General features: G+C 30.9%; 6 protein-coding genes, 2 long non-coding RNA genes and 1 other non-coding gene across 9 annotated transcripts; 2 read left to right on the forward strand and 7 right to left on the reverse strand.

Annotated features, from left to right (window-relative positions):
* Window positions 1-3,643: 3,643 nt before the first annotated feature.
* LOC108480295 (AP-2 complex subunit mu-like) lies at window positions 3,644-8,618 on the reverse strand. The gene is made up of 13 exons (XM_017783238.2): window positions 8,220-8,618; window positions 7,872-8,049; window positions 7,663-7,753; window positions 6,868-6,962; window positions 6,621-6,710; window positions 6,490-6,538; window positions 6,276-6,414; window positions 5,971-6,087; window positions 5,500-5,590; window positions 5,276-5,418; window positions 4,873-4,987; window positions 4,187-4,231; window positions 3,644-4,105 (listed from the first exon to the last, which is right to left on the reverse strand). Exons 1-13 carry the CDS (start codon window positions 8,300-8,302, stop codon window positions 4,025-4,027), a joined length of 1,317 nt encoding a protein of 438 aa, XP_017638727.1. The 5' UTR covers window positions 8,303-8,618; the 3' UTR covers window positions 3,644-4,024.
* Window positions 8,619-19,588: 10,970 nt separating this feature from the next.
* Window positions 19,589-22,676, reverse strand: LOC108481778 (plant intracellular Ras-group-related LRR protein 5-like). Its single transcript, XM_053028613.1, has 3 exons — window positions 22,100-22,676; window positions 20,041-20,957; window positions 19,589-19,961 (listed from the first exon to the last, which is right to left on the reverse strand). The coding sequence occupies exons 1-3, from the start codon at window positions 22,566-22,568 to the stop codon at window positions 19,824-19,826; spliced, it is 1,524 nt and encodes a 507-aa protein (XP_052884573.1). The 5' UTR covers window positions 22,569-22,676; the 3' UTR covers window positions 19,589-19,823.
* Window positions 22,677-25,100: 2,424 nt separating this feature from the next.
* On the reverse strand, window positions 25,101-26,874 carry LOC128293179 (uncharacterized). The gene is made up of 2 exons (XR_008283324.1): window positions 26,701-26,874; window positions 25,101-25,312 (listed from the first exon to the last, which is right to left on the reverse strand). It is a non-coding gene; the product is annotated as an uncharacterized LOC128293179 (long non-coding RNA).
* A 1,131-nt stretch (window positions 26,875-28,005) lies between these two features.
* On the forward strand, window positions 28,006-31,389 carry LOC108483681 (MND1-interacting protein 1-like). The gene is made up of 3 exons (XM_017787211.2): window positions 28,006-28,275; window positions 28,425-30,078; window positions 30,678-31,389. The coding sequence occupies exons 2-3, from the start codon at window positions 28,450-28,452 to the stop codon at window positions 31,185-31,187; spliced, it is 2,139 nt and encodes a 712-aa protein (XP_017642700.1). The 5' UTR covers window positions 28,006-28,275; window positions 28,425-28,449; the 3' UTR covers window positions 31,188-31,389.
* Window positions 31,390-31,576: 187 nt separating this feature from the next.
* TRNAC-GCA (transfer RNA cysteine (anticodon GCA)) lies at window positions 31,577-31,648 on the reverse strand. Its single transcript has one exon. It is a non-coding gene; the product is annotated as a tRNA-Cys (tRNA).
* Window positions 31,649-32,679: 1,031 nt separating this feature from the next.
* LOC108482638 (NAC domain-containing protein 71-like) lies at window positions 32,680-35,900 on the reverse strand. The gene is made up of 5 exons (XM_017785760.2): window positions 35,761-35,900; window positions 35,152-35,283; window positions 34,253-34,524; window positions 33,303-33,623; window positions 32,680-33,214 (listed from the first exon to the last, which is right to left on the reverse strand). The coding sequence occupies exons 1-5, from the start codon at window positions 35,795-35,797 to the stop codon at window positions 32,987-32,989; spliced, it is 990 nt and encodes a 329-aa protein (XP_017641249.2). The 5' UTR covers window positions 35,798-35,900; the 3' UTR covers window positions 32,680-32,986.
* An 8,387-nt stretch (window positions 35,901-44,287) lies between these two features.
* On the reverse strand, window positions 44,288-47,225 carry LOC108481038 (uncharacterized). The gene is made up of 7 exons (XM_017784208.2): window positions 46,923-47,225; window positions 45,912-46,044; window positions 45,703-45,773; window positions 45,536-45,614; window positions 45,340-45,449; window positions 44,602-44,666; window positions 44,288-44,507 (listed from the first exon to the last, which is right to left on the reverse strand). The coding sequence occupies exons 1-7, from the start codon at window positions 47,043-47,045 to the stop codon at window positions 44,414-44,416; spliced, it is 675 nt and encodes a 224-aa protein (XP_017639697.1). The 5' UTR covers window positions 47,046-47,225; the 3' UTR covers window positions 44,288-44,413.
* A 1,822-nt stretch (window positions 47,226-49,047) lies between these two features.
* On the forward strand, window positions 49,048-50,754 carry LOC108481779 (glycine cleavage system H protein, mitochondrial). The gene is made up of 4 exons (XM_017784861.2): window positions 49,048-49,335; window positions 49,417-49,505; window positions 50,180-50,350; window positions 50,542-50,754. The coding sequence occupies exons 1-4, from the start codon at window positions 49,227-49,229 to the stop codon at window positions 50,668-50,670; spliced, it is 498 nt and encodes a 165-aa protein (XP_017640350.2). The 5' UTR covers window positions 49,048-49,226; the 3' UTR covers window positions 50,671-50,754.
* A 1,376-nt stretch (window positions 50,755-52,130) lies between these two features.
* LOC128293876 (uncharacterized) lies at window positions 52,131-53,262 on the reverse strand. Its single transcript, XR_008284095.1, has 2 exons — window positions 53,077-53,262; window positions 52,131-52,580 (listed from the first exon to the last, which is right to left on the reverse strand). It is a non-coding gene; the product is annotated as an uncharacterized LOC128293876 (long non-coding RNA).
* Window positions 53,263-60,948: the final 7,686 nt, after the last annotated feature.

Below are 60,948 nucleotides of genomic sequence, written 5' to 3' on the forward strand. Positions count from 1 at the left end.
CTAGTTTAATCATTAAGACCATTAGTATTTTCAATCAAAATTTACCTATTTGGTATGTTGATCAGGTTACTTTCATATAGCGTGACATATAATTGATGAAAAATAAATACCTAAATTAATAAATTTTGAAAAAAAAATACTAATAATATTAATGATTAGGCTAAGATTTTTAAATAAGAAATAATAGTATTTAATTTTTAACTTTTGAGGATTAAATCTTATAATTTGTTAAAATACAAGGACTAATGACAAATTTTAACCATTAAAGAATTGTACTTATGTACCTTGTATTTTATTGGTTTTTAGGTATTAGATTTGAATGATTGAATTCGGATAAAGGAATTGGAATGTGACCCGTCGTTTAGACCAAATGTCACACTCAATTACCGATTAGTGTGGAATGGCCCTGAAGTTAGAATGTAGTACGTGGAAATAATTATGCTTAGACATGTGCATTCATGGGTCTGTTTTGATTTTGAATTGAATTAATTTGTGTGGATTGCGTTAAATTTTTTAAATTATTTTAAGTTTATTTTGGATTTAAGTAATTTTAGATTTGATAAATTTGTGAATTTGTTTTTTTATCAAATTATCTCGAGTTAGATTATTTTAGGTTACTTATTTTAAGTAATTTTGGTTTTGGATATTTTTGTGTTTAAGTTTTTTTTTTTTAATAATCAAATTGAGTTGAAATATACCATGATTAATTATATCGAATTTTTAAATTCGAATCAAAATTAACAAATTTACTTGTGGGAAATGAGCAGTAGGATTAGAACTTAAAACACCCAAAATATGGAAAGAATTTTATTTTTCAATTGAAAACCATATGAAGCCGATGATGAAACATAGGTCAAAGACCTCAAATGTTGTTGATGGAGAACAGTTTGTGTTGTATAGCCTACCTTCAAGTTTGAGGTTTTAACCTAAACATCATCATTCACTTAAGCATGAGGATTATAACCCAAAAATCTTTAAACTTTCATATATGTATTGTATTAATTCTATGAACTTTGTTAGGTTTAAATTTGTTGGCCTTGCCTAAAGGATGGAAATTGAAAAAGTCGTATACAGATTGCATTGCGCATTTGGACTTGGTGGCACGAGACCGAATTTGATTTCAGCATTGAAGTGTGGGATTAATCCATTTCTTATAGTGAATCTTAATGTCATTGGAGAGGGGTCATGAATTTCAAAATTGATAGTGTGTTGCAATTGGTTTTGAGACATAAATGTTTACTGTAAGGTGGAACAAGTTCAAATCTTGTTGTTCAGATTAGCTAAAATGTCAACATGACATGGATAAAGGTATGAAATGTGTGAAGGATTCATTGGACAATGCCTTTTGTAACTAATAGGAGAAGGAAAGTAGAGACGAAAACAAAAACGTGATTTAATATGTAAAATGTAAAATGGATTCCTGCATTTCTAGGATTCTTTTTGAGCTGAATTTTCGCTCAAAGAACAATGTGTCGTACATTTAAATATAAAATCCGAGCAATTTATGATTTAAGTGGATAATACCTTTCAAGTGAATCACAACATTTGATATTAGACTAATTCTAATGTACTAGCAATGTACCATTAAAGATAGTAACCCTCAATCATTGGATTGGAGAGAATACTATGATCCTAGAGAAGAATTATGAATCTCATTTTAATCGCATATTAAAATTGTTCTTTGTTGTACCCTTACCCCTTGGAAACACTCCTTGGTACAACATAAATGAAAGTCCCCACTTGTCCCTTTGGGACATTCCCTTAAAAACACTCTTCGACTTAATATTCATGTGGGCCCCACTCATTAATTTGTATCTCTAACTCTAAGTACCATGTCCCATTTGAAGTGATTAGCACATTCATTCATCACTTTACCTAAACTTATAATGTCAAACCACTTAATCACTTGCTTCTCACTCACTAATAAGAACTTAACACGTGACATCTCAATATTGCAACTAAGAGTATTAATTCACATTCTTGAAAAAGAGAGACTAGTCTCTCTTTTCTCTCTCCTTAGACGTCATCCTTCTTCAACCTCCTCCAATAACCGCCTTCGCCTTGTCCTAAATTAAGTGAATCACCCATCCTCACCTTCTTTTCTGCCTCGTTAGATTCACACATTAACAATCTTATCATAATTCTATCCAATGAACTAAAATGATGAGATTTAGTAAATTAAAACAGAGAATACTTAAAGAATCAACGGACTGTTCAACAACCCACATCTGTCATGGAACAGTAATTAGTAAGCAATATGTATGTTATCGAATGGTGGCTTCCGAAATGGTGGTGCTGTTGACACCTTTCTCCCGAACACTAATCACATTCAAAGTGCTTATTGGAGTCACATAGATATGAATGAAAATTAAAGAGTTACGCGGCCTGCAATACAAGACTTGTTTTAACTCAAAACAGCTAAAATTGTGTGGACCATTCTGTTTTAATAAATATTATCGAAGTCTTTAAAACCAAGTAGAAGGAAACAAGCCAAAACACAGCAATGGGAACAACCCAGCGGGCCACCGCCCGTACTCGACCAAGACCCACTTCACCACATACTTTTGCACAGCACGAAGCCAGACGAACAGCCGTACCCAATTAGCAGTGCCTAACCAAGCCACAGCTATTTACACGCACACTAACAACAGATCGGAGGCCCTGTAATTAGATTTAAAGTATTTTTGTTGAATAATGTGATGTACTTAGAGTGATATTTAATTATTGTCACTAGACTGACTTCTTTTGGATTATAATTTTTCCTTATTGAACTTCCAGTCCGGTGATCAAGGGATTTTCACCTCATAAAATTCATCCGGATAAAGGTCTAGACTGTTAAGCTCAAGTTTGAGCTCAATACTTAGCTCAAGCTCGATTAAATTTGTTTACCAATTTTTATACTTAAAGCTTGAACTTGATCTCAACTCGATAATCTTAGAGTTTATAATATATATTAACAGAAATAGCAAAATTTAATAGTATAAATATATGAAAAACTTGATAAGGCTCGTAAGTCGTTCGAGTCAAGTATTACTAAGCTCGAATTCAGCTGAATCAATAACTCAAGCTCAACTCAATAATTACTAAATCAAGTTCAAAATTTTCCGAGTCAAATTCGAGTAGCTTACGAGGACTAATATCTCATTAACATCCCTTCACCAGGTTCGAGTCTCCAAGAAAGTAGTTGGAAGCAAAGTTGTTGGCTGATCGAGCCGAGAACCAACCAAAGTACCAATCTGAAAAAAATCAAACCAGTTGACTTGCAAACCGATTAAACTGATGATTAAACTAATTTTTTATTTTTATGAATATTTTAGTGATTCATTTTAAAAAAAAAAATATTTCTCCATTATGCTGGATCGTAACGGTATGTAAAGATTATTCCTTTTAACTGTGCCTTTTTATATTATTTACTATAATAATTCAAACCACATGAACTAAACACAAAATCACCTAAAATTCTAAAAACTAGAATTTAACTCCACCCAAATTAACCCAATCTGACCTACCAAAAATTCAGTGTGATAGATGTGATGGTTGTGTCATCTTTGACACTTAGAAACAATACTTGAGGGCTACTTGCCTGACTTCCTGAAATACAGATGCAAATATCATAACAATAAACCTTAAAAGTCAAAACCAATTTCAACAAGGTTTCCAATCGCAAATATGCCATTTAAAAACAATGACGTATCATTTAGAACAAAATGTGTGTTCCAATATGCAAACAATAAAGCATTGTACTATAATGGCACATTTTGTTCTAAATAAGGTTAGCCTTTACAAGAAAACAACATAAACCAAATAGTCACTTGAAATAAACATATTAACAAAAACACTACAAGGCGAAAAAATTGCCAAATAATTCAAGAAACCAGAGCAAAAGGATGGCTGCATGCTTTAAGTTGGAAATTGAGGCTTATTCACCTTACCATCACGGAAAAATACATGCAATTGGTAGCAAGTGAACACACTCTTCACTATTCAAGTTCGCTGATACGAGCCAATGGTGAATCCCGTGTTTCTAGCTCCTGATCTCATATGAGCCAGCCTTGGTAATATAGCGAACCCACTCGACTGTGTTATACCCACTCTTCTCCCACACCTGCAAAACAAGGATAATTTCAACATCAAAAGACTACCTAAAAGAATCACATATGCATTCAGAATACATAAGAATGCTTACTTTAAGAAACCGGACCCGTAAACCAGAGGCTGTAAACATCGGAACCTGAGACAAGAATGCAAATACATTACAGATGTATTTTGCTTTTCTATATGCATGCTAACGTGTCAATAAACCATTGCTTAAGTTACCCGAAACTAATATTCTTTGTCATTTTCGTGAAATACAAACAACAAATAGAACCTTAAATTCATTCTTTACGCATATAGATCATCCAACTATATTCCAAGTGCGAATCTCACACCCCCCCCCCCTTTCAAAATTCTCAATTTTCTGCACATCTAGAATATCATGAAATTCAAAGCACCAACCAAGTAATATTTTTTTTTGGGTAAACTACATTAGTAGTCACCCAACTATGGCTTTTTTTTTCTTTTTTGGTCACCCAACTATAAAAAATTATAAAATGGTCACTTAACTATTCAATTTTGTCCTTGGATTTTTGGGTGTTTCCATTTTTACTTTAGCCAGCTGGTGACCAGAAAAGACAAATTTGAATAGTTGGATGACTATTTTGTAACTTTACATGGTTGGGTGACCAAAAAAGAAATTTACTAATAGTTGGGTGACCCCTACCATAGTTTACCCTATTTTTTCTACATTTTCAAAGAAAAGATATTGTGATGAAACAGAGCAAAAGTGACTTAAAAAATATTAATTAGTAAAATGGTATTTAATTGAGGCACCTGAAATTCCATCTGAATTGGTGGCTTTGTCCAAGACTTCTTTTCTGCCATGGTGGAAATTAACTCAACTTCTGCACTCAAGGTTGGCTCTGTTTGTCCGGGGAATTTTCTTATCCTAAAAAGTCGGATGAAAATGACATTAAACAATTACTGAACTTAATCTAAAGATAAACCAAAAGTAGAGTGAATCTACGACTACAAAGGATAAATTCATTGGGGTATATTGTCAACCAGATAGGTGCAGGGTCCAAGATCAGAGTTGTGGATAGTGGCATAGTGCTGCAACACAAACAAAGCTTTTGGCTCATCCATCTTAGGATGAGAAGAAAAGCCAGCAACCAGATTCTTGATATTAATGTAGCATTTGGAAAACATGCACCAGTTAACAAACTAGAATACTTACTTCCATACCAAGCAATCAATAGCCGCATTGTACTTTGCTCGACCTGATGTTACTTGGAAACTTGTCTTTGCTGTTTGTTTAGGGACAGGAATTTTGACAACAACTCCAAGAGCAAACATTTTTGCTCCAAAGACACTTTTAACCTGAAATATTCTAAGAAATAAGCCAATAACAGAATCATGAACTTCCAAGTATAGCCAATATCAAAATGTATGATTACAAACCTTAACATTTACTTCCATCCGTGTTCGACCAAGTTCCTTGATTGTTGGTAATACCCGAAAAGGAAGATTAACTCCCTCAGTGATACGGTACCTATGCATTCATCAATTCAAAAGAAAATTGAACAAGCATATACAAACAAATAATATATTGTAGAATCATTGGAAAACTGAGACAGTTCATCACCATAAAGCATTAAGTCATTCATTTTCACAATATATCTCCCGGTTTCTAGGTTCTAACGGCACCTATGGGTAACAGAAGCATTCTAACAACACAATCAGAATGCAGATTCGTAGTCTAAGAAGCAAGAAATAAAATAAAATTTTAGCTATAACAGAAGTTGCATACTATATAACATAAACCACAAAATAAAGTAACAAAACTTGGCTACAACTGAAGTTGCATACCATATAAGTGAACTTAAACCTCAAAGTAAATAAGTAAATAAAGGAAAAGACTCCTAAGCTTACTTCATTAATTCAAATTCACCATCTGGTGGCACAAAACTAACAGTCTTTTCAGAGTTGAATCTTGTAAGATTTACACATTGATGGAAAGTAACATCGTCCAGCTCAATAGTCTTGCCACTGCAATATGTAGCATTGTTAGATATGGAAATTATTAACAAACTTACATGCAAATGCAATATAAGCTCACATGAAAGATCAAAACTTCATCACAAAAATTGCAAAATGGGCCAGAAAGAAGACAATAAGATGGTATATTAACAAAGTAAGGAAGCATAAGATGCAATGTTAATGCAAGTAGAAGTCACCTTTTAGCAGGACGGGATTTCATTTGTGATTCTTTCTCAAGCCCAATTTTATCATTCAAGCCCAATTTCAGATCAGGCATTCCAGAGAGGAAGCACTTCATAAGAATCTTGCCAGTAACATCACAACGGAGAACGCTGCCTGGAATCACCAAATGGTTAATTTTCAGCAAAACAGACACCAACAAACAGAACCAGTTTCAAAACTATTACCAACCTTTTGAAGACATAAGTAGGTTTACACTTTCCACAATGTCTAGAAACACCTGAAACAAACAGATGTTAAACTATAGGAACCACCACATCCTATAGAAAAAGGAATTTGACAGAACTCAGAAGCAAGATTACCTCATTCTTTTTATAAACAAGTCCCTCTCTTCGCCAGCCAACAGCTCCTGTAACTTGTAATGTTGCATTCGGGATAGGCTTATCTGAAGCCTATTAATTTGTTACACATGGAAAATCAAATGGTAAGAGAATGCAACTTTTCATTAAAATTAAAGCACAAAAAAAACCCTACAGCTGGAAAACAAGTATTGCTTACATACATCAAACCTCAACAAAAATAATCTGTAATGCATTAAATACAACAAACCTTGGATGAAAAGGGGGACCGCACTCCTTCTTGAGTAATGTAAAGCTTTAAAATTTCAGGAGAAAGATTTTGAGGGTAGCCAAAGTCCATAATTTCTGCAAAAAAATTACAGAAATCAAACATTTTATCATTCAAATAACATTTGAACCCTAAGTTAACTATTTTCTTCATCCTCCCTCTTTGCAGATGAAATGCCTAAAAATGAATGCCCGGTATAGAAGTTAAGAAACAAACTATATCACTTATTAATTGCCAGTTAATTAATCAGTTGAGCCTGCAAGGAATCAGGCGCGGACAGTAATGGAGGCCTCAGGAGGCCCTTCCCCCAAAAAAAAAATTTGGAAAATTTCATTTTTCCCTTGAAAATTTTAATTTGGCCCCCCAATTTTATTCTTTAAATTTTCATTATGCCTTTTTTTTTGAAAATTTTAATTAAACTCTTATATTTTTTTCTGAAATTCTCATTGATCTCACAAAAATTTAATTAGACCCCCAAATTTTTTTGAAAAAAATATCTCATTGAACTCCTAAAATTTTTGAAAATTTTAGTTACCCCCACCCCTAAACTTAGTCCCAAGATCTGCCATTGCAAGGAATACTCATGTTTCAGTTGCTACCACTAGTATTATGTCAATTCAGCTTCCTATCACAGTCCCTAACACCAGGAATCAAGAATAAAAGGTAAGTAGCGAATGCCAATACAGCACTGCAATAGAACATTAACTGAACACAGAAGTAAACAAACAAGAAGATGAATGTGAAATGAATAAAATTCAGCTTTTAATGAATACATACCATCCAACAATTCATAAATCAGAACGAAATTATTACGAATAGCATCTTCATCGAAGGCACCACCAAAATATGATTTGAACATAGAAACAGCCTGCAAAAGGAGCAAAAATACCGGCATCAACTACGAATTGAACATTTTGAAAGCGGAATATAAGGTAAATCTGTTGTATATAAATAAAAAGGAACAATATGAATGACTCTTTGACTACCTCAACAACAAATTTGAAAGCACAAGCCACATTAGCATTACTGCTAACAACAATTACGACGTATACATTGCTGATTCTCATGTAAAAGAACGAGCAACCTCCAATCTGTCGCACAGGACATGTACCGAGTTCTTTCGTTTGCATAATATGCATCCGAAAAGCATCAACCATATTTCCTCTACATGAAGTAAATTACACGAATCAAACACACAAAAAGAAACCTACAAAGCTCACTCAAACATCGTAAATACGGAAATTTAAAAACACAGCTAAAATAATTCTATCTACAGAAAGCTTATAGTAGCTCGAACTGAAGGAAAAGAGACAGAGGCAGAGAGATAGTGTTACCCGACATCGTCACGATAGAGACGATTAATGAGGACATCACCGCGGAGATTCAAGAAGTAGATGGCGGAAGCAGCCACCGGCATCTTCGATCCAGCGGATCGCCGCCGCACGTTAAATGAGATGAAATGGATCGACGGTGGTGGAAACAGGTGGCGGAGACGGATCTGGAGAAATATAGGACGCTGGCGTTCAAATTTTTTTGGTTTGGTGATTCAAAGCATTGGTGAATCAGAGAATTACAGAGATGGAGTTTTTTCAGATTTTAAAGAGAAAAAAAAAAAGTTAAGTTCGCTGGTTGAGAGATTGATAATTTTGATATTTGATTTTGGCACTGTTTTGCTAACCCGATTAGATGGACCGGAAATGGATTTAGATATTAGTTTAGAATAAAGAGTTAGATAAGTTGATTTAAGAATTGGTTGAACCTTTATATTTTAATGTTTTTAATTTTTTAAATAATTTATTTAATTGAATTAGATGAACCAATCGAATTATCAATCGGACAATTAATGGTCTAACCGGTTTAGTCACCGATTCGATTTTGAAAACTTTGAATGTTTTCGTAAATTTTTCTACATAGTTTTTTTAGGAAACCTCCGCATCCAATGTATTGCTAAATTTCGATATTTATAATTGTCGAGTTCCATTTAAAATATATAAATTGTAAATTGTAACAATATAGTTTAATTTTCTAATGGTTGTGGATAATCTAATTAAACTTTTTAGTTTTTCATAAAAATTAGAACAAAACTCCATTTGATTTATAGATTCTGTAAAAGCCCAAATTTGACCGGGCTGAAAACTAAATAAATAAATAAACAATTGTTTATTTAACAGTCCAAGTCCATGTTACAAAGCCCAAATAGTGGGCCCAAAATCAAATATTTCAGACCCATTGTAACGCCCCTTACCCGAGACCGTTGCCGGAGTCGAGCACAAGGCACTACTAAACTTATTTGAGCACTTAACCAAATTTAGATAATTTATATAATACTTTTCAGACAAGCTGTCCAACTGTGTCATAGTTGCTAAATAATTCATATCTCGAGTTATAAAACTCGAAATCCAAATCCGTAAATTTTCTCTGAATTTATACTCATATATCTACCTACCAATTTTTTTCTAGAATTTTTGGTCAAGCCAATTAGTACAGTTTATTATTTAAAATCTCCCCTGTTTCAGGGTTTGACTACTCTGACCTTTGTGTATTACGAATCAGATATCTCTCTGTAAAGAGCTTCAATGACTATTCCGTTTATCTATAATAAAACTAGACTCAATAAGGAATCTGTACATATAAAGTATGACTTCTAATTATCTTTGTAAAATTTATGGTGAATTTCCAAATTCAGAACAGGGGATCCAGAAATCGTTCTGGCTCTGTTTCACAAAAATTTAAACATCTCATAAAATATAGCTCATATACCTGTTTTGCTTCTTCCATATGAAAATAGACTCATCAAGATTCGATTCCATAATTTATTCATTATTTAATTCCATTTCTACTATTTTTAGTGATTTTCAAAGTTAAACTACTGCTACTTACGAAAACTGTTTTAGTACAAATATTGTTAACTAGTTTATAATATCTTTACTTCAATTCATTCAAACTCTATACATGCCATATAAATCTTTAAACATAAAACAAAAACTACCGAATTGATCTGAATAGTGTGCCCTGTTGTGTTGATCCGATCTACCCACTTCACTTCAAGTCAATCTATATAAAAATATTAAACACACACAAGTAAGCTTATTGAAGCTTAGTAAGCTCATAGGCATATAAACACAAATCATATCAAATATCGTACACAATCATATATCTATTAGTTTAACTATTTCATCCTCCAAATCACAATTTCATTAATAACTCATTGGAATAATTTCCATATGGCAACTCACAATTTAACTCCCTTAGGCCCATTTCTCATTTACTTCATTATCAAATTAGGGAACAATAAGGAATTGAGTGCTTCATTATCACATTGCCATAGTAAACCATGGACTTTCACATTGATACGCATCACACACAAGCCATAGCCTTGCCATGGTCTTACACGGTTCACATATCATACCGAAGCCATATCCCAGACATGGTCTTATACGGAATCACATTATCACATTATACCGATGCCATAGCCCAGCTATGGTCTTATACGGAGTCACATTATCACATTGCACCGATGCCATAGCCCAGCTATGGTCTTAAACGGGCACACTTGTCACATATGTTTCATCAACTCATCGTGGTTACTGTAATAGAAGCACTCAAATCCATTGTTCCTACTAATTTGTACTTTTAGTTACACATTATTCATTAGTTAATGCAAATTGATAGTATTCATCAACAATAAAATACTTTAACAATCATAATATTTTCATATCAAAACATTGAACTTTGCCATATGAACTTACCTGGACTAATTTGTAAAAGTCGAGAAATTGTGGACTATTCTTAAATTTTCTCCTTTCCACGATTCATTCGTTTTCTTGATCTATAATTATAAAATCATTCCTTCATTAGCATCCATTTCAATTCTATTTCACTTCACAATTTATGCTGTTCAAATTTCGAAATTGCACTTTTACCCCAAAATTTACAATTTTCACAATTTAGTCCCTTCTCAATTCACCCATCAATTGAACTAATTTTCTCAATCAACACTTTATTTTATCATTATAAACTATTTCAAAACCTTTTATATTCTTAATTTCAACAGAAACCTTCAATTCACAACTTTTTCACAATTAGGTCCTAAATATCATTTCCTATCAAAATCACTTAATAAAACCACCTTAATATAAAATTAGAACTTAAATTTCATAATAATTCATCATAAAATTCCCTTATCCATCCAAGGTAACTTCCAATTTCACCCATAAAATCAAAAACTAATGAATTCTACAAGTGGACCTAATTGTAAAAGTCATAAAAACATAAAAATTATCAAGAAAAGTAAGAATTAAACTCACATGATGTAAAATATGAAAAAACAGCTTTCTACAGACCTTCTATGGCGTTTTAGATGAGAAAATATGAAGAAATGTCTAGATTTTTCAATTACATCATTATTTAACTATTAACTTTTATGCTATTTCCAATTTTGCCCCTTGTTCACATTGTTTTCTTGCTTATTTCATACCCAAACCGTCCAGCCATTGACCTTTGGGTCTAATTGCTCTTTAAATCCATATTTTTAAATACTTAAGCTATTTACTCACAATTTAACAAATTTTGCGCTATTTTCAATTTAGTCCTTTTAATTAATTAGCCATCCAAACGTTAAAATTTTCTAACTAAACTTTAATACTAACTCAATGACACTCCATAAATATTTATAAAAATATTTATAGCTCGATTTTCAACTTTGAGGTCTCGATACCTCATTTTTGACCCGCTTGACCTAATAAATTCTTTTAATTCACTAATTTCACCATTTCACAAATTCTTCTAAATTCTTACTTGACTCATAAATATTAAATTACTATCTTGTTCAATCTTATTTGTCGAATTTAGTGATCTCAAATCACCATTTCCGACACCACTGAAAATTAGGCCGTTACACCCATTAACCCGGTTATTACCCAGCAGACCCATTTACACCCTTAACCCAAACAGAATACCAATAAACCAAACCCAAATCAGAAATGGCCCAAAAGCCCAAGTAACTTTAAGGAAACAGGAAACCCTAGGGTTTCCTGAGGACTACAATGGCCAGAAGCCTTCTGAAGCCTTGGGGAGTGTCTGTTGAATTCCCCAAAATCGAGGCCATTAATGAGCCTTCTCAGCACAGCCTGGACGACTCCTCAGCTACCAACCAGCGCCTCACCGACACCACCGCCAGACTTTAGGCCTCCATCAAAGCCAGCGACCCTTCCATTACCGGATTTTTCACGAGCACCTGCAAAAAAAGGAAAGAAACACAGCAGATACGAAAAACAAAAAAAGGAAACTAAAATAAAAAGATTTCAGCAGATCACAGACAAGAAATGGAAAGAAAATTTCTTTCCTAGATTATGTAATAACAGTAGTGGCTATAAAAGTCCGAAATCAAACAGTGTAAAGAGGGGATCGAATTTTTTTTTACAGAATAAAAATATACTTACAGATATTTGATTCAGAGAAATACAAACAGTTTCTAAGAGGTGATTTAATTGTGTACCTTGTTCTTATTTTAGCATGCATATATAAATTGTTTTAAGTAGAAATCGTTGAGGTTTTAAAAAGGAAAGAAAGTTACCTGTATTACGCTTGAAGAGGGGAAAGTTTTTAACCCTCCGATCACCGGGCGTGGCGGCGCGTAGGCGCGTGAGAACTGATGGACGGAGATTCCACAGAGCCCCGATGACCGGCCTCTAGTCCCCTTCAGAGGATTCTTTGTTTTTTTTCTTAAAACAATATTCCAAATTATTTTTAGGCTTTAGTTTTGGCTTATATAGCCTTAACAAAACGACACCGTTTTAGCTTAGTCTGATAAGCTTAAAACGACGACGTTTTGAAGCCTCAGGATCCGCGTGTTGACCCGATTACCCGGGAAGGATCCGCGTGTTTTTAAGAATTGGGCTAATTGCTCATTTGGTCCACCTGTTTTTTATTATTCATAATTTCATTAATATTTATTTATAATTTATCCCTACTGTTTCAATTTCGTTTCAATTTAACCCTCACAGTGTTTTAAAACCACATTGAGGGAAACGATGTCGTTTTGGGAATAGGGAAATTTTCCCAATGAGTCCCTTTTGTTTTGCGCGCGTTTTAATTAAGGCCTTAATCTATTTTTATTTCTTTTAAATTTGCCCCATAATTTTACTGAACTTTCAATTTAGCCCTATATTATATATATATATATATATATATATGTTTTTTACCTTATTTTATATTGTACATTATAAAATTATTTTACTATATATATTATTATTATTTATTATATCTTATTGTTCACAAACTATTATTATTATTTTACATTATTATTTTATATTATTATTATTATTATTATATCTTACTTGTATTATATATTTATTAATTATCTATATACATTGTTCTTACATATATATTTTCGTTATTTTATATTATATCAATTATATTTCTTATTTCCTATATATATATTTATTATATTTTATTATACGACATTTGTTGTATTTTTATTCTATATTACTTTTTTTGGCATATATATCATATATTATCTATTATATTATTTATGTTATTCATTATATTATTTAAAATTTTAAAATTTGTAAATTAAATTATATTTTTAGCTCATATTATACACATTAAATTATTAGTTATTTATTTATTATGTATTATTTTAAAATGATATTTTCATGTCATGTGTTATTTTATAAATTCTTTTACATACTTTTATTATATATATATTTTTAAACCCAATATATTTATTATTTTTTATAAATAATTTGTTATTATGCTTTATATATTGTATAGCAAATACTATTTTAAGATTATTATTAAATATTATGTCTTTATTTGTATTATATGTACACTTTGTTAATAATAACTCATTTCATTTTATATATATATATATATATTGCATATATCATGTGTTATATATTATCTTATCTTTATTATTTGACCTTACCTTTCATGAACATGTACATTAATATTGTAGTACTCTTTTTTGTATGTCATGCATTATTTTATTACTTTTTATATATCATGCATTATTTAATTATTACTTTGTATGTTTGTACGTTTTGTTTATTTATTTCCCAACACATGTTATATATATATATATCTTTGTATGCATATTGTTAATATTTGCTATGAATATATGATTTTATATATATGTATCTAATGCACGATCTTTATATTATTGTCACCATTCTTTTAAATGCATGTATTATTTACCTACAACAATAATATGTTATTATGTATGATTTATAATATAATACAATTCATAACACATCATTTTTTAAAAATAAGGCCCCAAAGTTTTCAAAAAAAAAAACATAAAGGCAATGCTTTGTGTTCGGAAATTTCGAGAAAGTAGTACCCTAACTTATTGGGTTGCAACTTTTCTCGTTAAGTTCGAATAATCTAGTACCCTTCTTAGTTTTTAAATGTTTGCAAAATGTGAGCAACTGTCTTGGGATTGCAAAGCAATATGTCCTAACTTATTGGATATAGCGTTTTGTTATTTCAAGATAGGGATTTCTAAAAAGCTAACTTAGTATCAATACGTTGATACAAGTGAACTCTAATTTTCAAAAAAAAAATTAAAAACATTCTAAAAAGGATTGCATCTTAAAATTTTTGAATCTCCGACATTAAAGACACTTGATAATTAATTGGGTACCAATCTTTGGGCGTTACGAGGGTGCTAACCCTTCCTCGTACGTAACTGACTCCCGAACCCGTTTTCTGATTTCGTAGACCAAAACTAATGATTTTAAAACAAAATGTTTTAAAGGTGATCCAATCACACCTAAAAAGATTGGTGGCGACTCCTGTTTTTGTTTTTAAAGTCGATCCCTATTTTTCAAAACTCGATTTAAAGATGGTTTCGACAGATTCAATCATTGATGTAAAGATCATTTCAATATTTTTTATAAATTAGTTCTAGTTGCTGACTCAACGTCGGGCAACTAATCTCTCCTTACTTGTTCGGTAATCAAGAGGCAACTCATTTAAAATTACTTCCCTAATTGATAAATAATCTCGTAACACAACGCTCAAGATTTAATTTACCGACAACATTAAAAATTAGAAAGACCTAATTTTAACCAATAAACTCAGCTCAACAGGGTTCATTTAAGCTAGATCATAAACCCACACAACATAAACGTAAACTATAATATAAACTAGTTATGTAGTTTGTCACTAGTATTAAAATAAATTAAAAAATTATAGATTTAATTATCCTAATTGACTCGGCAACCATTCTAAGCAATTGAGCACTAGTCACATATTCAATAAACTTGAACAGTTATAATTAAAACAGAATATGCATGAATACCAAAGAACAAAATAAATTTCATGAATTTATTAAATCAAATTTCGATAAAACCTTTGATTAGATAATAGAATTTAGAAGCCCATAAAATAAAGAAAACAAAATAAAACTAAAAATGACTATGTCTAAGTCTCCCCTAATTTTAACCTAACAATGTCAAACTTCCATGCCATTTCCGATGTCTTCCTTACAATTTTCGGGCTCAAGCCATGAAATAAATTTGGTTAGATCGTTTAATTCCTTTCAAATCAATATATTATGGGCCTAAAAAAGGGGTTTGTGGCTCAAGTTAAGGTCAAAATACTGAAGTTAACGCACTTATCATCTTCTCTTGTGGCTCAAGCTCGCAATAATATGAGAATAAATGTGTATGATGATAGAACAATTCATCAGTTAACGCAAGTTGGTTTCTATTACACTAGCTAAATTATGAAAGTTATTTTCGTGTTGTCATCCAAATTCGCTCTAATTGAATGACAGAGATTCGAGATTTAAATGTTTATCTCCAATGCAGCAAAGTGACGATGGCATTTGAAGATGTAGCATAGTTGATGGGGCTTTCAATGGGTTGGTGTTTAGTATCAGAATGTTTTAAGCACAATCTAATCAAGTTCTTTATCAAGTGTTTGAGACATATACCAACATTATGTTTGATTTCTAAAGGCTTCAAACTAAGTTAAAATGGTTCAAGATCCCTTCGAGCATCTCTCACATAATCCAACATCCAAAGATATTGAACATCATGCTAGAGCGTATACTATTCAGTTGATTGAAAGTGTGTTGGTGTTAGAAAAGTTTGAAAACTTAGTTCATACTATATATATCTCATTGTTATCTAATTTCCAGACGACTAATACATACAATTGAGAATTTTGTCATTTTAGCCTTCTTATACACGATGCTATATAAGGCGTGTAGAGTAGGAAATGAAGAAGTAAATGACTACTTTGTAATTCCACAATTGTGAAGATGGTTTCGACGTTCGTGATTTAAATTTATTTCTTTAGAGAACTTAAGTTTTCCTTGTGTCAAAAAGGTTTAGAAACATATGTTATAAAATCTATTACATTCTAAACATTTTATATTTATACTAACATTTTATATTTTAATAGGTGGTCCAAGTATTGTGACCATACAATTTACTAGAAAGACAATTTCTTACCGATACAAATATCTATTATGAACAAAAAAAAAAAAATACAAACAATAATATTGCAGCCATAATATTGCTGAAGGCAAGTGCACATAGGCATGTTTTTAACGTATATGCAACTTGCTTATATGTTTTTCCTGCATCAAGTGGCATCAAGTTGATCAAGTATCCCAACAATTTGGGATGGTCTATTCCTGTAGATCAGAGAATAACTAAATATCATTTCATAGATTTGTGTTCAAGGTCGCAGCATAATTAGGCCATTAGATTTATTGTGCACATCACATGTTGGGTTAATCATCTCCAAAATAGGCCGTAGGCTACATAGATTAGGGATGGTAATTTTGAAACATCCATTATTTATATTGAATAGTCTAAGGCTGACAGTAAACCATATATATCTATCGAGACAGGCTCATGTACATCAAATTCAATGTCTAATTTCACACGTCAAAGGAGGAACATGGAAGCGCAAGCTCAAATGCCACGGGAGGAAAAATTGGAGGAGGGGAGAATCAACAACCCATTAAATTTTCTATTGAAGTTGGAGAACATAGGCATGGTCGAGGCATAGGCGTGTTTATGCTGAAGTTGCACCAACTATCGTACCGTACCAGATGAATGTCTCAACTTTGTGAGTCTACAAGTTAATCTTGAATTTGTTCAAATCATGGATGAAGATTCGATACACCAACTAGATAAACAATGATATTTTTATTATTATGTTGTATTACTTCAACTAGATAATTTTATATATGAATATTACTTTGATTAAATTATTATCTGATGCACTAATAGTGGAAAGAAAAATTTTCTACTAATTTTTTTTAAATATAACTCAAAGGATTTGGATGCAAATCAACTGTTCTTTTAGTAATAAATATTATTAAGCCAAAATACTTAAATTACATGTTTCTTAATCAAGTAAAACAAACCAAAATCATAGAAAAAGATGAACATTGGTGCTTTTTCAAATCCATGACCAATCAATAAGATCAGAGATTTTTGCGTACGTTGTCTTGAGTATTCCATGCTCCCAATAAACATGCTTTGCTTGATTTGATATTTCATAATTAAAAATAACAATAATTTGACTAGACATGGAAAATATGATTTAAAAAATGCATGCACTTTAAGATCGTTTTGTTGTATTATATATATAATAGTGCCGGATTACAAAAATAAATTAAAATTGATAAAAAAAATCTGCATTTTCATGATTTTGGAAAAATAATTACTTTCGTATTTGATCCATCAAGTTAAAAAAATTTAGTGGTCGGACGTAAAAAAAGATCGATAAGCCTAGTTTAAGTAGTTCGAGATGTGACCAAAAACTCTAACAAGCATAGTAGTTTTTTGTGCCTATCGAACGGAATGAGTGGCTATATAAAATGAAACATGAGGGAGATGGTAAGGATGTTGGAGGTTAGAGGAATCAAGTTGCTGAACTAAGCTTATGAATTTTCAGGTCTCGCTGGGGTGAATTATACGAGTGACTAAAAGATTTTTCATGTCGGTGTTCCTTTTCAAAGCTATGTTTCATTTGCCTCTCCATTCGTTCTTTTGTAAGCCCTTGAAGGAAAATGGGATAGCCCCTGAACAATTGGTGGGCTTCTTATGCTGGATCCCCGTTTGCTTCTTTATTGGTTGTTGCGAGTAAGGCGAGCCTCCAACACTTTACGTCTTTCGCAACATTTATGAGCGCTCCATATCAAACATAGTAGACTCGTGAGACTTTTGAAGTGTTGACTCTGTCGAGAGCTCAAGCTAGAAGTAAGCTTCCCTCAACAGAGTTCATTATAATTTAGTAATTTACTACTGATGATAGTATAACTGCATTGGCATATTTACAGTAATTTTTGACAAAAAAAATTAATGATGTCAACTATTATCTTACGACCTTTTTAATCGAAAAAATAGAAGCATTTAATTTTTAACTTTTTTTTAAACATAGAGACTAGATTTCAAACTTAATTGAGGTCCAAAGGCAGATGAAAAATTTGACATTTTTTTAATAAAGTTGAATAAATGGATATTTAAGTTAAATTTAGACCCGAGAAATGGTGGCTTATGCTTGAATGCTTCATGTTCTATAATTTCTAAAGTCAACTTTTTCATTAATATTAATTAATAAAGTTGGATTCCATATTTAATTAGGGCCTGAAAATTAAGTTTATACTTAATTCCAAAAATTAGGCACCAATTTAAAATTATTTAATTTAATTGTCATTATAAGGTTATTTTTTACTAAATTCAAGACAAAAATCATACATGATTTGGAGCATTTTTTTATTTTCTTTTTATGATAAATTTTAATATGAATAAATTAATTCAGCTTGTAAAAATTTCAAAAATTTTAGTTTGAGTCAAATTAAATTCAGATTATTTTAATTTCAAGTTCGACGTTCAAATTTAAAGTTCGATTTTTAAATTGAATCATTAATCTGTTTAAATTTTACACTTTTCCGAAATATTTTAAATTAAATCATTCAACTTTATATCAATTCCAAATCCTATGAATTTTTTTGAGTTTAACAATAATGAAAAAAAAAAAGGGAGAGGAAAAGGGGTTTATCCACAAAATTCTAGCTCAAATTCCACATTTGAGAAACCAGCTAAATTGTTGAAATCAACTTGATTAAATTAAAACCGACAGTTTTTTTTTCCCTTGAGAAAACAACAAAGCTATTTAATTAAAGCTATTTAATTAGTCAACTTTTGATTTTGATTAAATTAACATAATCTTCATAACATATTGTTGCCAAATAATATTGTTTATACACTATATTATGTATATGGCAATTGTTTTGAAGTTCTTTTCATGCTGTTCTGGGATTTTTTTAATCACAGTGTAGAAGTATATGAAAATGAAGTGTGTTTTAATTATTAATTTAATTGCATTATAGAATCTGTCAATTCTTATCCGAATTTGAAAAGTCCATTGTATCAATCTAAATTTAAAATATGACATAACTCGTTTGATCATTATCAACTCAAACTTGTTTAATTATTATTTGAATAAGAAATTACGTGAATCCAAAATTACTCGAATCTTCAAAGGACTTGAATCTAGAGGTGAATCTAAAAAATAATTATAAATTTTGGAGAGATCAAAATATGATTTTATCATTTATTAGTTTATAATTCATCATTTTAAGGGACTAAAAAGATGTTATCGTATTAGTCCACTTAAATTCATATCTATCCGAATAAAAAATGATCTGATTAACAATTTTGAATGACATGCATTTGATATAACTCGGAAAAAAGTAATGCTTTCTAAATTTGAGTTGAATTATAACAAAAATAAATTACAAAGTCTACACAAAGATTTGAAATCATCCCACAAATAATATACAAGTAATATATCTCATGTTGTGAGCAAATCTTAGAAAAGAAATCGAACACCTTGAGCTATGTAGAGCACATATACATATACATATATATAAATTGATAAAATGTTTTATAGTAAGAATTCACTTGCTACATGTCCTCGGTATTCACAGTCCGAGATCGTCGAAAAATTGACCGGAACCCGAAATAAAAACTCTTCTTTTTCTTTGAAGATGGAGATTTGATATCTCTTTTAGCAACAAGGTCACCCATGAATTCAACAACAGCCTAAAATGTACAAAAGAAGTTGAATGAGTTTAAACTAGCAAGATCAATTCAAGGTCATATAGTAATGAAATTAGCATACCTTAGCACCTAATTTGATTACTTCTCTTGATGGAACTTCCAATGGAGTCTCATCGGCATGAAGAACTCTCAATTTCGATAAGAATCGGAAAGAATCGGGTAAAACTCTGATCTGATTGTCACTTATATCTAACTCTTCGAGCATCTCGAGGTTTCCAATCGATCTCGGCAAGACTCTAAGGTCCGCAAAGTTCTTCCCAACTTTCAATTTTCTTAGACTTATTGCAAAACAAAGGGTCTCAGGGATGGATTCAATCTCATTGAAGCCAACATCAAGCTCTTTTAAATTTGAAAGGTTTCCCATTGTTGTTGGCAACCCTTTGATCCTATTATAGTGTGCTGTAAGTATCTCCAAGCATTCAAGCTTTCCGATCGCCTCAGGCAACGCCTTTATCCTATTAAAATCCAACCTCAACACCAATAATGATGAGCAATTTCCAATTGTGTATGGAAGTTCTTCAAGTTCATTTGTTTCAACAATTAGTCTCATCAAAGAAGTCAAGTCACCAATTGTATCTGGCAAATGAGTGAAGTTGTTTGAACTCAAATCGAGATTCATGAGGTTCTTCAAGTTCCCGAACGAAGCAGGTAATGAACTTAATCGATTTGCACGGAGATCAAGCTCTAGTAGGTTGACAAGTTCCCCAATTCCATCAGGAAGGTTTATGAGTTGGTTTGAGTGAAGATCGAGCTTTTTCAATGCTCGAAGCCCTTCGATAGAAGGTGGCAACGCCATTATTCGATTTTCGGATAAATCTAGTTCGGTCACACCGTTTAATTTCCCAATTGAAACAGGTAACCATTCCATTTGGTCCATCAACTTGGCCTTAAGATCAAGAACTATTGCTCCCATTTTTGCAGTGTTTTCAATAAGGGTTGCTGTCTTCATTAGGTTTAGTTTTTCACTACTATCTTCACCTACAAAAATACACCAAAAGCATTTGCTTAGGACTACATTACACTTTCCTATTTCTTATCGTATTGGAGATCATAAAATCCAATATAGTGACAAATGACTTGAGTTGCTTGAGTTCTTATTGACATGATATTACTATAGATTCATAATAAGTAATAACTCCTTTGATTTCATCATCTAATAACATGAGGCCAAGATTTTTAGAACAAGACTAGTGGTTGAATTGGTCAGACCACCAATTCACTGGTTCGATCAATTTATACAGTTTAATTAAATAAATTATTAAAAATTTATAAAAATAAAAATATATTAAAAAATTAGTTGAATCAATTTTTAGCCCAATTCAATTGTTCTTTACCAATTTGTGAATCAATCGGTTTAATACCTCTTTCCAAACCAGTACCCCGCCTGATTCTCAATCCGGTCCAATTTAAACAACCATGCATGTAACAATAAAAAGAAGAAAAGAAACTTGTTACACCTCATTAAGTCCCCCCAAGAGTCACACCTCGAATAGTCAGAGAGGATTCTCACTGAAGATCCCTTGTGAAGACCCTCCTCAATTAGCAACTTGCCTGGCAAGCAAGCGCATTCATTAACTACCATATCAAGTCTCAACCATCATGTTCTATCCGAGATGACTCAAATTACATCATATCGTCACCTTACCTAGACCTATAGAGTTGTGCCACTTGATTTTGATCTATCAATATTGATTTGCCACATGACACCTCGGGACAATGGACAATCAACATAGATAAGATTGAGAGCCTAACATGGGTGAATTTAAGGGAGACAGGCAGTAGGGTCTTTGCCTCCCTCAAATAGAAAATTACTATCTAAAATCCTGATAAAAATAATTAAATTAAAAATTAAATTCTAATAAATTACACTTTAACCTCTAAAAAAAAAAGTTATATTTAATATTTTTTAAAATAATCATAAATTAATACGTTATAAAATTATATTTTAATTTCTCAAAATTTTATTATTCCATTTTAACCCAAAAAGATTTCTAAATTCGCTCATGGAGCCTAGGGAAAGGATCAAGAGTGAACTGACCATCGTCACCACCCTCTCTTCCGTGTATCAACAAAATTAATTTCCACATCAAACAAACAAAAAAAAAAAAAAAAGACTTTACCTGAGTTGCAAGAAGCCTTTGTAGAAGAACTTGTAACCAAACTATCATCACTAATCACAGTTTCTCCATCAAATCCCCACACTTTCTCTTCCAAGTTATCCCCAGAAACCAATAAAGAAGCCCTTTGAAGCAACCCATCAAAGGTCTCAAACATGTCATCAACTTCAACCAAGTAAAGGGCTTCTTTCTTTTGTTCATGGCTTTGAAACAACACCATGGTTTTCCTCACTTGTTGTAGAATAGACAAGAGTTCATCAGGGACACCTTCAAGGGGTTGGTGGTGGTGTTGGTCTTTAGAGATAGCTTCAAGCTTGGTTTTTTCTTCATTATCTGCAGTTTGTAGAACAGTCTTGGCTGCTTCAACTTCTTCAATGGAAGGTCTTGGTGGAAGTGATTTGTAAAGTCTCATGATTTCTTGTATTGTTTCTATGAAAGCTGGTGATGGGTCTTGTTTTGACTTCAAAGCCATGGCTATGGTGGGTTTTTTTCCTGGGGGTGACAAGGAAATGGTTTGTTTAGAAAAGATTTTGAAGTTTCAACAAGGGACAAAGCAATTTGTTTTTGGCCTATGAGATTTGTAATATATATTTTTAATTTCACCCGATTTTTTATTTCGTCACACTTTTTTTTAACAAGTCACTTTGAAATTAATCACCTTTATCACCTGAAATTTAAAAAAAAAAATAGTTGACACAATATGGATAAAAAATATTATATAATATATATTTATAAAATATTATATTAAAAATAAATTAAAGTCTTACTTGATTTAAATTGATTTTATGTAAAACATAAATTGATTTTATGTAAAAGATAAAAATAGTTTTTAAATAATATTTATTAATTTTTACTAATAATATTTAATTTGATTCTTATAATTGTTGTAACACCCCAAACCCGGCCTGAAAGTTTAAGCCGAACTTGGACGAGTTACACTAACGTATTGAAAACTGATTCCTTTTCGGAATTTTAACTTTGAAAACCAGAAATTTGTTTTTGTCGGTTTAGGTGATTTTATAGTTTCATGTTAAAAATTGATTGAGACGGACGAAATTATCAAAAGGAAAGCAAGGCAAATCCAAAGACAATTTACAAACCCAAATGATCAATTCACAGTTATTACAGTGTAAGACAATCTGAGCTCCCGTATGCTGTCCGATCCTAAATCCGATGTTTTCCTAAACAGATGAAGGTAAGACAAATGGTGAGTTGCCAATCACCGCGTATAACCAAACTCAATACAATTAAGCAGAGCATACTATATAAATTGTAGTAACGCAAAGAACTTAAGAGCAGTTGTATAACTAGTACGGACAAATCTAGAGTATCACAGAGATTGATCAAATGTGGTACAACAATACAAAGCAAAAACATAATAGAACAGAACAAAATAAATCATACAGTACAAAATCGAATATAGCATAATAGATCTTTTTCACTTAGATTCAAACATAGCAGATATACGTACAGGTCACAAATAGTCCATCATCAGGCCATCAGATAGTCCTCATACAATCAAATTTAGAACATAAATACACTGTGGAGGTTAGTGCTCGTGTTGGGCAACACTCACCACCTCAAAAATAACATTTGGATTCTATTCATATGCCACACGGCCTGGACATGCCTATGTCCTTGCCTGTGTGGCTCACACGGCCTGACACACGCACATGTTGTCTGCTCGTGTGGTTCTAAATCGTAAACAGTGAGTTACACGACCTGGACACACGCCAATATCCTTACCCGTGTGGCTCACACGGCCTGGGCACACGTCCATGTCTTTGGTCGTGTGGTTCTAAAGCGTAAACAATGAGTTACACGGCCTGGACACACACCCATTTCCTTGCCTGTGTGGCATACACTGCCTGGGTGCCCATTTCCTTGCCCGTGTGGCTCACACGGCCTGGGTACACGCCCATGTCCCTGATCGTGTGGTTCTAAAGTGTAAACAGTGAGTTACACGGCTTAGACACACATCCATGTCCTTGCCCGTGTAGGTCACACAGCCTAGGCACACGCCCATTTGCTAAAACTCCACCAACCACCAGTAGTTTTTCTTGGAAAGATGACGATGTTTGTCATTTGCTAAAACTCCACCGGCCACCAGTAGTTTTTCTTGGAAAGTGGGTGGCTCTTCGTCAACTTCTTAATTTATTTTTATTTTGAGAATATTTCAGAATAATAAATAATTTCACGAGTCAATTTGGACATGTGTTGTCTTAAGTTTTATTTGTTTTTTTGTTTGTTTTTCTATTATTTAATAAGTCTTCAATTTTAGAAATTTTTTTCTGCTCTTGTAGCACGGTTTCAATCTTACTTATGTATGTAATATTAGTTTTATAAGTGATTTTAGGAATGGTTTTGTTGTCATCCTCTATAGTTTGGTGAGTACTCGATTTTTTTGTCGATTTTTACTCTCTGCTTTGGACCATCCGAGGCTGATTTCCTTATCGTGTTAAGTGCTTGTAATCACTTCAGATATGTCGTGCTTGAGTTGTGATAAAGCCAATTGTCAACGTGTCATAATGTTCCATTGATGCTAAGATTAAAGCCTTTACTATGTTGATGGAGCTTGTCATTCTCCATCTACGACGAGTGTTTGCTATTTTTCCCCCTAAATTGTATGGTTCTATTCATTGAATGAATTAATGAATTTACCTTTCAAAACAAAAAAAAAAAAACAAAACTATCCATCCTATCAAAGTAATTTATTTTGTTTTTCACCACATAGTGTGTTAAGATCTAGCATGCTATATATAAATGTTGGATATCAATACCAACTTTTTGAAAAACAAGTGTAAAGTGTTTTGTTAGTAGGCCATGTAACGTCCCCTAACCCTATACCGTCACCGAAACAGGGTTACAAGATATTACCAGTCAGTACAATCCAATTTCGGTCATTAATTAAAATAAATATTTACACACATCCTAGTTTTAAGATGTCGTCCCTTTAATGGGCCCTCGCGGTCCAATATGAACAGTAAATTCAATTCGGGACTAATTTAGAATCACTACGAATTTTTAGTAAATTTCAAAATTCATACTACATACCGTTGCCAACCATAATTTACTCATTTCATCAATACTTTTACAACCTAAATGACTCTCATTAAACATCCTGGGTACATGCCATTATCAATACTCAACATACTTTACCTTAATGAATTCGGGATCGTCTTGGGATGCTGATTCAACGTACTATCTTTACTTAACCTGCGCACGAAACAAACCGTACGCTGAGTATGGTATACTCAGTGGTATTTCTATAATCCGAACATTTAATAATATAACAAACACTTAAGATCATAATAACAATTACAATTATGCAATTATTTATTCATAGATAAATTTCAACTACTTACCATATAAATTTTATACAAATCATATAATAAACACAATAACATAATTGTTCAATTCTTAAATAAATCCATTACTATTTACTCCGTTCTTTCACTTACTATTCGGTATAGCTTTCCTCAATTTATTCACAATTCAATATCATTAAACTATATTCAACTATACACTTATCAATCATATTCCATTTTAATTCATTTCAATAACAGTCAATTTCATTTATATCATATCAACTTACTATCCCTGATAGCTTTCAATATATACATACGATTCATATATCTCAAATCACATTTCAATTCATCAAGTGGCATCATATATCATCAATTCGAACTCCAATCATTTCATGAACCTTTGGTTCATATTTTCAATTTCATATCTAAATTTTCAATTCTCAATTCAATTTCTCGTTTCATTTCAATAGCTTGATCAATCAAATTTATTCGATTTATCTTTCACTTACTTACCCCTATTAACAAACCCAGACTTTGACGGATACACGGATTCCAACCTAAACACACCAGTACGGCACATTGTGCCTAAAACGGTACATAGTACCTGATCAGTATACGACACATAAAGTGCCTAAAACGACACACGAGGTGCCTGATATGACACACAAGGTGCCTGATACGACACACGAGGTGCCTGATACGACACACGAGGTGCCTGAAATACGACACATAAAGTGCCTGATCGGTAAAGCCGGCAAATCCCGTACACTTCCATATCCTATGGCATGCCAATTATATCCGACTCAGCCCGTCTAGTTAATAGGGTATTTCATTCACTTTCTCAATTTAATAATTCTTTCATCAATATCTCATTTCGATAATTACACATATTTTCCCATTTTCACAATTCATACAATTTCATTCAATTCAACAAATATATTTCAATTATGCACATTAATTCATAATTCAATACAATTCAATTCACTTTTCAATACCAAATATTCAAATATCACAATCTCATATATTCATATCAATTTCCTCATATTTCCAATCAATATATTTTTCAATATAACATTTGTTCAATATTCAAATTTCTACATAAGTCATATATATTATATAATTCAATCAATATAATTTCAATCAAAATAATTTCAATCAATATAAATTCAATAAATTCATCGCATACTAAAATCAATCTATTTTAATTGTAAAACATCATAATTCAATCACTAACAATTGCCATATGTATATAAATATAATAAATAATGACTAAGTTCGGATTATAGAAATACAAACCGTAATTTTCGAGCTAACTCCCGTTGACTTTGTCTTGTCCTTTCTTAGCCGAGATTTCCGGTACCACATTGACTATTAAAGCTTAAAGCTTCAAACCTTAAATTTTCTCTTTTCTCCCTTTCTTTCTTTCTTTTTCTCCCCTGCTCTCTGTTTCGTTTCATTCTGTTTCTATTTCCTTTCTTTTGTTTCTTTAGTTTATATAATATAATATAATATAATATAATATAATATAATATAATTAAAACATAAAATATCTTTATTATATAATAATATAATAATATAATAATATAATAATATACTAAACATAAAAAAATCTTAGCCTCAATTTATACTTTTTGTATAATTTCTTTTTAGTCCTTTTATTTTCTTTTAATCTATAATTCAACTTTTACCCTTATTCAATTTAGTCCTTTTCTTAATAACTATTAATTAAATTAAATTCACTTAATTAAACTCTAATTAACCACTCATTTTACTTCGTAAATATTTTTAATAAATATTTAAGAATCCGTTTTTCAGAAACGGAGACCCAAAAATATACTTTTTCGGTAACGGTAAAATTCGGGTCATTACAGGCCACATTGCCTAGAAACAAAAGACAAAGCGCTTATGAGTTTATATAAAACCCGTATTCCACATTGCTTAGAAAAACAACAATAGTAGGACCTTAGGTCTATATAAAGACCTATGTTATAGGTATTATTTGCACTAAACTAAATATTAAATTTTTTATTTGGTTCTTTAAATTCATCATTTATTTTTATTTGGTTCTTTAAATTAGTTTAGTGGTGTCAAAAACCTGAGTGTTCTAAATAAGTCAATTTCATTTCGATCCCCAATCTATTCAACCCCAACTCAAAAATGACTAGAACTTGAATTTTTCCCTTTTATTGAAACAATTGGAACGCGAAATAATCGAAACAAGTAACTTGAAATGACTCAAACTCAAAATGATTAAAAACTAAAATAGCCTAAATCGATAATAAATCTACTTAAAAAGCTTAAGTCTCGAACTCAAAATAACATGAACTCAAAATGATCAAATCTTGAAATGATCTGAATGCATACTAACTTAAAAGATTCCATCCCAAAACAAAATGAAACTAGATTAATCTAATCCAAAACTAACTCAATCCATCCAATTAATAGTACTGCTACAGGCTTATTACTAAATGTATATATGTAGGCTTTTTTAAGTTTAGGGTTTTAGGCTTAACCCCTCCTATTTAGGAAAATTATCCCCCAAAGGAAGTCAAATAACAAAGAATGCAAAAAGGCCACATCTTTGAGCACACCCCAAAAGGCCGAAATTGCAAAAACAATTGGCCCAAACGTTACATCCCCAACCACAAATGTCTCGCAATTTTTCCATTGTCACACCCACACAAAGAAAAGGCTAAACAAAATATCAGAACGTTGGTGCTGCCGATTATATACTAATACCATCATCCCTTGCATAAATTTTACTACTAATAAGCGTTGCAGATGTCATTCTTCCCCAAATTCCCCTTTTCCTCTCTTTCTCTTCAACACTGAAACAAAAAACAAAACAAACCCGTCTTTCACCAAATCCCTGTAAGTCTCTTCTTAATTTCCCTTTTGATTCTTGCATTTGATTTTTGCTCTCATTTTGATCTTTCTGTCATAATTAATTCTGGGTTTTGATTATTTTTTCTGTTTTCGTTTTCTTTTGTTAAATTCTTAATTTTCTTTTTATTGAATAGGCCAAAGAGGCAAAAACATAAACAGATGGGGTGCACTGTAAGAGAAAAACATAGGTCTACCCGGAGGACCCGATCGGTGAAACCCGATACCGATCATCCTTGTTGTGTTATTGATAAAGACTCAGTGTCTAAATCCATACTTGAATCGGGTCTCAAGTCGTTGAGTTACCATCTGAGTCTAAACGATTCAACCCAAAGCCCTAATCCTAATCATAATAATAGCAATACCAATTTTGACGATCATGGTTTGGGGTATTGTACTGAGGAGCAATTAGAGGAATTTTTATTGAAAAACCTGGAATTTTTATATAATGAAGCTATATCTAAGCTTGTATCGTTAGGTTATGATGAGGATGTTGCTTTAAAGGCGATTTTGAGAAATGGGCATTGTTATGGTGGAATGGATGTGTTGACTAATATATTGCATAATTCATTGGCTTATTTGAATAGTAGTTGTGGTAGTAGTAAAGGGAGTAATTCGGAGGAAGCTGAGCTCGGGTTTCCAGATTTAAGGCAATTGCAGGAGTATTCGCTTGCCGGTATGGTTTGTTTGTTGCAACAAGTTAGGCCACATTTAAGTAAAGGTGATGCTATGTGGTGTTTACTTATGAGTGATCTTCATGTTGGTAAGGCTAGTACTATGGAAATTCCGTCACTTCCTCCACCCGCGAATGGGTGTAGTCCGGTTTCGACCAACATGGATAGCATTGGTAATAATGGGGTTAGTGTTGTGTCACCGGCATTATGTAGGTTTCATGGTGGTTGGGGGTTTGGGAACGGAGGGGCAGAGTTCCCAGTAAATGGGTTCTTTTCCAATGGCACGGAAATGACTTTGCAAAGGGAAATTGAGTGTCCCGAGAGGTTTAATCTTTCACCTTCGATGAAGTCTTTGTTGAAAAGGAATGTTGCAATGTTTGCTGCTAGTTTTAGGGCTAACTCAAAACAATTGCAAGCACAAAATCATGCGTTGCCTAGTAGGGATGCCCCTTTGGCTGTTGCTGGGAGTGAAGTTCCAGCTGAGAAAGCTGAAGAATCACAAAATTTGAAGAGCCAAGATGGGGTTAATTTGGTATTGAGTAAATTTCGTGATTTGAATATCGATGAGAATTGGGAACATGTTGGGGAAGATAAAAAAGGCGAAATGATAATTTCTTTGCTTCATCAGATTAAGGATCTCGAGAAGCAAGTGAAAGAGAGGAAGGAATGGGCTCACCAGAAGGCAATGCAAGCTGCAAGAAAGCTTAGTAGTGATCTTACAGAGCTTAAAATGCTGAGAATGGAGAGGGAGGAGATGATGCAGATGAAGAAAGGGAAACACACAATAGAGGACTCAACCATGAAGAGACTGTCGGAGATGGAGAATGCTTTGAAGAAAGCTAGTGGACAGGTGGACCGGGCAAATGCTGCTGTGAGACGGCTTGAGACAGAGAATGCGGAAATCAGAGCTGAGATGGAAGCTTCTAAATTAAGTGCATCTGAATCAGTCACAACCTGTCTCGAGGTTGCAAAAAGGGAGAAAAAATGCCTGAAGAAGCTTTTAGCTTGGGAGAAACAGAAAACTAAGTTGCAGGAAGAGATTGCTGATGAAAAGGAGAAGATTAAAGAACTGCAACGATGCTTAGCTCGAGTAGAACAAGATCAGAAAGAAACCGAGGTACATAAGCTGTCTTCTTTTGGCACTGTTTATAAATTATTTAACTGCATTAGTTTATCGAAAGGTCATATACTCATAGTTTAGGTAACAAGCAAATGATACTGTTAGAAGCTAGAATTCACATTCTGTTGTTCTGTCTCCCTCGTATTCCTTTTGTTTTAGCTCTTCTATATGGAGCATTTCCACATTCTGGATGCTCACTTGAAAATTTGAAGTGGAATATGAGTTTAACTGTGATGTTAATCTGTTGGAAAGAACAAGACTCGATATTTTGGGTCGAAAAAATTTCCAAACCAAGAAGGCACCTTACCTTAAAAGCACTCAAGGCATGCTTAATTTGTAGAGGCACTATCTGATTGTGGACCTACCAAGATATATTTATGATTCACCTTTTATTTCGCCTTGGATTTTTGGGTTTTCGTTTTTTTATTTGTATGGGGCAGTCATTTTATGTTAAAATTTTTGTCCCATGTTTTTCTCAACTCCGGTGGTAAGCCGGTCTGTGCTTATAATCTCATTATATTTAATGTGTTTGTGTGTTCTGCATCTCCCAATTTCGAGAATGTAGCAATTATGTTGTGCAATCTTCTTTTTTTCAGTCAAAGTGGAAAGAGGAGCTAAAGGCCAAAGAACTAGCCTTAGCTCAATTAGAGCAAGAACGACGCTCCAAAGAAGCAGCTGAAGCAAGCAATAAAAGAAAGCTTGAGGCTTTACGTTTGAAGATAGAGATAGACTTTCAGCGCCATAAAGACGATCATCAACGACTCGAGCAAGAGCTTTCCCGTCTGAAACAATCAACCGACTTAAATCATCAATCAGATAATTTACTCACAGGAAAATCAGAGGGAGCAAAACCGCAAGGAGAAACAATCGCTAGGTTACTTCACGAATTAGATAAACAACAAGATTCTTCCGAGAACAATGTCAATGGTGATAGAGAATGCATAATATGTTCAAAAGATGAAGTCTCTGTTGTTTTCCTTCCTTGTGCACATCAGGTTCTATGTGCTAATTGCAACGATGATTACGGGAAGAAAGGCAAAGCTACTTGTCCTTGTTGCCGAGTGCCGATTGAACAAAGAATTCGGGTTTTTGGTGCTACTTCATAGTTGCAGTTTGATTTAAAGAAAAAAAAAAAAAAAGACACCATGCTGCAAACTTTCAGCATTAGTATTTATGCAGTTTTCTTCATCTAAGCAAACCAGCTAGACTGCTGCTGGCTTTTTTACATATATACTTGCCTTAAAAACTAAACACTGCCACTGGTAATTCCAATGGTATGTATTTAAATAAAATATCAATCTTGTCTCATTTGTCTCATGCTTTTCGGCCTTAAAAATAAGTTTAAAAAAACTCATATTTCTTATCGTTGCCATCACGTTGAAACCATGAATCAAGCGAGGGGTTTCTCATGTCTTCTTGTATATACTTTCTTTGCTCTAAAATCCCAAGTCCTTAAGTGATGAAAATCAAAACACAAAAAAGAATAACCATTAAAAGGGCCCAACCGGGTTCGAACCGGTGACCTCTTGATCTGCAGTCAAATGCTCTACCACTGAGCTATGGACCCTTTTGTTTATAGGAGCTTTAAATAATTTATTTATACAAGTTTTTAAAAGCGAAATTTCATGAACCACAAAATCAAGTGTTATTTGGTGATAGCTAGTGGCCAAGGGACAACTAAAGCTATAGGGGGAAGGGAATCTAACTATAGAGAATATTTGCTTTCTGCTTCATAAAAAGAGTTTAGGGATATATTATTAGGCCTTCTAAGAAAGGATTCTGGTGTTAGTCTTTTTGTTAGATAATTAACCCAAATTTTAATTAGTTTTTAATTTAGATTTTTGGAATAATTTGTATTCATCAAATATTATTTGTTGATTAAGTTTATATTAGATAAGAAATTTTATTTCGTGGTCAAGTAATTGATTTTATAAATAGAGCTGTTGCAACACAAATGTTGGGGTGGTTTGTTGTGGCAGTTCACATCATAAGAGTGTGGAAAGACACTGAAAATGATGATTTTAAGGGTCTAGTAAGCTTGGAAAGCTCTTTATGAAAGATTTGGCAGAGCTACAACATAAGTCATAGAGCTTCTCTTTCTTCTTTTGATGGAAATGACTTTTATAAAGAAGAGAACATTTGACGTAAGTCTCACTAGAATGATGCCTTATTATATATAAGGTGGTTGTAGAAGCATTGGTGCTTCATTAGGATATGATGAAGTGATTTGATGTTACGCAGTACATGGGAATGGGCTGAAATACGAGTTTTTATGGGAAAGATTTTGTAAGGATGTGAAAAAGGGTTTGGTAAAACACTGGAGTATTGAAATTAATGGGTATTCCATTTGTTTTTAGCGCTATGAGCGTAGAAATTATCTAGGGCTTGAATTACGTTTTTGTTTATTGAGTGTTTGAATTACAATAGATTTTTCTTCATCTCTAGTTTTGAGCAACCAAAATCAAACCACGTTAAATACTGTCTCTTGTGTCTAATATATTTCATGTTACTCTCGCATTGATTACGATTTTTATTATTGGTTATAAAAGAAAAATAACTTAATTCTTTGTAATTAAAAAGAGCAAAATGTTGAAGAGATTTCTTGCTTCAACTATATTATTGCTTGAAGTATTAAATTGGAAGATGATCGTAAGACAAAACAAACCCATGGTGGACAATCTTTAGAAGTGATTACCACCATGAGTTCATTTAAAAACCAAAGACACAACAATCTTAATGGAGCATAATGGCAATACAAGGGGTTGTTGCCCAAGAACCAACATTAAAAAGGCTGTTGTCTTAAGAGTCCCCTTCTAACATTAAGACAAAACAGGTACTCTCATTAGCTTGAAAACAAGAGCTACTATGGTCATTTGCTTCCTTTTCTCAAAATGGGCTCATATGTTTAATGAACCAATTTGGCCATCCCTTCGTTATCATAGAAGTCCATGTTATTTGCATGTCCTGAGTACAAACCAAGATCATCGACGTCGTGCTCGATTTCCCCAAAATTCGAGTACAATGTACTAGGGGAGAAATTGCTGTGTTCATATTGTTGCCGTGGGGTCAATGTGCTTGGAAACTCATATTGTGGGAAGTATTGAGCTGCTGTTTCACATATTTGTGGGTAATCCTAACCATAAGCCAATGGGAATTGTTAAATAAAGAGAAAGAAATTTCAGTTCCATTTTATTTCTTTCTTCAGAATAAATTATGTCTACCTTTGAAGAATCAAGAATTAGATCAGGAGAGAGCCAAACATTGGCTACATCAATATTGACTGAAATGGGTTCGAATGGTTGTAATTGTGTGACTTCATGAGGGGGAGAAGTGATAGGGCTTGAATAATGACTCTCATTGTTGGGGTAACATGTTTGACACGAAATGTCACCAGAAGTGCTTAAAGGCTCGTTGCAGGTCCAGGTCGACGTGAGTTCCGTATTTATTGACCTGGTTTTGACCCTTGTGGCTCTCAATTCTCCATTAGTGTCAGTCGCCTTTGATTCGTTCCTTTTCATGACACGGCACAAGGCATAAGCACCCTGAAGAGGAATATCAAAATGATTGCTTATAAACATTTTAATTCTAGCCTAAATTCAAGAATTTGACTTAAATAATTAGAATCTAAATCCGACCCAAGTTGATTTTATCATAAAAAGCCAATAATGTCATGTCCCACCTTAACCTCAATTGACCTTAACCCAAAGTTGATCAAAACAAAAAATAATCTAAATCTGAAATAACTCAAACTCAAATGATCATAACACAAAGTGACTTGAATTTAAAATGATCCAAACTCATAATGAACCGGTCTGAAAAAAACTCAAATTGACCTATACCCAAAACTTATCCAAACCCAAAATGACATGAACCTAATTAACTTTAATTCAAAATAACTAGAAAAGTTTAAAAATCCAAACGAATTCCATCCAATTGAATAATCTAAAAACCCAAAAATAACTTAAACTTGAAATACTTCGAATCTGAGATAAACTTAAATCTAAAATTTGACTCAAATTTAAAATTGACCCAAACACAAAATGGTCCAAACTAACATGATTTAGATTGACATGACCGAAAAAAAATAGTCCAATTAACACAAGTCTAATTGATTATATATAATTGTTGTAATGTACAGAAATGCAAAGGCAAACAATCATGGAAAACCAACCTGATTAGCTGATGTTTCAGGCTGATCAGAGAGTCGATACTCATGCATAACCCAATCAGTTCGATCCCCTAAAGGGGCACGTCCCTGGTAGAAAACCAGTGTCTTACGGTACCCGCTTACTGCCGATTGGCACACTACGTTCCTGTCCTTCCCCGTCGCTTTCCAATATCCGGCCTTGGTGGCACGGTTTGTTCTCGACCCGTTCGGGTACTTTCGATCCCTGGGGCAGAAAAAAAACCATTCCAAGTCTCGTTTTGGAAGGAACGACTTCTCTGCAAACCAAATACCAAAATGGCAGCAATATCAATTTAGATGTTAAAACTTTTGTAATCGCCCTTTTATTATAGTAAAATTATCACTTTCCCGCATTTGATTGGCCTAAACCGCATTTAATAGAAATAGTCAAGGGACTAATGTGATAGATAAAATGACTGAAAAATAATTAAAAGACTAAATTGAGAATTTCACTATAATACAAGTGGCAAAACATGTATTAAACATTTCAAATATTATAAAAAATCCATGTAGCCTAGAACTTATTGAAAAATATAACCCATCCCGTGGATAGTAGAATTTGAAATCAATTATATAACCCATCCCGATTTAATTATAAAAAAGTTTAATAATCTAAGCTTGAAAATCTAAGCTTGAAATAACCAAACTTACAATGATAAAAAATTATAATGACCCAAAATCTTGAAATTTAAATTTTCAAATTTAGAAAAACTTGAACTTCAAATTAATTAAAATTTAAAATGACTCGAACCTTAACATTTATATGAAGTTAAAATTAATTTGAATTTTTCTTTTTAAACTTTAATTGATTCGATTTAAGTTAACTCGACTCAATACCAATCTGACTCGATAAGTCTAAAATAAAATAGTGATTAAAAAAGTACCTGGTAAGTCCCAAGGATCAAACTTATACAGATCAATAACGGGAATGACTTCGAGCTCAATTTCAAGCCCTTCAGTTTTTCTTTTGAGGTAATATCCAATCAATTCTTCATCAGTAGGATGAAAACGAAAACCTGGTGGCAATGATGGCCCTCCCATTATCTCAATGTTACTTAAATTTCTTTATCTAATTACACAATCGCAATGAAACAAGAAAATAATGAAATTTGGTTCTTAAGTTTCAATCCTATAAGTATTAAAAATCTGGAAAATCCAAAAGTAATAGCTTTTAACAACACTAGTTCCTTTGTCATACAATTTCAACAATGGCAAAATCATTGTCTTTGAAAAATAAAAGATTAATAATTTGAATTATAAGCTATACCCAGAAACCAAAAATAATTGATACCCTTCGAAGGAAAATTCATGGTTTTTTTTTTCTTTCTTTCTTTCTTTTTTACTATGAATTCAAGAAAAAATTGATAAAAAAAACTGATGAAGAAGTGAAAGTAAAGTAGAAATCGAGGTTTATGGGATGTGTATTATATAGTGATTAAATGAAGTTATAAGTCAACAAGTCCAAGAACAAAAAGAAAAGAAAAACAACACACCGAAAGTTGCAGAGGTTGCTTGTCTGAAGCTGACCATGAAATTCCACAGGTTTTGGACCCACCAACACGAAACTCATTCACACTTAACCAGTAACTTCCTGCGATGTTAAATTGTGAACCTTTGCCATGATTGTTTGTAAATATCAAATCTCACCATTTTCAAAATAGATAATCTACGCTTAATATCACTAAACTATTAGTAAGTTTACATTTTAATCACTCAGCTTTAAAAAGTTACAAAATAGTTATTAAATTATTTGAAAGTTTTTGTTTAAATCACCGTGCTATTAAAGTCGTTGTTATATGGCCTTCTCCGTTCGCACCACCTACAACAATTGAAAGTTCCATTTTTTTGTTTTCTACAATTGAAAGTTCCATTTTTTCCTTCTCTTCTACAATTGAAAGTTTTTTTTAAGAAACGGTTTTGAATATCACGAATCTTCGAATCAAAACCCAAACAATTTTCTTGTCTAATCTCCAACATTGATCGTTAGGTTAACCTGAATCTAAGGTATATTATTCTACTTGTCAATGAGTATTAATCTATCATACCGATTATCGAATTGTCACTTAAAGTTCGATAGTCACATTAAAAAGAAAACTTAATAACCGAGTGACATAAATAAAAACTTTTAAGTTATTCAGTAACTTAAATGAAAATTTTTAAATAATTCAATGATTATTTTATAATTTTTTGAAGATATAGGAGTGTAACTTACCCTTTATTTAAAGAAAATAAATTATTTGTAAAAGAAAAAAGAAAATAAATGGAGAATAGTAGTCAAAGGAAAGGAGCGTAGAGGGGGGGAATTTGGGTTTTCTTGGGCTAAGCTCCTTCCATTGCATCTTGAGTCAGACAAAACACTTTTTGCTTTTGTTTTATGTGGTTGTTTATGTCATCTAGACATGTAATGCCCCACTTCTATAAAGAAAACATTAATAATAATAAAAGAAACTCTCAAAAGAGCTTACCAAGTTTTTTGCAACTTTTTTTGGGATGTCCAAATACACTTTTAGTGGAAGCTCAATTATTTTTTGATTGAATGTCCCAATTTGCAAAATTACCCATTGAGAGTTGAAAATATGTAAAGGGCACTAACTTAATTCCCAACTTAATGGGGGCCAACTAATTGAATTTACTTTAGCCATATGGTTGATGTATAACTTTTCTAAATTAAAAAAAAAATTATCAATTGTTTTAAAATTAAAATATCTTCCTTGTATTTTATTTTTTTATGAAGATCAATTCTTTCAAAATTTCTTAGTTATTTTTATCATTTTTAATGTTGGAATCTAATTCCGTGTGAGCATGCAATATATCTTATCATTATACTCAATATTTATTAGTAGTAAAGATATTTTTAAAATTAATTGTTATATTAAATGATATAATTGATAAATTTATCTATTATTTATAACGGTTAAATATTCTCATTTGCATTTTGCCTTTGTATTTTAATTTGTATAATGTAGTTTTCTTACTATTATGTATTAATTCAAATTACTAAAAAGTTAAAAAGAAATTCATGAGTAAATTGATGTGAAACTTTTTTTTAATGAAACATTAGTGAAAATAATTATTTTAGTATAGAAGGATGTGGGTAAGGACATTATTGTCAATATAGGAGGATGTGGTTCAGGTGTATTAAAGCACATTATTTCCTATTTATGGGTTGGGGAGGAGCCATAGGTAGTTCTAGGCATTGTGTCAAAAAGAATAAATACGGTCAAAACCTATAAAGTAAATATTAAAAAAAAATAACTTTTAATAATCATAATTTTACCTTTTAAATGACACAAGAAATCTTGGGTTACGACTTTTTAAATCATATTAGTGACTAACCTAATTTTTAAATAATATTAGTAATTTGGATTAATTCATAGCATCAATAATAGGATGAATAAATTATACTGAATTAAAATATAAATATTAAATTTATATTTAAATCGAATATAGTATAAAGAAGGAAATTATAATTTGATTGTCCTTTAGCCCTTTTTGTGAACAGTGTGGTAAGTCACATGAGTCTGCCATACATGTTGTGAGGGATTGTGATCTTGCTCAATTGGTGTGGAAACACGTGTTACCAAGGAATGTTTGGAATGTTTTTTTCAATCTTGATATTAGGAAATAGGTACATTGGAATGTCTTGAATAAAGGGCAGATTATTGTTGATGGTGGGGATTGGGAGGCTCTCTTCTCGATAGTAACTTGGTTCATTTGGAAGAACCGTAATGAGTTTATTTTTACAAGTGCTAGTAGGAGCAGCCATGAACTCGTCACATTGGCACTTGCTTCGACAAAATCGTGTGGGTATAGTACTAAGTTGACTCAATTAGTTTGCTTGTCTAGAACTGATCAAAAATGGCAGCGTCCCGAGATAGGTTGGGTCAAGATTAATGTTGATGGCTCTGTTATGACAAATTATACCAAAGCAGCGGTTGGAGGTACTGTTCGAGACTGGAATAGGAAGTGGCTGATGGGGTTTAACATGGTAACAGGGATGGATGAAATATTCATGAGTGAGGCAGCGATTGTTGAAGGGATGAAACTGGCCTGGTTGAATGGGTACAAACAAGTGGAGTTTAATTGTGATAATGCGATGCTTGCTGAGACTATTTGTAATGGATTCGCATCAATTAGCAATATTGAAGAAGTCCGGTTAATTCATGAATGGTATAAGAAGGATTGGAAAGTGAAGTTTAGGCATGTAGGGCGAGAGAGTAATAAGGTCGCTGATTGGCTGGCAAAGGCGGCAATAGGGAGAATTAACCAGCTAGTCCTGTTTCCAAATCCACCAAATTTCGTAATTCAACTACTTGAAAAGGATAGTAATGTTCACTCATATGAAGGAAGCTCGTTCGTTGTTTCTTCCTAGTTAATAGGAATGTCTTCTTTTTACCAAAAAAAAAATTATAATTTGATTTTTACAATACATCACATGAAAATAAATTTAAAAATACACTTTAATAAAGGAAGTAGTTAGTAGGACATTTTGCTTTTCATATTGAGGGAAAAGAATGAAACGAACACAAAGTTGAGTTCATACTTTTCTAATCCATACTTGAACTTGAAGTAGTGTTTTCTATTTTTCTTAATTTTTTAAGAGAAATTGGGGATTTGGAGGGGCATAACGATTAATTAATTAAATGTTATAGATTATTAGTCTTTTTTGTGTTGTAAACTTTGAACAATTTTTTATTGCTTTTATAAAAGAGTTAACTAACAAGTATTGCACTTCTACGATGAAGTTTCTAAAGGTAATATTATAAGTGTTTGTTTAAGAAGTATGCAATTGATAAGCCGGAGGAGCCCTTCTCTTGGATGGTACAAGTTGAATATTGATGACGCGCATAAACCAATAATGGGTATGATCGCTTGTGGAGGAGTTATACGAGATTGAAATGAAAATTGAATTATCGGATTTTCGAGATTCATTAGATCCTATTTGGCATTGGAAGTGAAACTTTAGGGTGTTGCTGCAGGCCTTTGGCTTGCTTGGTGGAATGGCCAAAGGAGAGTTATTATTGAATTGGATAATATTGACGTTGTTAATGTGTTGATCAGTAGTGCTAAGGTTGGGGAGCATAACTTGGGTCAGGAAGCTCATATGTACATGAAGAAGGAATGAGAGGTGATTATACAACACGTCTATAGGGAAGGCAATAAGCTTGTTGATGGCTTAGCTTCGATGGCTTGAGGTCAACCGTTGCAATGTTTCATCTTTTACTTTCCACTTGATGCAGTTTTTTATTTACTATATGTTGTTGCTCATGATTTTGTAACACCAAGAATGGTGTCTGCTTAATATTTGTTTTATTTTCTCTTTGATGAAAAAAAAAATCTAACAAGTATTGCGAACTCCTACGATTGATTGATCTGGTTGTTAAGAGTAAGTGATGTGATGCATTTGGGCATCTCCCTTTTGACGTAATATGTGCGTGTGGGTATGGTCCTACTAGGGATGTGTGGGTACTAACTCTTTAATTGTACATTATTAAAAAAAAAATATTACTTATTATGATAAGGCACATTACACTTTTAAGAAAATGAGAAGCAACCATAAACCTTGAATATAAATTGCAAAACCAACATAAACTATACTAAAAATAAGAAATAAACAATTGAAAAAAAAAAAAAAAGAGAAAGGTTAAGCTTTCACATTTTAATGGTTGGTGAAGGAAATAAAAGGCTACTTTGTTACTCGCAATAATGACTAAAACAAACAACCCAAAAGAGAGAGTTGCAAGTTAAGAATACCATTCACTTTGTCAAATTAATCAGCATGCAAAGGTTTAATTATCCTAATCTTGTAATCTGATAAACATTATATAACACAATTTAAGGCTAAAATATAGTGGTTATTGTGTGTAGTACAATGATTGGTAAACGCTATAAAATTTCAAGATTATAATCTTTAATTGATATACAATTAAATCATCAAATTATTATTTCTTAGAAAGATGAAAACGAATATGTAAAGACGTGGGGGACATGCATTATGTTGATAGGGAATCAACTTAGCCTTGATTTCCTCCGTGCTCGACTTTAGATTTATTGACACAACGCATATTCTTTTTAAGAAAATTTTCAAAAGGTTATTTATTTAAAGTTGATAGACATTTTAATGGGTTGGCATTATTCTCTGTTAAGGTTTTGTTTTTCAATTTTGTGAAAAGTATGAGTATTTAAGGTGACAAGTTCAACATAGCACTTGATCAAGTGGTAGTATATTTGTCCGTTAATGCCATTTAAGAGCATGGACGTAAATCCTACAAAGCTTGAAAACTCACATCTCCTTTGTAAGTTGCCATAAAATGTTTGTTTTAGAAAATCCTACGTGTCGTCAACCTTTTTCTAATAATCAATCATTAAAAGAAGAAGCAAATTTGATAAGGGTAATTTAGTAAAATGTATTTTTAAGTAATCTTACGTGTTGTAATCAAATAAAATAATTTTATATTTCAGCCAAATGAACCATATAAGGTAATGTAACATACCCAATAATATATTAAATAATCTTACATTTCGATAATACTATTACCAAAAGTAATCATTCCTTGGATCAAATGCCATGTTAATTCTCGCGGTTTTATTTTAGCATTGTATTCAGCAAATGTGTATATACAATAAACCTCAATGATACTCGAAACTTAGTAATCAACTATATTTTGTATTAACGATATTGATGATTTATAAATATAAATTTTGATTTTGATTTAATTATACATATTTTAAAAATTTAATTAATCTACATCTCAAGTAATATAATTATTTATATATTTAAATAATGTCATGTAAGTAATAATATTGGTGATTTTATGAAACTTTAATTAAAATTTCATTTATTCAATTTTGCAATACACTAGAACCAAGAGAAGACAGAAAAAAAGCAGATCCTAGCCTAGTAGTAATGATTTCAAAACCATGAACACAAAGTTTGTGGGCGTAAATGAATTCTAAAGCTAAATTGACCTAAGGAAAAAAGGAAGACAAAAAAAAAAAAAAACCATGTATTGATGTTAATTGCACTTTGACCCTAATTATTTATGATGAGTTTCGATCTCTTTAAAATAATTTTTTAAATTAGATAGAGAGTTTACACGTTTATACATGGTAAAACTCAAATTTAAGATTTCAAAATTCACAACACTTTAATCGAGTCAAAATCACGTCCTATCAAATATAAATTTAAAATTATAGGAAATTGGAAAGGTAATGTGAGAAGAGACTCACTTTTTTAGCCTTTTGTCTTTTGCTTTCGGCTCTTCCCAAAATCAACATTTCTAATGTGTTGTTGTGACACAATGCCTTTGTTTTCTAATGTGTTGTTGTGACACAATGCCTTTGTTTGTATCTTTGAGCCAAACACAAAGCAAAAACATTGAAAGAGAGTTTGTATGACTTTGATGAATGGAAACAAGATTTCCAAATATCTTGTGTTCAATTCATACATTATCACTAATCATCATGTCTTCCAATAATACCATGGTAATTGCTCCCTAAATTGACATATCGATTGTATTTATATATATATAAATGACAAATTGAATTAGTTGGAATCTTTTGTAGTTATCGAAAATTGTTTATAAGATTTTGGTCAAAATATGCATGCAGGTTCTATATTTCAACGAGGTAAATTATGCTCAAAATCATTAAATTATTAGTAAGTTTATATTTTGATAATTCAACTTCAAAAAGTTATAAAAATGGTTATTAAATTATTCAAAATTTTTTTATTTAAGTCATTGTACTTTTAGAATCGTTGCTCTATGACTTTAAACAAAAGTTATAAAAATGTTTACACTAATCAAAAGCCCTCCTTCCCTTCTCTTTTACAATTCAATTGGTTTTCATGAAATAACTTTAAACATCACGAATCTGCGAATCAAAATTTAAACAACTTTCTTCTCTAATCTTCGACACTAACTATCAGATCGACTTGGGTCTAAGGCATGTTCTTCTACTAATTGATGGGTACTGATCCACTATATTGATAATCGAATCATCACTTGGTGCTACCTAGCCGAACTTGAAAAAAATTAACACCCTAGTAACTTGAATAAAAACTTTCAAATAGTTCAGTGACTTAAATGAAAACTTTCGAATAATTCAATGACCATTTTGTAACTTTTTGAAGTTAATTAACTAAAACATAAATTTATTGATAGTTTTGTGAATTAGGCATAATTTATTCAAAATATTAAAACTCTAAATTCTCATGCTTTTCTATTAAAAAAATTAGTTTAACCTTGGATATTGAAATTATGATTCAATATGAGATGACTTGCGAAACATGATGTAATACTTACTTGAGGCGGAATGATTAATTATTGTACTAACCAAGTAAAAAGTTATCAAGTCAATGTCTTTATGAAAAGATGAAAAGACATAAACTCTTTGCATATCTCATTAATAGTTCTAAAATTGTGGTTTGGATTTTAATTCAATTATATTATTGATATTATAATAATTTTAAAAATATAAGTTTAAATGTATTTATGTATATAATTTCTGTTTCTTTAAAATTAAAAATTATCAATTGAGTTTTAGTTTGATTGGTATAAGTATTGTTATTAATGTAGATATGCGTGGGTTCGAATGTGTTAAAACTCATTATCCTCCTCCATTGTGTCAAAAAAGAACCAGATATAATCAAATCTTATAATAAGATTGTTCAAAACTTTTTACGTAGTTTAGATATTATATAAAGCCATAATGATAAATTTAGCTCCTAAACGTTTATATCCATTATCAATTTGGCCCTTATTCTTTTTTTAACTAAATTTGAACTTTAACTTTTAAAAAATAAATAAATTTTGCCATCAACCTTTAAGAAAAGAGTCAATAAAACGTTAAAATTTTAAATATGGCTGCTTGTATAGTAATTCACATTTACTTCATTCTAGTTTTATGTACTTTTTATATTTTTTAAATTTTAAATATTTTATAATTATTAAATTGTTTGTTGACGTGATATATAAGATAAATAATATCATGTCATTATAAAGTACACGTGAACCGTCACACGAGTTGTCGTGTCAATATTGTTAAAAAATTAATATTTTCGTTAAAAAAATAATCTAACTCTTTTTAACCTCCACCAAATACTATTCCCCAATTAAGGCTCATAAGATAAACAAGTCTAACTTTGAACTCTTTTCCAAATTAAAATATAACCTCTCACCAATTCACCATTATCAAATATGTTTTCTAAATTAAATAATTAAATAAAATTGAATATTTTGAATATTCTAACTAAAATATCTGGATTATACCAATTAAGTTCTTCTATAGTCCTAGTAATTAATTTAGGTGTTAAATGCTAGTTCCAGCATATTTAAAACATGTGAATTAAATTGTGAACACATGAGTACCTTTCACATGAACAATTTTAGTCTCACGTGCTAAAAGAAATTGGGTAAAAGACTAATTTTTTAAACAACAAATTGGATTCAAATTGTCAAAGTAGCAAGTATATATATATTTATAATTTAATTCACGTGTTTAAAAATGCTCCACTTCAGATTTAATTTAATATTTAATGTTAAATTGATGATTAGGCTAACGAAAATGCTTGATTTGGTTTATAATTTAATGTGTGATTTGGTTTATAATTTAATGTGTGTATGTTTATCTAAGATGATATATTTTACAAAAATGTGTAAATATTTTGAGTTGGAATGATTACAATGTATTAAGAATTTTAAGAATTAATATATTGTTTTCAACGGTGCTAGAATCAAATTGATTGATTGGATAGAATCAAATTAATTGATTAGATTAAATTGATTGATCGATCGATTCTTCACCTAATTATTTTGATTTTAGCCCAAATCAAAATTTTTAAAAAATTAAAATTAAATTAATTGATTGAATTGAAAATGGATAGATTTAGATTTTTTTTAATTTCTTGTTTTTACCGTCATAAATTCTTGTACCATCTACAAATTTAAAATTTAATCTCTATACTTTTATTTTAGAAATTTAATCTCTATTTTCAGATCTAAAATCTAATTGATAACATTGTTAAATTCTTTTCATCATACCAAACACTCTTTAAAGAACAATGTTGAATTTTTTACAATTTCGTGTTGTCGAAGGAGGACAAGACATATTTACGACGTAATCGTTTTGATAATCGATACATACTCAAAATTGACCTGTCCTTATGTCCCTATCTATTGCATCTGCATTGAGTGTACCAGGAAGCTCCCTAAAATCTTCATTGAAGATGGAATATGCACTGCAAATATAATTGGAAGGGAAACCATTAGTTGCCATACAAAAAATCATTATATAATTTTACATACCTTAATTGATAGAATCGAGACGATTACCTGACATCACCAGGTTGTCGCCGTCCTAGATTTAGGAAAATTAAACAAAAGCCGGTACCGAGTATCTGACCAAACAAGAGGTAAACGAAAATATGAACATCTTTCGTAACAAAAATCATCTTTGATGCTCAAAGCATATTTTACATGTGAATGTGTGATAAATTGCTTGATAAAAGCATCATGGAAGTCGAGTTGGATTGCATTTTACCTCATTTATTCAAAAAATGGACAAACTAATCCATGTATGTTAGATCAAATAGCGAATTGATCATTTTTATTAAAAATTTCATCTATTTCTATTGTTAAAAACTAACACAGTTGACGGAACAACCAAATAGTTACACGTAGAATGTTACTGTACCTTATGCTGACATACAAGGATCATTTTCTAATAGTAGAACCTATTTGCTATTTGATATAAAGTACAGGAACTAATTTGCCAATTTTTTTAGAAGAAGGGGGCAAAATACAATCTGACTGCCAGTACAACTACTTCCATGATACTTTTACCTAAATTGCCTATGTCTTCCAACAATCTTAGCCCTCATCTCCGATTTCACATTGCTACTCGTTTCATATAAAGTACGGACTGAAAATAATATAATCTTCTAATACTGAAAAATTAAAAGATATCAACAAAAAGCTCTATTTCCATACCAGCCCCACTTCCCGACACGAAAAAGAGTATACTTCCAACATGCATAAACAATAGTACTGAAGAACCAAAAGCCAACTTACATATAATGGTCCAAGATCCAATTTATGAGCAATAGGTGCTAGTGTAAACCATAATATAATAAGAGCCCACGCCTTAAGACCAAGAGAAAATATTGCCATCAAAACGATATCTATAAAACAACATATAAGACACGGTCAACAAGTGAACTTGTTATTTGGAAAACAGAACAACAGCTCGATTTAAGTTGATGCTTACCGGGAAGCTTCATTCTGTTACGTAAAAAAGAGTAAAGCTTCTTCTTCCACTGGCTTGTTGATTGTGGGAGCTGAAATTTCTGTTCAAGAATTGAGGAAAAACAAAATTACTGGTTTATCGAAGTGGTATCCAAGATCAGGTTAAAGATGATGCTGATTCAGTCATACCAAATCTTCATCATCGTCATCAATATCGAGTCCAACTGGTGCTTTTGGTTTGACAGCAACGATGAGGTAATCTAGAAAATTGGTACATAATGCCCTATATATCAATTGCTAAACACTAAATTGGACCATTAGACAGAAATATATAGAGCCGTGGACAATAATAACAAAGATAAATATTTGCAATAGAAATGAAATGAAGAAATTTATACCATCATCATTGAATCGCACATAAATGTCATCTTCATCTTCACGATCATGTAATACCATTCCTTGTAAGATAAGCTTCAAATTCTCAACCGGTAAATGATTCTTTCGAGCTATCAATTTTCTCAAATCAAGAACCTACTTGATAGAAATACGAGCACATCATATACGCATAGTGGTACTAAATTTTTTATCAATTTTATTTTATAGAGAGAAAAGTCAAGTTTGAACCCTAGAGATGACATTATTTGGAGAGGCAACTATAGACCTTAAAACAGATATAAAGGATAACAGTTCTTTATAAACGTGAAGCCAAGAAATCACTTCACAATCTATGATGGAAAATTAAAATTACAATCAAATACTGTGTAGGGCCGGTAAAAGTACCATGGAGTCCCTGTATTAGAAATCAAATAGCATTTTGCTCCCTTTACTAAAAAAATGAGCAAATTAGCCACTGTAAGTTAGATTAAAAAGCAAATTGGTCATTTTTGTTAAAACTTTCATCCATACGTAGTTGATGGAATAACTGGATAGTCTGTGCTACACATACCTCATGCTGATATACATGGACCAATTTTTAACAAAACAGAAGAACCAGTTTGTTCATTGATCTAACTTATGCGGACTAATTTGCCCATTTCCTTCGGTAAAGGGGAAAAATGCAATTAGACTAGTACCTTAATTTCCGAGCTGCATCCACAAGAACTCAAAATACATAGAGGTACATGTAAAGTTCCTATTCATTCTATAACTACACATTGTAAGATTACAATCATATAAACAAATCGCAAGAACTATAAACAAAGATCAAAGGCTACAATAGTTCAATCAACCATAGAAATCACTCAAATTCTTATCTTAGCCATGATTCTCTACATTGACACTTACAATTTTGTTCACAAACAAAAGTACATACTTTGAGTATACATAAAAACACAATCAAAACAACATGCAAAAGATTTAAACATGGAAAAAAAAACACAAAAGGCAAAAATTAATAGAAGGAAACATACTTTGATGGAAGAAGGGACATGAAGGCGAGAAGGACGAGCAGGACCAATGGTTTTAACAGTAATTTCCACCATATTTTCATGTTTTCCACTGGTTTCTTCTTCTACAATCTCTTCCATCTCCATATCATTAGCTGATCTGTGATGGGTATGAATAAATTTAAAAAAGAGTCAAAGACCCAATTTTTTTTTTCCTCTCTGAGGCTCACAGCTTTGACCTTTTTTGCTAATGTTTTTTTTTTTCCTTAAAGTTTTGGTCGCCTCTGCGATAAAGAGTGAAAGCCTGAAACTTGAAAACTTCCCCAAATACCTGATCTGTACACCGAATTTGACCCACCCGACCCGTATCATATGTACGGGTTTCTAACCCAAAAGGACAATTACATGGTAAAAGTACTATATTAGTACCTGTACTATATCTTGGATTTCACTTTGGTCCATTTACTAAAAAAATGGACAAATTAGTCCTTGTATATTTGATGAAAGAGAAAAATAATCCCTCTCTTAAAATTGTATTTTAGATATTTATTTTGGTATTTTATATGTAAAGCATAATAATAAATTTAGCCCTTAACCGTTATTATATTTATTTATTTTGGCCCTTACTCTTTTATTTGAAGCAAATTGATCATCAACATTGTACTTTACAACATATAAAATCTAAAACACATAAAAAAAATTTTAAAACCATAAATAAAATTATAATTCCAAAAATTATAAAATATAAATAAATCTATAAAATTAAAACGAACAGAATTCTAAACATTTAAATCAAAATTTAATAATTTTTTAATTCAAACACATTTAAAAATATAAAAGACAACTCATGCTTGAATATCATGAACCCAATGTGAATAGAATAAAAAATTATCCGAGCCCGTAATGACTCTACTTGAAAAATTCAAGTCTAAAACTTAAATCACTTAAACCTAATACAATTTATATCTAAACATAACCCGAGCTTGAAATAATTAAAACTTAAAATTAACTTCATATGTAAAATGATCAAACTCGAAAAATCTAAATAACTTAGAAATTTTAAAACTCAAAACTAACTTGGTTGCTGTAAAAAATTCTAAGTATAAGCATCTATAAGATTATATTTTTCATTAAAAATCAGAACTAAGTTGGGTATTCATCAATTCAAAGAATAATTTGAGTTCAAATATTTGTTCTACAAAAATAATTTTAATTAATTAATTTAATTAAATCGTCATAATAGCATAAGGAAAAAGAGTAGTGACGTATATAATTCAAAGAATTTTTAATAATGAATGGAACACAATTACATATACAGATATCTATGATTCGAGTCGAATTGAATTGATACTTGGTTTTAAAAAATTTCTAAATCTACGTCTAAGCTTAACTTAACTTGACTTATCAAAAACTTATATTATTGTTAAAAATTAATAAATATATTTTATAATTAAATTTAAATATAAAATATTTTAAAAATCATTTTATTTACAGTTGGGTTGGCTTATAGATATATAATCTTTATTTAAGTCCCACCCAAATTAATTTGAATCAACCGACTCATAAAAATCTCTAATTTACATTTTTGGATTTATTTGATTTTTAAAAAACCTTATTCAATTATGTGCAGTTCACAGGTTAAGTTTTAAAAACTATTATTGTTTTTAATTAGGAAAATCAATATTTAAGTTCTAAATTTAGCAATAACTTTTATATTGGGTTTAAAATTTTTTGGTCTAAATTAATTTCTAAATTTAATAATGGTTCTCATATTGGAGTCTGAACTAACATAATTATTCTTACATTGGTTTTAAATTTTTTATTCAAATCAGTCCCTAAACTTAGCAATTGCTCCTATATTGTAGCTTAAACTTTAGGATTTTTAAGAAAATATAAAGAACTAACTTGATAAAAAAATTCAAACTCAATATGGGAACAGAGACAAAATTCAAACCCAAAATGATTTAACCCTTTAAATTAATATCTATAAAAAAATATTATCATTAACCGTAAATTTTTTAACTTCACAAACAGAATTAACAAATGGTATTCTTAATTATTTTTAAATCCGTTTATGTAATTAAAATATACCGCAAGTATAACAAAAAGTAATCCATATATATGTGTGTATAATATATGATATTATATCTTTTTGTAAGAAATGGCCTTGGGATGAGGCTTTCGTTGCCCACCATTCATTCAAGATAATACCTGCAGTGTAACCAGAAACCATAAACAAAAGCACTATCACACTCTTTATTTCATTGCCCCCCCTTACAGATTCGCAGCCCATAAACAAAGAAATCAAAAGACAAATAGCCAATAACAATGGCACTCAGAATGTGGGCTTCTTCCACAGCCAATGCACTCAAAATCTCTTGTTCCTCCAAACCTAATGTTTCCCTTGCTTTTTCACTCTCTAGATGCTTTTCCACTGGTACTTACTTGTACCACTCTTTTTGTTTACTGTTTTTATATAAGGACTGTGATGTGGATAAAATTTGTTGAATTTTTGCAGTTTTGGATGGGCTGAAGTATGCTAATTCACATGAATGGGTGAAGCATGAAGGTCCTGTGGCTACCATTGGCATCACTGACCATGCTCAGGTATATTTGGATATCTTATCCTTTTCTCCTTATCCGAAACGATATCTCTTTTATATAATTCCCTGTGTGGCACATTTAATGCAGCATACGGTCGAGTTGGTTTTAAATCAAGTTAATTTGGATATAGTAAATTTTTAGTTCAGCTAAGGTTTGAATCTTCTAGTTCCACTTATTTTGGGTTTAGGTAACTTTTTAGAGATTAATATCTATTTTATCATATACTAATTTATAATTTTATATTTTTAAAGTATTTTCATTTTAAAGGATTAAAATATAATTTTACCGCATATAAAATTTTAATTTCATATGAGATTAAAAAGTAATTTTTATTTATTTTGAAGAGGCCACCGTCCCTGCCTGCACATTGTATTCAGCTTTGGTTTTAAATCAAATTAATTTGGATATAGTAAAATTTTGGGTCAGCTAAGGTCGGAATTATTAGAATCTATAGAGTAAGTTTCTAGTTTGGTTTATTTCGGATTTAGGACATTTTGAATATTGGTCATTCATGTTTTTCAGTAAAATTTTTAAATTATTCTGAATTTGAATTATTTTTATTTGGATTATTTTAAACTCGAATTGAATTGATTCAAAATACATTAAATTTAAATTTAAATTAATCAAACCGAATTTTCAAGTTATTAACATAAGATTATTTTTTTGTGCTCTAAAAGGACCATCTTGGAGAAGTAGTGTTTGTGGAGTTGCCTGAACCAGGTGGCTCAGTGAGCCAAGGAAAAGGGTTTGGAGCAGTGGAAAGTGTTAAAGCAACAAGTGATGTCAATTCCCCAATCTCCGGCGAAGTCGTGGAGGTTAACTCCAAACTGTCCGAAACTCCGGGCCTGGTATAATTAAACTCTCTCATTTCTACTATAAGTGCTTTCCTCTTAACCCCAACTCTTGACCTAGTATCACTAGGTGTTCATTCCAAAACTTTTTTTGGGGTTCGAATTACATGATAATTCTATGTGTGTGAGTTGACAATTATTTATTATTTTATAAACTCAATTTTAACTTCTTCTTTTTTATGTTGAAGATCAACTCGAGCCCATATGAAGATGGATGGATGATCAAAGTGAAGCCAAGCAGTCCATCAGAGTTAGAATCATTGATGGGTCCAAAGGAATACACCAAATTCTGTGAGGAAGAAGATGCTTCACACTAAGAAACCATTGTACCCTTATTTTCAAACTTTGTGTTCAAGAAATAAGGTTTATTGCAATCTTAATTTTATGTCTATTTATCATAACATCTTCCTTCCCCTCTTTCTAGTAATGAAATCTTTGTTTCACTTATTTTATAGTAACACTAAAATGAACAAGAAGATGATTGTTTATTTTGTGGTTAGAACTTGCAATTCGGCGGCTCAATTGATCTTGGATTGAGTTAGATAGGTTCAAAAATTGACTTTGTATGATTAAATCCGGTTGAATTGGGGTTAGGTTTAAGTTGATCTCTAAGAATTTAATTTTGCTTTTAGGATACAACAAGTCTTGACGTCTTCACATGATACTAGAAGTGTTTATGAGTTGAGCTGACCTAAACAATGGGGTTTCTAGACATTGTATTTGCCCAAGCCCAACTGAAAACATGGACTTATCTTTTTGTCCAAGCTTGGACCTATATAAAATAGGGTAATTTGAGCTTAGGATCGGGTTAGGTTTAAAAAATTCAACCCAAAGCTAGATGTAAATTGAAAATAAGCCTACATTTTTACTCAAATCTATGCATAGTACACTAAAATAAACAAGAAGAAGATTGTTTGCTTTGTAGTTATAACTCACAACTGGACATGTCGGTATGAATTTTAAATGTTAACTTTTTATAATTAAATTAGGTTAAATTAGGGCTAAGTTTGAATTGATCGAGTTGAACTATAAAAATTAATAAACAAGAAGCGTGAAACAATTTTTTTTTTTGAAATTTTAATATAACAAGTCATAAACGGTGCATGTTTTTTTTTTTTTGCAATAGTGTCTGTGTCTCTATCTTTGGATATATAAATAACCATGGGCTAATCATGGAAACTCAATTGATTTAAATTCAAACATCTAACATATATAAACTTTTTAACAAAATGTCTAGTATATTTCCTCTTGCTTAAATAGGTAAGTCCAAGCTCGAAACTTATTTAACTCGGTTCAAGTAATCACTTTTAAACATAATTAAAAAAAAATCAACACAATCACAATTGGAATGACAAAGTTATATGTTGATATCCAAGATTATGGTTCAAACCTTGTTAACCTTGTCTCAAGGTTGGACTTATATTTTTAGTTAAACTAAGTATGAAAATGAACCGAAACTATAATAAAAACGAGTCTGATTTTTTGTTAATAAATCAAAATTTCATAAAAAAATCTGATTTTTTTTTATTTTTCATTCTTAATTTTTTATCGATTTCAACTAATTCTTTTCCAATTATACTTATGCACGATTGAATCATCAAACCAACTAATTTCCAATCCAAATCTAATCTGATTTTTTTAAATACATATTTTTGGGGTTCCAATTTAGTTTCACATTTGCTTAAATGGAACAAATCAATCTCAACTCTTACAACCTATCAAACAAATTCAGGAACATTACTGTCACCTTGCAATAAGAACCAAGTGACTAGGAAAGTACAAACAAAGAAAATTATATATCTTTCACTTCAATCACAACATGGTTTGTACAAAAAATGTGTTTACTTATTTACACTTACATGGAAAGAATTATTGCAAAACATACCAACAATAGGCATGTTAATGTTATAAAATTTGTCCCATTACAATTTGAGTCTTCATTGACCAACATGGGTACCAAGCAGGATAGGGGGCTCTTGAACATCAGGAGAATGGTCATAGGATATAGAAATCAATTCAGACCTACACTTTTCAGTTCCATCAGTCTTTGCACCATCTATGTTTCGAGATGCATGATCCGTATTTGGGGACATATCTGGTGCCGTATACGATATAGCGATAAGTGACTCGCGAGTTTGCTCGATGGGAACCTCGTTAGACGGTACTTTACTATCCATATTGGCATCAATTTGTCTCCTCCAATACAAGACCCAGAGTTTAATCTGAGCTGAAGAATCATCCACCATTACCATTAAATTGTTTTGAATAAAAATGTACCAACACATAATAAAACAAATGGTGAATATACTTGATCAAATTAGTCTCTCTACTATTAAAAGAATCAATTTAGTCCCTATACTACTAAAAGAATCAATTAAAACTAAATTGAAATTGAGTCAACATTTACTATTTAAAAATTATCATTTACTGTTTATAAGAGTTAATATTTTAAAAGTTTTATTGTTCTATAAATGAAAATTTTCATTTGGAATTGAATTACAATTGAAAAAGTAATTTTCAAGACTTATTTAACTCTTTCTAATAATATAAAAACTAAATTGATTTATTAAATAATAGATGAGTTAATTTGATCTAGTCCTGTAATATACAAACTTCCTAGAGCAAAATTTGTAAAAAAATCCAGCTATATTGAAAAAAAGAAGATAAAATTGAAATATATTGAAAAAAGGAACATGGGTTTAAATGGAAGGAAATGGCCATACCTAAAATCCCGTCAAGGTTTCAAATTTGTAGTAAGCAAGACATCACCTCCATCCCTAATTGCTTGATTTTATTTTCCAATCCCATAGCCTAAAATATAGATTTTCGATTGGCTAAAATTGTCATGAATTGTATAAAGAAAAAGAGGCTCAAAGGATTTAGGAAGAAAATTGAGAGAAAGAGAACGAAAGAATGCTTTTTTTTGCCGATTCCTTAGGATTTTCCGATTAACCATAGATAAAAGACAATTAAAGGATTAATCAATAACACAAATTTTTTTTTTTACAAAGAGTAAAGCAAGGTTGAAAACGAGCAAATAAAAACCAAAAGATTAAATAAAGAAACAATGGATTAAGATGTTTATAGGCGTGACTATTTGTAGGTTTTAACTTTTTAGAAATCTTCTCATGTCGTAGGTTTTAATTTCTCAGAAATCTTCTCATGTTTTAAGTAACTATTTCACATTTACGTAATTTTTTCATAACTTAATTTCTCTATTTTAAGTAATTCAATAGGTTAATCAGTCAAGTATGTCCTTGTGAATTGTAATTTGTATTTCTTTCTCAATGGTTTAGATTAATTACTTTTTTATCAAACGGTTCATGTTCTTCTAACTGCATGGCAAGCAGGGGTTAAACTAAAAAAAAATTTTGGGGTCGGAATTAAATTGTCTATTTTACGATAGTAAAAATATAATTTTACCATTTTAATAGCCTATATATTTAAAATTTTTGAAGGATTAAATCAAATTTTTACCATTTTTTGGAAAGACAAAGTACAATTTTATCATTATTAATTTAAAATTTTATAATCTATAAAGGACCTAAATAGAATTTTTTTTATTTTAGGAGGATTCAAGACCCCTACCAACCTTCTGAATTTGCCACGGATGGAAAGCTCATTTTAATGAGCTCTTTTCAAAATTTCCTATGATATAAATATCATCAAAACTTATATAACATAAATTATTAATGTATTAAAATTTATATGAATGTACCAATAAGTAGTTGAGTAGGAAAATGCATATTCGAACTTTGAAAATAACATTATTAAAAGGAATAATCACGAATTTCGAATATAAACAATAAAATAAAAATAGAAAATATAAAAAAAAACAAATTCATATGAATATACAACACCATAAATATAATTATAAAAAAGCAAAAGAATAAAGAAATTAACATGTCTAGATGTTCATGAGTATGATGATGAACCATTCAAATTAACGGCCATGGCCATGACTTGCATGTGCAGCATCTGGAGGTGGTTTAACGTGGATTAGGTTTCTTCGAATCTCTTCATTGACTTTCGTTCCTACAATTATACTCAAAAAAACAAGATCATTGAAGAACCCAAAACAGAAATATTTTTGAAGTTATAAGTATCTATAGTTGTTTTAGTGAATTAGTATTATGGGTTAATTAGACATCAATTCAGTTATTAAATTATTAAATTGTCCTCTCTTATTAGCATATCGTTCACTTAATTCGGTCCCACACTTAAAATATCCTTTCATATATAGATTAATTTTTATTTTTATGAGAGTGTTTTTATCTTTTTATAAAAAAGTCAATAAAAATTTAATCATAATGGGATTAATTTGGACTACAACACCATAACTAAAGCATTCATTGATTTCTATATAAATTTTTAATAAATATATTTATTATATAAATATTTTTCATTCACGTCATGACTATACTAGAAATCTAATAATTATATATATAATTACAATTACAATTGATATCAAAACATATTCAAATCTAAACTGAACAAAAATTAAATCAAAATAAATTTGAAGAGAATCCAAAAATGATTTACGTGCTATTCAACAAGTTTCAACTTTATTATTAAACAAGACTTCATTGGGAAAAAGAAAAAACTACTAATAGTAATTAAGGAGGAGGTTTCGTATACACTTACCGAATAAACGACTGTTTGTGGTTGAAATTGGAGGCGATAGTAGTGAAAATGATAGGAAGAAAACAAGTATAGAAAGCACAAGTGATTTCATAAAGGGCATGTTTGGTTGCCGAGAAACTGATTTCTAGGCAGAAGCAAATGGCAGCTTTGAACAAATGGGGTTGTGGTTTTGGTACTAAGTTTGGTAATGGTTATAAATAGCTGCTTATCATGTCAGAATTTTTGTTCTTGGGTTTCACATGTTATCGTCGAAGATCCACTTAAGTTTTTCTTTTCGTTAAAATGTGTTATAAATTTATGTTATTTTCTAAATTTAAATTTAAACTTTTGTAATTTTATTTTTAAGGATTTAGTTTTTTTTATATTTTAAATTTTAATATTTAAGTTTATTATAACATTAAATTATCTCATATGGGTAGTTTTTATTTTAGTTAGTTCAAAATAGAAATTCATCAGATTGGTCTAGACACTCCACGGTTAAATAGTAACGAAAGACTAACGGTGCTTTTTCACATTAGTCACTCTAAAATTAGGATAAACTACCTATTAGTCACTCTAAATACGGGTCATTCCTATTATTTAACGATGTAGTTGTAGAACCCATATTTTGCCCGGGCCTTAAAATAAATAAACCAAATTTTGAAAAAAAAAATAAAAAAAAAAATCAAAATGCCCATTAAAAGTCCATTTACAAACAAAGCTACCAACCCAATTACAACCCAAAAATTAAAACCTAAAAGAAGCCCAAAAGCTTAGAAACCCTAGATTTTTGCCCAATAAAACAAAGTAGCATGGAGGGAGTGGAATCAACTTTTTGCTTGGGACCATGCATGTTACCTTTAATTGGGTAATTTGCGCAATTGGTCCCCTCTTTTGTGTTAGCCTTCAATCGGGCCATATTTAAGTTTTATATTATTTTAAATTGGCCCTGCAGTCTGTGTGCTATTTCAATTTGCCCCTTTTGCGCGGTATTTTAAGATTTGGGGCATTTTTAATTTTAGATCTCGGACATTTATACGCAATTAATTTTAGCCCAAAGTTCTGTTTCAATAATTTATTTTACTTGTAAGTTATCTCTTGGATTTTGTTTCTTCTCTCAATTAAGTTTCAGTTATTCTTTTTAGAATAAACATGTTTCTACATATTATTTTGATTTCATACTTTTGTAATTATTATTTTTCTCTTTTCTTTTTTTTCACGTGCATACCTGTTTATATGAAATACCTTTATATTATTATTACTACTATATGTATATATTTATAATATTACTAATAGTTTATTTTTACATTATTATGTATATACCATGTAAATATTTTAATATTATATTATGTATACATTATATATATATATATATATATCTTTTAATATTGTATTTTTATTGTTTTGCATATGCCCTAATATTATATCGTTTATATATTTTTCTATTTCCCATATTATCTTACTTTATATATTTTTAACTATATCATGTATATGCTACTACTATATATATATATATATCTATTTATGTAGTATTATTAATAGTTGTTTCTAATATTATGATTATTTCTAATATGTATATATTATGTATTTACCTTCAATATTATATATCGTATATTTCTAATACTATTACGTTATTACTACTATTACACTATTATTATATTTTTACCCATTACTCTTTAAATACACTTGTTTTACCTTTTACTCTTCACTCACTATATATATTGTTTACTTATCTATATATTCACATACATATATATAACTTCACACATCATTCCAAAATTTTTATTTGTATTATTACTATTAATATTATTATTATCTTCACTATACTATCATTCTTTAGTCTTACATAATGATTGTTTATTTATTACTAGTTTTTTTAATCTCGAATATTTCCTAGCTTATTTGTTATTATCTTTTTATTCGTTTTATTCATTTATTTGTTACCTCGAAATAAGATTTTTTGTAAATAAGGCAATGCTTGGTGTTTGGAAATTTCGAGAAAGCAGTGCCCTAACTTATTGGGTTGCCACTTTTCTCGTTGAATTCGAATAATTAAGTACCCTTCTAAGTTTTTTTAGAGGTTTTCTAAATGCAAGCCACTATCTTGGAATTTCAAAGCAATATGTCCTAACTTATTGGATATAGCGTTTTCTTTGTTTGAGATAGGAATTTCAAAAAGGATAACTTAATGTCAATACTTTGACGCTAGTGAATCCCAATTTTCAAAGTTAAAATATTTTAAAGAGGACTACATCTTAAATTTTTTTTTTCTTTCGACATTAAAGACATTTGATAATCAATTAGGTACCAATTTTTGGGCGTTACGAGGGTGCTAATCCTTCCTCGTACGTAACCGACTCCCGAACCCGTTCTTTTATTTCGTGGACCAAAACTAATGATTTTAAAACAAAATGTTTTAAAGGTGATCCAATCACACTTAAAAAAATTGGTGGCGACTCCCGTTTTCATTTTTTAAAATCGATTCCTATTTTCCAAAACTCAATTTGAAAATGGTGTCAATAGTAGTGATCTATTTGATCAATTTCTTTAACATCACGAAGAAGGGTGAATATTTTTTCAAAAACTGTGTTTTTTAAGTCAACTATTTTCTTCTTCCACTTGCATTTATTAGGTATGGTAGTGTACAAGCCCAATATTGCCCATGCTTCTGACAACTCAGCACTATCCCCTGACCACCCCCATACCATCTGCCACCACCATGCCTCTGCACCTGCAAAGACCAAGGCAAAAAGCATGACAAGAATAATAGAAAAAGTTTGTAAAATGGGTTATAAAACCCGATTCAAAAAGCAATGTAAAGGGGGGGAATTTTATTTTTTTTTCTTGGTTTTTCGTTTTTTTTATGTTTATACGAATGCTCAAGGGAAAATATTTAAGTTAGAATATCATACTTGTACAAACAGTGATTCGAACAACACAAAAAATCGAGCATCTAAGGTGATTACTTTTCTTTTACATATTTCATTCTTGTATTTTAGAATTTATATTCTTTATTTATTTTAAAAAATAAATATTTTCATAATAAATATTTAAATAAAAAGGAAATATTAAAAAGGGAAGAAAATTACCTTTTAAATTTCCATGATGGCGGACGGAGAACAATGGCGTGACACGTCATGGAAGTCTGGCGAGCATGGCTGAAATCGACCAGCCATAGAAAGAGGAGAGCTTTCTCTCTTTTTTTAGAAGCAGTAGCAAAATTAAAAAAAAAAAAAAAGGGTCAAAATTTTACTTTTATAAGGAATCAAAACGACGCCGTTTTAAGCCTTAACCCCTATGGCCAAAACGACGTCGTTTCACCCTTTAAACATTATGTCCGACCATGACCCGACCCGTCCGGCCTAGGATCCACGTGTTTTGGTGCGGAAGGGCTAATTGCGCTTTTGGCCCTTCCGCATTTTTATTATCTTTCAATCAAGTTTTAATTATTTTAATTTAACCCAAAATACGCCGTGATTTACAATTTGGTCATCGTCTTTGCTGCGTTTTGACCAGAGGGATTTATCGTACTTTTGACCCTCCAAGTTGCACACATATTATAATCTCGTCCTTTTCTTTTTATTTTTGTTTGAATCAGCCCCAAAACTTTGTTTCTTGTTCAATTTTAGTCCTTTTTAGTTTATTTTCATTTCTTTACTATTAAATTAATTAATTTTGATGTTTTGTATTATTATGTTTACATTTATTTATCGTTGTTGTATTATTATTATTAGTATTATTAATATATTTTTTGTTATATACGTATGAACATACTTTTACTATTTCACATTATTATATTTATTATTTATTTTAACATATTATTATTTTACTTCCTTTACATCATTATTATACTTAGTTTTTGTGTATATATTATATTTTCTTTTTACTTGACATTTTACTATTTTCATTATATTTATTCATTACTTATTATTATTTATGTATATATTTTTTAATCCCATATTATGTATAGACATTTCTAATATGTATTTCTTTAAATAATATTATTACGTGTATGTTTTAATATATATATATATATATATATATTCTTATGTGTATATTCTTTTAATGATGCTATACATATATTTTTATTTCTATATTATGTATATGTATATTCTTATATACCCTTATATATTATATGTATATTTTAGTATTATATTTTTATATCTATGTTTTAATACCATACTATGTATATATTATATTTTATTATATATTAGTACACATATTTTATTATATGTATGTATATATACTTTTATATTAATATTATTTTCAGATATCATATTATTCATTATTATACTTATTATTTTCACTATTGCCACTTATTATATTATTTCAATATTATGTACTATTTGGTGTACATACATCTTTTATTATGATTATTAGTGTATAAATACATGTTTTTTATATTCCTAATATATATCGTATAATGTTCATCTGTACTATGTATATATACATATACATATTTAATATTACTACACATATGTATCTTTTAGGCATTATATTTTCATACGTCATGTATATATGTCGTACATTATATTTTTGCATGTCATCTTATGTACATATTATCTGCTATTATTATTGCTAAGTATATTTTGTATTTATTCATGATTTGTCTTTATTTCTTTTGCAAATGTCATTGTTATTGTTATTCGAATGTTCTAGTATCCCATGTTAATATTTTTTATTCATAATGTCATTATTCACATCATTTATTTATTTTAAATTCTTACTTTTGGAATCTTTTTCTAATTAATTTTAATACATAAGGCAACATGTCGGTTTAACACAAAGTCGTTGATTTCATCGCTATGTTGGATGAACATCAATCGACTCGTGTTAAAACGGTATGTCCTTCTCAAAAATCTAAAGAATTGAAAATTTCTCATCTTTTTAATCGGATCTCGACTAAATGTTACATTGAACTCGTATTTTTGAAAATCTAGACAACACATGTTTACGAGATACCAATTTTGGGCGTCGCGAGGGTGCTAATACCTTCCTCGCGCGTAACTGACTCCCGAACCCCAATTTTTCTCTGGACTTTCACGTAGACCTAAATTTGGCCTTCTTTTTGTTTTAAAATAATTTTATTAGGTGTCCGATCACACCTATAAAAAGGATCGGTGGCGACTCCCTTCTTAATAAAATCGAAAGTTGGTTTTCAAATGTTTAATAAATCGCCACAATTAGCGACCAACCGAAAGCTAAGCTAAATTTTTACGTCGCTACAGGTAGCATATCATATTTAATTCCACTAATTACGGTTCCCTTTGAATTGGATTGAATAATTCAATTCAATGTATTTCACAATTTTTATGCTGAATTGTACCATGATTTGTTGTTTGGGAAAAAACATCAATGCTGTTTGTTTACCTAGCTGATGTCTTATTTCCACTTATGGTACAAGGCTCTAGTTGGTTCACTAAGTCATCAATTTGTCAAATTCATCATTTATTTTTAATTGCGTGTATTGATTTTTTTCATAATAATAAATGTCTTAAATGAAAAATATTTTCATATTACAGTAAAGTTAATTTTGATATCTTAAAATTTTAATTGATATATTTTTATTGTTATTTTTTTTGTTAAGTGTCTCTTACTATTGAGTTATGTTTGTTGGTATAATAAATCGTAAAAAGTCTTCATGTTTGCACTTCGTTCCACCTATGATATTTAAACTAATGGTGGAGCAAAAAGACTTAGTTTACAACCATTTAAAATAATAGTTTCGTTTTAACTTCTGTTAGAATAGAAGCTTGGCAGAACTAGAGAGTTTGCACAATCAGTCAAAAACCGTGAATTAAATAGATAATAAAGAGAGAATCAACACAGTAAATTTGTTAACACCATTCAGAGTCTCCAATTCTACTCTCTGGAGCATTGCTCAAAGAATAGTTTTATTATTAATTCATCCAGTACAACTCTTAATTTAAGCAAATATAATCATAGCCTTAAAATTAAACTCAAATTATTAC

This window comes from Gossypium arboreum, chromosome 1 (genome assembly GCF_025698485.1).
Source record: "Gossypium arboreum isolate Shixiya-1 chromosome 1, ASM2569848v2, whole genome shotgun sequence".
NCBI lineage: Eukaryota > Viridiplantae > Streptophyta > Magnoliopsida > Malvales > Malvaceae > Gossypium > Gossypium arboreum.

What these genes read in the sequence shown, in the direction of transcription:
- LOC108480295 (XM_017783238.2), bottom strand. Translation starts at nt 8,302, where the DNA reads ATGCCGGTGGCTGCTTCCGCCATCTACTTCTTGAATCTCCGCGGTGAT. An exon ending in CTTTCAAATTTGTTGTTGAG is followed by an intron (nt 7,754 to 7,871) that starts GTAGTCAAAGAG and finishes CTCCTTTTGCAG; the next exon opens with GCTGTTTCTATGTTCAAATC. An exon ending in GGTGAATTTGAATTAATGAA is followed by an intron (nt 5,591 to 5,970) that starts GTAAGCTTAGGA and finishes ATGAATGCATAG; the next exon opens with GTACCGTATCACTGAGGGAG.
- LOC108481778 (XM_053028613.1), bottom strand. Translation starts at nt 22,568, where the DNA reads ATGGCTTTGAAGTCAAAACAAGACCCATCACCAGCTTTCATAGAAACA. An exon ending in AAAGGCTTCTTGCAACTCAG is followed by an intron (nt 20,958 to 22,099) that starts GTAAAGTCTTTT and finishes GTATTTTTGTAG; the next exon opens with GTGAAGATAGTAGTGAAAAA. An exon ending in TAATCAAATTAGGTGCTAAG is followed by an intron (nt 19,962 to 20,040) that starts GTATGCTAATTT and finishes TGTACATTTTAG; the next exon opens with GCTGTTGTTGAATTCATGGG.
- LOC108483681 (XM_017787211.2), top strand. Translation starts at nt 28,450, where the DNA reads ATGGGGTGCACTGTAAGAGAAAAACATAGGTCTACCCGGAGGACCCGA. An exon ending in AAGATCAGAAAGAAACCGAG is followed by an intron (nt 30,079 to 30,677) that starts GTACATAAGCTG and finishes TCTTTTTTTCAG; the next exon opens with TCAAAGTGGAAAGAGGAGCT.
- LOC108482638 (XM_017785760.2), bottom strand. Translation starts at nt 35,797, where the DNA reads ATGGTCAGCTTCAGACAAGCAACCTCTGCAACTTTCG. An exon ending in AGCAACCTCTGCAACTTTCG is followed by an intron (nt 35,284 to 35,760) that starts GTGTGTTGTTTT and finishes CATTGCCACCAG; the next exon opens with GTTTTCGTTTTCATCCTACT. An exon ending in CTGAAACATCAGCTAATCAG is followed by an intron (nt 33,624 to 34,252) that starts GTTGGTTTTCCA and finishes ATTCCTCTTCAG; the next exon opens with GGTGCTTATGCCTTGTGCCG.
- LOC108481038 (XM_017784208.2), bottom strand. Translation starts at nt 47,045, where the DNA reads ATGGAGATGGAAGAGATTGTAGAAGAAGAAACCAGTGGAAAACATGAA. An exon ending in ATGTCCCTTCTTCCATCAAA is followed by an intron (nt 46,045 to 46,922) that starts GTATGTTTCCTT and finishes TCTATCAAGTAG; the next exon opens with GTTCTTGATTTGAGAAAATT. An exon ending in TGGATCTTGGACCATTATAT is followed by an intron (nt 44,667 to 45,339) that starts GTAAGTTGGCTT and finishes TTGTTTGGTCAG; the next exon opens with ATACTCGGTACCGGCTTTTG.
- LOC108481779 (XM_017784861.2), top strand. Translation starts at nt 49,227, where the DNA reads ATGGCACTCAGAATGTGGGCTTCTTCCACAGCCAATGCACTCAAAATC. An exon ending in CTCTAGATGCTTTTCCACTG is followed by an intron (nt 49,336 to 49,416) that starts GTACTTACTTGT and finishes GAATTTTTGCAG; the next exon opens with TTTTGGATGGGCTGAAGTAT. An exon ending in GCATCACTGACCATGCTCAG is followed by an intron (nt 49,506 to 50,179) that starts GTATATTTGGAT and finishes GTGCTCTAAAAG; the next exon opens with GACCATCTTGGAGAAGTAGT.